The sequence below is a fragment of the Miscanthus floridulus genome, chromosome 11, assembly GCF_019320115.1.
Source record: "Miscanthus floridulus cultivar M001 chromosome 11, ASM1932011v1, whole genome shotgun sequence".
NCBI lineage: Eukaryota > Viridiplantae > Streptophyta > Magnoliopsida > Poales > Poaceae > Miscanthus > Miscanthus floridulus.
In genome coordinates this window covers 57,011,011-57,082,150 of record NC_089590.1, presented here as the reverse complement: position 1 = coordinate 57,082,150, position 71,140 = coordinate 57,011,011, and the positions used below count along the sequence as shown (strand labels likewise).

General features: G+C 45.4%; 4 protein-coding genes and 1 pseudogene across 6 annotated transcripts; 3 read left to right on the top strand and 2 right to left on the bottom strand.

Annotated features, from left to right (window-relative positions):
- Positions 1-31,973: 31,973 nt before the first annotated feature.
- On the top strand, positions 31,974-37,565 carry LOC136490832 (serine/threonine protein phosphatase 2A 59 kDa regulatory subunit B' eta isoform-like). 2 transcript variants are annotated; one of them, XM_066487017.1, is made up of 3 exons: positions 31,974-32,508; positions 32,608-33,760; positions 36,950-37,565. In XM_066487017.1, exons 2-3 carry the CDS (start codon positions 32,705-32,707, stop codon positions 37,304-37,306), a joined length of 1,413 nt encoding a protein of 470 aa, XP_066343114.1. In that variant the 5' UTR covers positions 31,974-32,508; positions 32,608-32,704; the 3' UTR covers positions 37,307-37,565. The 2 variants fall into 2 exon arrangements, with proteins under 2 accessions (XP_066343114.1, XP_066343113.1); XM_066487016.1 differs by having other exon boundaries at positions 31,978-33,760.
- Positions 37,566-37,910: 345 nt separating this feature from the next.
- On the bottom strand, positions 37,911-40,843 carry LOC136490833 (26S proteasome non-ATPase regulatory subunit 6-like). The gene is made up of 8 exons (XM_066487018.1): positions 40,613-40,843; positions 40,409-40,523; positions 39,512-39,602; positions 39,279-39,424; positions 38,977-39,196; positions 38,788-38,896; positions 38,497-38,665; positions 37,911-38,405 (listed from the first exon to the last, which is right to left on the bottom strand). The coding sequence occupies exons 1-8, from the start codon at positions 40,752-40,754 to the stop codon at positions 38,231-38,233; spliced, it is 1,167 nt and encodes a 388-aa protein (XP_066343115.1). The 5' UTR covers positions 40,755-40,843; the 3' UTR covers positions 37,911-38,230.
- A 126-nt stretch (positions 40,844-40,969) lies between these two features.
- Positions 40,970-44,406, bottom strand: LOC136492004 (uncharacterized; annotated as a pseudogene).
- A 662-nt stretch (positions 44,407-45,068) lies between these two features.
- LOC136493161 (elongator complex protein 3) lies at positions 45,069-49,497 on the top strand. The gene is made up of 9 exons (XM_066489211.1): positions 45,069-45,642; positions 46,313-46,382; positions 46,496-46,668; positions 46,793-46,967; positions 47,060-47,226; positions 47,375-47,594; positions 47,677-47,781; positions 48,048-48,200; positions 49,056-49,497. Exons 1-9 carry the CDS (start codon positions 45,149-45,151, stop codon positions 49,212-49,214), a joined length of 1,716 nt encoding a protein of 571 aa, XP_066345308.1. The 5' UTR covers positions 45,069-45,148; the 3' UTR covers positions 49,215-49,497.
- Positions 49,498-50,198: 701 nt separating this feature from the next.
- Positions 50,199-53,255, top strand: LOC136493265 (putative F-box/LRR-repeat protein At3g58880). Of its 2 annotated transcripts, XM_066489331.1 has the most exons (5): positions 50,199-50,261; positions 50,334-50,505; positions 51,178-52,146; positions 52,239-52,391; positions 52,690-53,255. In XM_066489331.1, the coding sequence occupies exons 2-5, from the start codon at positions 50,452-50,454 to the stop codon at positions 53,056-53,058; spliced, it is 1,545 nt and encodes a 514-aa protein (XP_066345428.1). In that variant the 5' UTR covers positions 50,199-50,261; positions 50,334-50,451; the 3' UTR covers positions 53,059-53,255. The 2 variants fall into 2 exon arrangements, with proteins under 2 accessions (XP_066345428.1, XP_066345429.1); XM_066489332.1 differs by lacking the exon at positions 50,199-50,261 and having other exon boundaries at positions 50,277-50,505; positions 51,232-52,146.
- Positions 53,256-71,140: the final 17,885 nt, after the last annotated feature.

Genomic DNA, 71,140 nt, shown 5'->3' with positions numbered 1-71,140 from the left:
GATTTTAGGAGACTAACAAAACTAGTTTGGCATTTTTATGATTTTTCTATGATTTCTTATGAATTTTACAAGTTTACTTTATAAGATAATTTAGAATTTACCTTAAAAAGAAAAGGGGCCGACGGGACTAAACTGGCCAGTAGCCCACGCGAATGCGTGGCCCACAGCGCGCGCATGGCCCAGGCGAGGCGCTCGGCCCATGAGCGGACGGTGGCCACCGGCCGGCCTAGCAACGCTGTAAGACGCGGCGGCCCAGGAAAGCTAGCCCAAGAGGGAAGACCCAAGGCGCGGGCGCAATTTTATAGAAAACCCCCTCTGCGATTATCTAATCGCCAAACCCGATTTACACTATTTCTTACTCTCTCTGTCTTATCACAAGAAGCCCTATCCTTGCCTCTATTTTCAAACCACGGTCCATGAAGGACTCTAGAGCAGAGCATCGGTAGGGGTGCGGTCCGGCGGCGGCCAAACTGGCTGAGAAGGGCACGGTGGTGCCGGAGGAGTGACCGCCAAAGGCGTAGGGCTACCAGGGGTTTAGCGCGACTACACAGGACCCCGATGGCCCATGGTGGCGTGAAGGGCCTATCTGCCCGCGTGCAGACGTGACTAGCGGCAATGGCGCGCGTGTGCCGGCGAGACTACTATGATAGAGGCTAAACGGGGAGTTAGGGAAGGGTCAGTGCCTCACCACAAACACCCCAGAAGAGTTGTCTAGGGTAGTAATGGCTTGAGGCGGACCAGCCACGTGCATGGTGAAGGGCGGCGGCGCTCAGGGTGTGGCACGGCCGCGTCAGCTCATCGCCGGTGAACTTCCTGACCAAGCCGAGATGAGCATCACATAAAGTAGGCTAAGGCGAGTTATAAATTGCACTTAATCGAACTGCTACCGTTGCTTTGAGCCTTACCCCCAAATCGTGCTCTGTTCCAGCGACGACTGACGGACGACGCGGAAATGCCAAATTGGTGGCCATCATTGCTCGGCTGAGGCTTAGTGCAGTAGGGAGCCTAGCTAGCTTCCCAAGATACACGTCGGTGAGAGGAAAAGAGCTGCGAAACTCACTGCCGCATAGGAGGGAGAAGGCACGGCCATGGCGCGGTGCGGCCGAGTGAAAAGCACACAGCGAGCCGGCAATTAAAGCGAGCGGTCATGGTTGGTTGAGCGATGCGAGCACGTACACACATGCGAGCAAAGTCTCGACGCGATGCATCCGAAACAAAACGGCCAAGCTCGAACAGAGCTCGCCGTCGTCGGCTTGCAGGACACGGTGGACAAGTAGGGCAGAGCAAGGAGGAGTCCCGTCGCAACTGTGGCTGGGCCAACGACACAGTCATGACGACTTGGCGCACGTCCTAGTACTATTCGTGGTTGGTGGAGCGGATGGTGAGACAAACACCATGCCAGCCAAGCGACAGCGGCTGTGGCGTCGGGCTCGACCCCACGCGACACGGCTGACAGCGCACACGCGTGGGCTCGTAGGGTTGGCAGCACAGCAGGGAGCGGCTGGGTAGCCTAGCCCGGCACGGGGCCAACCAGCGGGGCACCGACTGCAGCCACAGCGCCAACCAGGGCAGTAGTGCGCGTGGTGACCACGCCCTGAGCCCGAACAGCTAGAAACGGTGCTACGCACGCTTTTTAAAGTGAAACAAAAGCCACTTAGTTTTTTTTGATTGAGGTCTAACCAAAGCCACCAACCTAAAGTTGGCACTAACAACTATCTAGCGAAGGAAACTTCATGACCAGAGAGCAACTAGAGAGGGAGATAAAGGACTGCCAACTTGAGTTCGTCACCCGGGTGCCAAAGTCATGGACAAGGTTCCACAATCTGTTTTCCCAGCGCATTAGGGCAAATTTGGAGAGTGCATCGCGACCTCACCCCCCCCCAATCTACACCACGCTCATGGGCTCACTTAGTGACAACCAATAGTGCAAAAACATGATGCGGGTATTTATCATTTTTGTTAGAATTTAAATGCCAAAGATAGCATTGTCAAGACAACTCGTTGTTTGCCGACTTAGCCGAAAAGAGTGGATTTAATTTCCAATTTGATTTTCGAGCTTCCAAGAAAACTAACTAACAACATTTATCCACCCAAGATTAAAGTGACACATTCCTCTGCATATCTTCCCCATCAACTTAACTTAAGTAACATGCACAAGTGTATTATCTTTGTTTATCAAAATTTTGCTTTTCATGCCAAACAGTTAACACCACTTATTCGTTAGATTCCCTTCAACCACAAAAGCGAACCCCGTAAGATTCGTCTTATCATTTCATGTATGTTTTAAATCAAAAATTCGAGAAACTCATTTTGGTAAATCCTATTAGGTCTAAATCGCGGTGCTAACGAGCTCGTAACACCAGGGGTGTTACAACGCTCGACCTCTAAGGGCGGGCTCCGCCTCACCCAACCCCAAGGTTATGCGATCCGCCTCGCTTGACCTCTAGGGACAGGCTCTGCATCACCCAACACCGAGGCCACGGGCTCCACTTCACCCGACATCTCAGGGCGAGCTCTGCCTCGTGTGGCCCCCGAGGACGTGCTCCGCCTCGCCCGACATCTGAGGGCTGGCTCCGCCTCGCCCGATCCCTCGGGCATGACTCCTAACGGAAGCTCACGCCACCATCAACCACTATGGGCTAGAAAGTACAACCCAAGGTCAAACTTCTAGCATAGTGCAGGGAGCGGTCACGTCTCAACATGACCCATCCCCATGACATGTCATTCTAGGGAACTCACATCACCCATAGTGACGGACGCATGGTCACTATGCTGCCTACTCCCTGTACGGCCATTGGTCAGCACGCTGGTTCGTCGTGTCACCCGTCGGGGCAGAGTGGGACGTCATGACCCACTGACAACGCCAGGGCATGGCATCATTGGTGGATAGGCGCCTGGCGTGGAGCTATCCCTGTCACCACCTGTCATGTCAGCGGGACCCACGCAAAGGAAAAGAAAGGCTCGATGACCCTGAAGGACTTTTTCACTCTCTCTCATTCTCCTCTTTTCTCCCGCTGTAACCCATGTTTTCCTTTGGCCTATAAAAGGGAAAGCAACTCACCCCACTAAGGGGCATCAGATAAAAACCACTAGCATCGAACCTCGAACATAGATCTGAGCAGCGACCGAGCTCTCAGTACCCATTCATTCTTTCCACTAGAGACTTGGGACCTGTCCCTCTCTCACTCATTTGTAACCCCTACTACAAACTTTTTAGTGCTAGTAACACAAGCAGCAGCAATGACCTGGACATAGGGACATTCAACTCAAACCAATATAAACCTCATGTCCTCTTAGCACACCATTCGAGCTAGATGCACAATATTAGAAATTTACTCATTGGTGTTTACTCGAAATACCGATAGTTGGCATGCCAGGTAGGAGCCTTTTGCGTGTCTCGACATCCACACTAGGCCTCAGATGGCTAATTGCATTGTCAGCCAAAGATGGCAACGAGCGTGGTGCCTGTGGATACTACCTTCTTACGCCCACGCCCACCAGCTAAATCTCTCGCCCACGCCCACGCCTGCGACCTGCCACGGGCAACAAACCACGCCCGCGCCCTCCATCTGCGGGCATGAAATGCCCGCGGGCATGCCCATGTGCCCGTCAGGTTGAGCATATACATAAATCATAGTGCATTACAAGAGATATGAAGATACATATTCACAACAAATCATGTATATATACATATATTTGCTTGTAGGTCCCACATGTCAGACCTGTGGAGCGGGTCTGGCGGATAAGGAGACGAGGATAGCAAATTTCTTTGCCCACAAAGAACTATCCTCTAGGTTCAGGATGGTGCCCGCGCCCGTGCCCACGGGCAAGAAGTGGTGCCCGTGTCCATGCCCATTGGGTTCCATGCCTACGGGCATGCGGGCATTCTATGCCCATTGCCATCTTTAACGTCAGCTGGGTCCTGGGCACGCACGTGCGCTTTGCGGACCTAGACTTCATTGCCACGATGGAAGGAGAGTTGGCGTAGGCTCCCACCACTGTCCAACCTTTCCACTCCACTGGTCTCGGCGCAATCGCCGAGGTGCTGGAGGAGCTACAGCTACATGCACTGGAGGCCTGTGTTGCCAGAAGCGACCAGCTTCTCAACTTTGACTATGGGAGGCTAGAGTGCTAGCTCAGCGCCTTCCTAGGACCCCGACCGTCCCTAGAGGACATGTGCCACCTCACTTTTTTGTTCACCAACATCATGACATGGCTTGCCAAAGGAGAGCCGCCCTCTCTGGAATACCTCGTCTAGAGCACCCCGACAGCGCTCCCGTGCAGGCCGCACACTGCGGTTCCAGTGCATGAGCGTCTCGGCCCCCACCGTGATGCACGCGACACCCTCGATGCCCGTAGGCGTAACGCGCCCTCAGAACAACCTAACGAGGATGTGTCGATGCACCAGGCGCAAGAAGGCGGTAGGCCATGCACCGTGGTTCCGGTGCACGAGTGTCTCGGCCTCCACTGCGATGCACGCAACATCCTAAATGCCCATAGGCATACCTGCGATGATGCGAGGGAGGGGGCTAGCCGTGGATACCACCCACGTCGTGGCAGATGCTACGACAGCGGCAAGGACCAAAGCCCGAGCCCTAGCTTGCTAGGACCTTAGGCCTTTGGTCGACGCATCAACAAGGGCAAGGCAAAGCGGGGCGAGGACGCTGGTGAAGGCGCCTCCAACCGTCCCAACAAGAAGAACAAATAGCGGCGTGAGGGCTCTCTCGTGGCCATAACCGATCGTAAGGGAGGCCGAAAGCCCACCGAGGGTACCACAAACCACTTTGAGAGGCTGCTCAAAGGGCCATGCCCGAACCATGCTTTCCCCATTGAGCACCCATACAAAGACTGTGGCCTCTTAAAGCGATTCTTGTATGAAGGCTTCAACAGGGAAGAGCACATGAAGGAGACTAGCTAGATGAAGTGCACAATGTTGCCCTCCTCCGCTTGGCTAAGTACCAGCAAGTGTTGCGCTGGTACCATGACCATCGAGTGCGAGGTCGATGCTTCAACGTCGGGGACCTGCCGCTTCACTTCGTCTAGAATAACAAGGACTGCCATAAGTTCTCTCCATAGTAGGAGGGACCACACATCGTCGTGGGGGTGCTCTGACCAGGTGCCTACAAGCACAAGTCCATCAATGGCAAAGTTTTTGTCAATGCCTATAACATCGAGCAGCTACGTCACTTTCTACCCTTAATATACGTATACTTTCTCTTATTAGTTTCTCTATCGAACTCTCCAAACTTTAATGACACCTGACCCCAGCAACGGTGGGGGGTCAGGCCTCACTTAGGGGCTAATAAGAGCATACCCATCCAGTAGACATTCTCTATGCCTGACCTTCTCTCACGTTAAGACCTAGAAGCAAGGTTTGTGGAAACAAATGTTGAGTAAAACTAGTCGGACTGCGAGAAACCTATGCCTCGGCGGCTACGACGCCTTTGCTCACTAGCGTGATCAGAGTTTTTTTCTGCACCCCAGGCTTTTTGGCCTTAGCCAAGGAAAGAGTCAGTACACGTTTAAGAGTCTATCCGCCTGGTGAACTTTCTCCATGCCTGACCCCCTGTCACATTGAAACCTAGAAGCTAGGGATACAAAAACAAACTCTGAGTAAAACTTGTCGGACTAAGAGAAACCTACGCCTCGGCGGCTACAACACCTTTGCTCACCAGCGTGATCAGAATTTGTTCACCCACACTTTGAGCTTTACGACCTTAATAATGGAAAGGGTTAGAGCGCAACATCCTTTTATACGAAAAGAGAAGGGCTAGAAAACTGTTTGGCCATAATGAAATCTAAGAGCTTGTCCATTTATTACAAGTTCACCACCTGGCTTATCTACATAACTAAATTCTTGTGTGGGATGTTCTCATCCTCTATCTCCATAGGTAAGTTCTATCCTAGTGGGGCAATACAAGTCGATCGGATGACGTAGCCACTGTCGAAGGACGAGTATGGAGCAGTAGGATGCCCCACACAGATTATGCCAACCCCATTACGAATGACGGACTCAGATTCCGCTCGAACATATCCAGTAAGCACTCCCTAACCCCACCACTCATGCCATCGAGGTAAGCCCTATGCCAGTGGGTCACCCAAGTCGATCGAATGATTTAGGCTGCTGCCGAGAGTCGGGTCACCCTTACTTTATGCATGCTCTCTCTAATTAATTTTGCTATTGAGCCCCTGACCCTAGCAACGGTAAGGGGTCAGGCCTCACTTAGGGGCTAGCAAGAGTATCTATTCGCTAGACATTCTCTATGCCTGATGCCTTCTCATGTTAAAAAGCTAAAGGCAAGGCGTGTGGACACAGACTCTGAATGAACCTGGTCGGACTACAAGAAACCTACGTCCTAGCGGCTATGGCATTTTTGCTCATCAGCATGATTAGAGTTTTTGTCTCCACACCCCAAGCTTTAGCCTCCACCTTCCTAGGGAGGATTTGGATAGGTCCACATGTGGAATCTCTAGCAAGGAGAGGCGGGCAGGTCACCCGGAGCTAATCGAACGGCTCGGGCCATTATTGAGAGACAGGTAGGGAAAAACATGATGCTCCACGTAGGTTACGCTAACTCCATCATGAACGACAGACCCAAACCCCGCATGGGCATATTCTGGTAAGAACTCCTCGAACCCATCACTCGAGCCATCGAGGTAACTTTACCGACCCCCACTCTACTTTTCCAATACATGAACATTCATTCATCCATTCTCATGCATGCATTCATACATTCATTCATGCATTCATTCATCCATACATTCATCTCATGCATCCAAGTATTGCATATGCAGTTATTGCATCACAACACTTTGCGTCGCATCACAAAGTGGTAGTCGTCTCATTCGACATGAGCGACGACCAGCCCGCGAAGGGCTCAAGGCTGCCTCATGTCAAACAAAGCCAGGGGAGAAAAACTTAGATGAGCCCTAGTAGCCTTGCTCGACTCTGCTCAGAAGCGGCTAGGGACATCTTGACCTTTCTCGTTCGATCCTAACCTTGAGCCAAGCCCACAAAATCTCCATCGAGGAGAGGCCAGTGAGCCACCCAAGCCAATCGAACAACTTGAGCATCTATCGGGAGGCAGGTTAAGGAGCAGTGGAATGTCATATGAGGGCTATGCCGGCCCCGTCAGCGAATGACAGACCCAGATTCCACTTGAACATGCCCGTTAGCAAGCTCACCCAGCGCGACACTTGAGCCATCGAGGCAAGTGTCATTAGCTCAGTCCCTTTGGTTGCGAAAACAGAGGATGGGGTGACGCATGAAATTTGGCCGACCCCTATCGACCCCCACGAGGCTCGAGCACTTGAGCCGCTTGACCCGAAATAAGTACACCGAGGTTCAAAGGCTGCTCGGGAAGGGCCTGAGGTGGCCTCATGTCAACAGAGCTAGGGAAGAAAACATAGATGAGCCCCAGCGGCCTTCGCCTAACCTACTTGGAAGTGGACATGGTCATCTCAATCTTCTCGTTTGATCCTAACCTTGAGCTGAGCCCGTAGAATCCCCACTGAGGGGAGGCCATCGGGTCACCAGAGCTGCTCTTCGGAATGACTCAGGCATCTACCGGGAGGCGAGTTAAGGAGCAGTGGAATGCCATGCAAGGTCCATGCTGACCCCGTCACAAATGACAGACCTAGATTCCACACGAATATGCCTATTAGCGAGCTCACCGAGCATGTCACTCGAGCCATCGAGGCAAGTGACATTAGCTCAACCCCTTCGGTTGCGGAAACCATAGATGGGGCAACGATAACAAAGACAAGATGACCCTTGATAGGACCCCTGCTATGCCCGAGGGCTCAAGGAAAGTAGGACTCACAAGGAGACTGAATGCTCAGTTGTGAAACAATGGCTCAGATCCTAAGGAGAGGGTACACACGAAAACAAGAGACGCTTTTCTCCTATCAATTTCGCTATCCTCTCCTTGATCTTTAGTGACACCCGACCCCAGCAACGGCCGAGGGGTTGAGCCTCACTCAGGGGCTGATAAGGGTATATATACACCCTTTCTAAAATAGTCATCGTGCCCGACCTCTTCCTCATGTTTAACCTAGTGGCAAGGTATATGGAAATGAACGACTAAGCAAGGCTAGTCTAACTGCGAGAGACCCACGCCTCGGTGGCTATGGCATCTTTGCTCACCAGCATGATCAGAGTTTTTGTCCTATACCTCGAGCTCTACGGTCTTAACAAATGGAAGGGTCAGAATGCATTAACCTTTTTTTCACACATAAAAAGGAGGAAAAACAAATTCAATCAAACAAAACGAAATGACAAGTTTGTTTTTATGATACACAAGGGTCAACACTTGTCTGCTAATTACAATAATGATCATCCGACCTATCTGACTAACTAGCCCCTCCAGGAGAGAACTATGTCTTATATACTATCCGCCAGGCCCTACGAAAGGGGAACCACCGTCGCTTCCATATCCTCTAGCTCGTGGACTTCATAGCCAGGTGCGAAGCCATGGCTCATTGCCTCTAGGTCGATGTTGTCCCTGTAATGAGAATGAGCAATCATGAAGGATTGATTAACCCTAGCTCAAAGGGCATTCCTCTTGAGTTGGCGCACCCGAGCCATGATCTCAACAACATGGGCCATGAGTGAGCTGGTCCCTTCTGACCACACCACCTAAAGGTCATCGTAGACCACTCTGAGGGCGGCACTCAAGATACCGAGCTCGTCACTCTTTGCCTAAAGATTCCTCCTCGCCTCGGCGAGGTCCACGACCAGCTCGATAGAGATGCTCTTGGCCTCCAGCTTCTGGGTCATCCCGTTTCCAAGCTCGGCCTAGAGGGAGCCGACCTTCTGCTATGCATCATTGCACTCTTAGCAGGCCTAGTCATGCTCTCAGAGGGCCTAGTCGCGCTCCTCGTGAGCTACGCCATGCTCTGAGTGGAGTCTCTCCATGGTCTAGAACATCTCATCCCACTCCTTGTGTAGTCAGGCGACCACCTCGGCATCCAGGCTTGCCAATTCGCTAGGGTCATGAGCTTCTCCTCGCCCCCCAACTTCAGCTCCCTTTCCTGCTCAACCTCGGCCAAAAGGTCGAGGATCCACTGGCGGGTCCTAGCATCCTTCTAGGGTAGCTCGTCCCATTCCTTCCTAACCTTAGCGGCTTCCTCATCGTCTTGCCATGATCTCACCGATAGGGCCTCGAACGCCCTCTCAGCCTCATCAGCATGCCGATGGGCCTTGGCCACCTATGACCAAAGACTGCCTACCTCCTCCGCAAGGGGAGTCAGATCAGCCACCTTCTACTGGGCAATAGCAAGATGAGCTATCACCTCCCCACGCAACCATGCCTCCTTAACAAGGTGGTCCTAGGTTTCCTTCTGCTCAGGAAGGAACCATGACTTCCCCCGGCTATGAGCGATGAGGGACTGAAAGAAGACGATGGTCAGAATACAAAAATAAGCAGAGAAAGGAAAGGGCGAGAAGCAGGATCAAGCAAATACCCGGGCAGCGGGAATGATAATGTTGGCCAAGGCACCCCGGGCATGGTCTAGAGCTTTGAGCACAGACGCGACTCCCACATTGAGGCTCTCCCGCTCCATGCTCTCGGCGGCGGCATCAAGGGTGAAGAGTGTTGACATCGAGTCCTGTAGATTTGTCCACTAGAGAGGGGCTCGCCCCACGCAAGTGAGTCACAGCCCACCAACGTCAAGGCTAGAGATGACTCCCCATTGGCTCCAAGTGTCGCCAAGCCCTCTCGCCGCGACGTTCTCATTGGGACGCCCCCTCCGATGATGGAAGGGGTCAGCGGTACGAGCGTCGACCTATCTCCTAGCACCACGATGTCTGAGGACCCCTCGGTCACATCCCCCTCTGTCCGGACCATGCCAGACTCCATCGCCTAGGCTACCGATGGCGCGGGTCACGCCGGTACCTTAGGCGTCACCACAATAGCGCCCGGCTGTGACCCGCTTGTCACAACCGCTGCCACCTCCACCTATGTTGGTGGGGTCACGACTAGCTGTGTCACGCCCACCACGGTCGGTGCCACAAGCGTGGTCGGCAGCACTGTCCACCCCATCGTTGGCAGCGGTCTTGTTGGCTACTCGTTGACCTCCAAAGGCGCCCCTTGGGCCCCCATGTCTACCTATCCCACCGAGGGCACGGGCACCGCTACAGGAAGCGCCTGTCCAGCTGGAGATGTGGTCGTACTAGCACTGCTCTCACCTGAAATGGGTGTGGCACCAGCCAACGACTGCCACCTCACTTGGAGGGCAATGCTCTTCTTTGGCGCCAGCACCAAAGGATTACGTTGTCTCCCAATGCTACAAGAAATGAAAAACATAAGTCATGATGAAATCCACCCAAAATATAGGAAGTAGGGGAACTGATAACTTACCTCAATGCCGTCGGGCAGCATATACGTTTGGGGGAAACCCCCTAACCTCTGCTCTGCCTCATCGGGGCGAGGCTGCTTTGAGCTCACCCCCTGCTCCTAGGCAGAGGGGCTCACTCCCCTTGACTCTTGGGGCACGGCAGTGGAGCCGCCCACCAACACCGGCATCTCAGGCGTGGTGGCAGAGCCGCCCGCCCCTATTGACTCCTGTGGGAGGCCAATGGTATGTCCCACCTTCGCCGGCTCTCCGGACGTACCCTCCCCTCCATGGAACGAAAAGGGTCCTGACTCCTACAAGGGTGAACCACTACCTATCAGCACATCTTTGTTCTCCACGATGCCCCACTCAACATCATCGGCTACCTCATCATTGTCACCATCATCGTCGTCATCGTTGCTATCAGTGTCCTCCCCTTGTTCCCTCGCTTGTAGCTTCCACTGCCTTTTCCTCATCTTGTCCTCCTTCACCTTCCTTAGTCACTCGCCCTTAGCGCGATTCGCTACCCTCATAAATGAATCCCTCAACAATGGAGCTAGGTGATCTGTAAAGATGAGGTCCCTTGGCTGGTCCTAACCCCCTCAAAATTAGTATCAAGAGGTCAGGAAATCAAATGAAGAAAAGACACAGAAAGGGGAAACTTACGAAGATGACGTGACCTATCTCTGGTCGCATCGGAGGATGCCCCGACATCAGATAAATGAAGTTGAGGGGGGTGCCCATGTCATCCCATGAAGGCTCCATCACCTTCTTAATGCGTTGCACGATCTTAGAGTTGGAGAGTGCCCCTCGACAAGTGTCGTTCCATCGAACAACACCTCGTTCACCATCATGTACAGTGGAAGCGCACGCATCATCAATGGCGCCACCCTCCTTGCATGGTAGGCCCCGATGATGCCCGACCCCTTTAGGCCACTCTCCTTAAAGATGTGGATGTCGGCGATGTGATCCTGGATCTTCTTCTTGTCCTTCTCCAGGACACCCCACTTCCTCCATGACTCCGGGGCCTCCTCGATCAGGCGCTCGATGAACTCTAGCAGGGCAGTGGTGATGTTGTTCTTGAGGTAGAACCACTACAAGTGCCACCCCTTGTTGGATGTTGACAGCCGCATCGAGGGGTACTCGTCGACCCGATTGTTCTAGAGCTAGATGCCGGTGCACCCCATCGGCATCTACAGCTCCTACCTACCACTTTTCTCCCTCTTCTTCTGGAGGGTGATGGTGAAGAAGTACCTCTAGAGATCGAAGTAGGGGCTAATCCCTAGGAGTCCCTCACACAGGGCGACAAACACCGCCATGTGTTGGATCTCATTGGGATTGAGGTGCTGCAACTCGATCTTGTAGTAGTGCAGCAACTCCTAAAGAAATCTATGAGCAGGGGTAGCGAACCCATGCTCATGGAAGTGCACGAACGACACCACGTAGCCGTTGGGCGATGATGATAGATCCTCCTCACCGGGCAGCATCCACTCCTCGGCCAAGGTCCGCACGTGCAGAAGGCCATGATGGACTAGGTCCTCCATACGCTGGAAGGTGATGTCAGAGCGGCACCATAGATCCATTAGAAGATGGGGGTAGGTGTATGTGAGCTTGATGGTGGTGGGGACACAGATGCAGGAAGCTTAGGTGATTGGAGGCGGCGGTTGCAGATGCGAAGGCAAGAAGGCAAGGTATGAAAACTGGGGGGCGAACCCTTTGGTTTTATAGGGGCAATGGGCGCGAGGAAACCAACCGCCCACCTAGATCTCCACGCCTACCACGATCTGCCACAACATCACACCATGGGATATGCGCATGCAATCTCTATCCGTTCCCTAAAAAAACTCACCGGATGGTTTGCCTCTTCAGACGGGTTATGACTCGTCACAAGTGTGAGGAATACGGATCTAAAAACACCTCTACGGTCCATCTAGGCCCAGGAGCTCAAAGGTTGGCCCATTGATGGGTTCGACAACTGCTCTAGGCACCTTCAAGGTAAGGAAGTAGAAAGGGGTGGGTCTGCTAGTGACCAGCACCTAGGCGCATAAGCGCTGTGGGCATCCTAGCCCATATTCGAGTCTCGGCCGGATACGATCCATGGTTTTTTCCTAAGGAAGGCAGAGAGCCCTCGGGACCTGTCGAATAGACCCGAGAACTATATGGATTGACCGCTGAGAATCTAGAGTCGATCACCAGCTGGCTCTAGCCAGATCCCCCTAAATGGGATACTAGGGCCCCCAATAGGAAAGACCTTTTTCCAACCCACCAAATCTCATGGCCATACCTACGAAGGGTCCGGTCTCAACAAAAGGGAACCACCATTCCTAGGTTACACCATGGGCTATAAAAGAAGGCCAAAGCCCTTAGATTCCTCCTGTTTAGAAAAACCTTCGAAGGAGTATTCTACTGCTCTAAAAGCTCAGGGGCTACTATTGGAGACCAAAACTAGGGTACCCGAAGAGGAGGGGCTAATGGTTGTTATACGTTAATCCATCCAGGCAGTTAAAGGTGTGACTATAGCTCCGAACGACACCGAGGCCATGAGCTCCACCTCGTCCGACCTCTGGCTATAGGCTCCACCTTGCTCGACACCGAGGCCGTGGGCTCCACCTCACCCAACCTCTAAGGGCGGGCTCCACCTCGCCCAACCCTAAGGGCGCACGATCCACCTCACTCGACCTCTAGGGATGGGCTCTGCCTTGCCCAACACCGAGGCCACGGGCTCTGCCTCGCTCAACCCTAAGGTTGTGCGATTTGCCTCGCTCGACCGTTGGGGACAAGCTCCACCTCACCCAACACCGAGGCCATGGGCTTTGCCTCACCCGACCTCTAAGGGCGGGCTTTGCCTTGCTCGGACCCCGAGGGCGGGCTCCGCCTCACCCGACTTATGAGGGCAGGCTCTATCTCGCGTGATGTCTGAGGTTGGGCTCTGCCTCACCCAACGTCTGAGGGCAGGCTCTACCACGCCCGACGTCTAAAGGCTAGCTCCACCTTGGCTGATCTCTTGAGCATGGCTCGTAACGGAAGCTCATGCCACCGCCAACCACTATGCGCCAGAAAGTACAACCCAAGGTCAACTTTTGGCACCGTGCAGGGAGCGGTCACGTCTCAACATGACCCATCTTTGTGACATGTCATTCTAGGGAACTCACATCACCCATAGTGATGGACGCATGGTCACTATGCTACCTACTCTGTGTATGACCGCTGGTCAGCACGCTGGTTTGCCACGTCACCCACTGGGGCAGAGTGGGACGTCACGACCCGCTAACAATGCCAGGGCATGGCATCATCGGCAGACAGGCGCCCGGCGTGGAGCTATCCCTATCACCACCTACCATGTTAGCGGGACCCATGCAAAGGAAAAGAAAGGCCTAGCGACCCTGAAGGACTTTCTCTCTCTTGTTCTCCTCTTTTTTCCCACTATAACCCATGCTTTCCATTAGCCTATAAAAGGGAAAGCAAGGCACCCCACTAAGGGGCATTAGATAAAAACCACTAGCATCGAACCTCAAACACATAGCCGAGCAGCGACCGAGCTCTCAGTACTTATTCGTTCTTTCCACCACAGACTTGGGACATGTCCCTCTCTCACCCGTTTGTAACCCCTACTATGAATTTTTTCAATGCTAGTAACATGAGCAGCAGCAACGAACTAGACATAGGGACATTCCACCCAAACCAGTATAAACCTCGTGTCCTCTTAGCACGCCATCCGAGCTAGATGCACAATATTAGAAATTTACTCATTGGTGTTTACTCGAAACACCAACACTTGCGTATCACTAGCATGTCTGACAAGACCTTAAGATGGAAGTTGTTTCCGTTCTCTTTGACAAAAAGAGCTAAACATTGGTATAGTCACGAGATATTTTGTTGGACATGGAGTCCAGTTTGGTTATTGAACTAAAAATTGCTTTAGCAGAAACTAGATATTTTGTTGGACTAATCCCTATAGGAAACTCTCAATTCAATTTGGGTAAGTCACGAGATGAATTCAAATCAAAGATGAATCAAGGCACATGATGAACCCCAATAACATTGCACAAGGAAGATACAACTCATTCATCATCGATCAAAGAACTGCATAAAACAATGAGTGAGGCGGAAGGTCTAACAAGGTGACAAAAGATCGAAGAGCAGAAAGATGGCATGACAAAGGGATGAGAAAGAAAAGGTGTGATCTAGGAAACAAGAAGCTCATGAACAGCTCAAGCTATGAGACTAGCCAAACAAGGAAAACTTCAAAGGGAAGGATCATCATGAGTCATCTACCCTTCGTCATATGGTGACATCACGCTCCAATGATAAAGGTAACATCCTAAGGTAAATGATCGTTATTTAAAAAGGTTTTCCTTGATTCTGATAGGCACATAAATAAGAAACAAAATATGTTTAAGTTACAATTTACCTAATCCAACCTGATTAGCTCAACATGTCTTGTTCTTTAAGCTTATTCCTAGCACCACTTTCTTGATCTCAGTCTTAACCAAATGTGCTAAAACATTGCACATCTTATCTTTGGAAGATGATAGTCATAATCATGTAAAGATTGATACATTATGAAGAGACAGACAATCTTTCCATGGGTTAAGCAATTCAACCCTTTCTGCCAAATGAACATAAATGCTACATTCATGCTCAATCTTCTGATCTTATCACCTATGATATAATTGAACACAACATATAACATCAACTTCATCTTGTTAAGTGTGCCCAAGGTTAGAGAAGAATAAATAAAGTTTTAGTTCTGTTGGTGTTTTCCCACCAACAGAGCCCATGCACTTGATCTCTACCTTATCTGTATGAGCAGGACACACTTCAAGCAGAGTATGCGAGAGTCATTAATTCCCCAATTTCTACAAGTGAAGGTTATGAACTTGCTAAGCCAAAAATCAAAACTCAAAACCAAGATGGGTTTGATGGAAGAAGGTAACATCATCATCATCAGAGACACCATCACAAGACATGCAGCCATCTAAGTCTCCATAGCTGAGACCAGATGATGCACCCAAAAGGTAAAGGACTTCTTCAGTCGAGTCCTGTTTGGAGGACTTAAAAATCCAAACCCTGGCCATGAGGTAACATTGGTAATTATCCATATTTACTTTTTTACGATTGCATGAATTGTTTTCACTTTTAGCATATTTATTTTTCTGCATTAGCATTGCATTTAGAAAAGAAAAATAATAAAAAGTTTTTCATTACTGCATTACATCATTGCTGTAACACCCTAGGTGTTAAGCATGCATTTGGCATTCGCATTGCATGAGGACAAGCATCATTGATCATTCATGAGCATGAGCATCTCAAATTTTATATCTAGGATTGCTTATGTCACATGTGTTGGTTGCTAAATGCTTTACATATGCTAGGATTTACATGTGACCAATGTATAAAATGTTTGTGGAACCCTAGGAGTACCATAAACATGTTTAGAATGTCACATGGAACAACTTTGGTATTCATGACTTGGACCCATTTGGCCTCTAAGTCATGGTTATAGTGTAGGCTTTCATTTTCAAGTTATATGTTTGACCTAAGTTGAACTATAACATAGATTGTTTGCATGACAGTGCACCCTTAAGAAAAGTTGTAGTACTTGACTAGGGTAATAACTTTTATTTTTGGGTCAAGGTCTACTTCAGTGCATAGCATGCTCAAAATCATCTCACAATTATCAACAAAATGCTGTTTCGAGACTTGCAAAATTTTCTAAGTGTTGGAACGATTCTCGGTTTCAATGTACGTCACTTTGGAGCAATGTAGTTTGTTAACAAGTGAGAATTAGATGATAGTTCTTAAAGCAAAGTTAGAGATCTCATGTAGCTCTACAACTTCATTAAGGAAGTTTTTGCTAAATCGCCATAGATTAGGAGGATCACAAAGTCACGATATCAGTCATCAATCGTGACGCCTGAACCCGCGCCCGCACGCTCGGCAGTGGCCAATCGGCCACAGGCCGTGGCCACCACGTGGTGGCCATACATCAGCGTTGGCTTGGTCGGTCTAGCATGAGTGCGCCCTTAAGCGTCGTGCACCCACCACGCTCACTCACTCTCGCCCTCTCTGTGCCTCGCCTTCACCGTGCCCATGCGGAACCGTAGAGCCACCGTCGTCGCCCCACCTCCGCCGAGCTTGCACGCAACTGCCACTGCACCACCATCCAATCCATCTTGCTCATAGCTCCGCCATCACCTCTGCCACCTTGCTGACCCACTAGCACCACCATTCGAGCAAGGGTAAGGCCGCATTTTGCCTGACCACTGTCACCGCCATCACCGGAGTGCCGCCGCGCTCATAGCTCACCGTGGCCCTTCCGTTACGCCGCAACACGTGTCTTCATTTTCTTTGGTCCAGCACCACGCTAGAGTCAAGCAGCTTGGGCCAGAGTTAGGGATGACACCACCATGTGATGGCACCAGAACGAATCGTCGCCCTGCGCGTGCCCGCCATGGCCACCGTGGCACTCAAGCTCGTCGTCGTCGAGTGGGTTCACCGTCTCCCTCCTTTTTTTGTGCGCCTTAGGTCGAGTAACCCTAGGCCTCGCTAATGGCATGATGGAGACTCGCCTTTCACCGCCATTTAGCTAGAATAGCATGAGTACCACCGTGCTCCGTGTGCCACCGCACGGCCATGCACGCGGTCGAGCTCACCAATGCCACCCTGAGCCCTCACCTGCGCCGTATAGCTCCGATAGGTCACCAGGATGGAGTAGCCATCCTCACCTGAGTTTGCCATAGTCAGAGATGGTCGGCGTACTACCGCTGACCTTCGCCGTTCGCCATGGCCGCCGTCGAGCTTGCTCCAGCGAGCCACCGGGCCAACTAAGCCTACCAGTCGATGCGCGAGGATGAGATGAGTCCAGTGGTGAAGACGCTACCGCTGGAGACCTCGCCGTCGGTGAGTTCTTGCTGGTCAGCACCGTCTTCTGCTTTAGTGTCGCTGACGCATGGGTCCCCATTGACCGCGGGCCCCGAGTGTCAGTGTGTATAATATATGATTTTCTAGATTTATTTCACAGATTTGAATGCATATTTTAAAAATTCATATCTTAAGCTAGGAGTGTCCAATTTTGGTGAACAAAATTTTGTTAGTTTGATATTGAAGTGTAGTATTTGAAAAAAACATGAGATGCACTGTTTCTAGTATTTTTCTAGGAAAATAAAATGTAGCTCGATAAATGCTTTTTAAATGGTTTCTATTTTGTTAAATGCATAACTTGAGGTAGAAAGGTGATAAAATTATGATTCAAATTTTACTGGTCTTATGTAGACATGCTCTAGATAGGAAAAATACTAAACTTGCAGTGGTCATACTTTGGATATGGTCTTCATATTTAATCCTAATTAATTACTAGTTTCTAGTGAAATTAATTAGGGTAAAAATACATATCATATGATCATGCAAAATTTTACATGGTATTCTCGTACTTGGAGGACTATAAGAAAAATATTAAATCTGTTGTTTGACACTTTTTACTATGCTAAACTATTTTTGCTAAAATAAGCCTATGTAATTTGTTATTTTTGTAGACGTAGTTGTACTCATTCAAATGGCATGAAATTTATACAGTAGACTATTGAGGGAATTTGTAGGCTACTATAATTGTATCAAAATTTATTGAGCTTTGGAAATATTTATTCCTTAAATCACCCTATTATCTAAGGAAATTAATAAATGGATATAAATAATTTAGTTATGTTTGACCATGATGTTTTCTATGGTTCTTGTGATGCATATGACATGTTTATGTTATTAGTTAGGATTAAAAGTAATTGGTTATATGCAACTAGATAATTATTGCTTTTATAATTCAACTAGCTGGCTGCATGTATAGTTTCAGTTGAGTTGATAATTTTATGATGATAATGGTCTTTTTGTAAAACTTGTTAATAACAAAGTTATAGATAACTTACTGATCTAACTTGTGTTATATTTTCATAGTTATAGGCCTTATAGTTTAAGAATTATGGCTGTTAGAAGTCTGCTGTAAAAAATGCTTGCTCTCTAGATAGATTTGAATGATTGAATTGTTTGACCTAGATAGCGGATGAATCACACTAAGTGTATTAAAAGAAAGTTGTAGGAAATTTTATAAGCTTTCTAGAATGTCCACAACTATATTATTTTGAGGTGTATAACTCCAGTTATGGTCAAAACAAGTGGTTGCTGTCTTATAGTCCAGAAAATGATTTACATAAGTGTTTGTTTAGTTATTAGAAAAGAGATATACACCTACTTAGTAAAATAAGATGCAACTTGTTATTACTTGATGCAAAGTCATTGAAAACACTTATGAGGATGCATTTATTACATCATACCATATTATACATATCATCATATATGCATTCATGATATCTTAATTCAAGCTCATGCATATAGGATCGTCCGAAGAAATAACTCTGTTGGAGTTCAACAAAGAAGAGGAGGAGGATCAACAGGAGACACCTTAGGTCATAGCTCTAGGAGAAGAGGAGCAGACTCTCGAAGATCTCCCTGAGTGCTTGGATCACCGGCCAACCTCTTTCCTCAAAGGCAAGTCCTGGAGCATTTTAAGTCTCCCATGTTTTACGAAACAATTACTTGAGTCCTTTATGTTTGATGCATTAGGTTATAAGAGTTGATTGGAAACACTTGATGCATAGAACTACCTTGTCCAGATATATATACCTTTAATCCTATGTAGGTCTAGAATCGAATATATGCTTAGCCATGCTTAAATTGGTAGAAACCGGGTGATTTCCTATCACCTACGAGATATAGGTGGATACCAAAGCACGGTTGGCTATATTTGATATCATGGAAAAGAATCATGAGGTAATGTAAATGGAAGACATGCAGAGTCTATGTGTAGGTTGACTCATGTGATTCCGTCTGTGTCGATTAAGGACCATACCGTTGTTGGCCATTCTGACAAGATTGAACATGTGTCTATCACTTAGCTGACTGGATGATTCATTCTAACCACGGAGCCGAGTGCTCAACTCATGCTGGGCCCTGTTCTATAAAAGTGCGCACTCTGGATGGTAGTAAGGATATACAGGGAGCCAGGCATGAGCCTAAGGGTAGGGTAGTCCTGATCGTCCTAGCAGCTGGTTGTCCCTGATTGTGCGGTGCTAGTTGAGCCCATGAAATGTATACCTGAGTTGTACCAAAGGTGACCTAAGGTGACCATTAATCTGGTCTGTCTGGGTTTGTGTTAAGAATAAATTCCTAGCTGGTTGAAATTGATTTGAATCGCCATCTCTCCCAGACAGTGAGAAACTTGGCTAGTACCAACATTGTAGTAACTGTGTTATGGAATGTGATGATTTGAATGAACATAGAATTACTACACCGGCTATGGTTACTATTGTATGCTCCTAAATGATATACTACATGTTTGGCATAGGTTAGCTGCTAATCTAGATATGAATAGCTATAATTAACTTGATGACCGGATTATAATTGTACAACTAAGTTACTCATTTTTATGCAAAATGTTGTCAAACTACCTCCACTTATAAAACCTTGCATAATCCTTGGAGTCCCTTTGTTTTTAGTTTATGACGGGTAAGTCTAGCTGAGTACCTTCTTATACTCAGGGTTTTATTCCTATTGTTGTAGATGGTATAGTTTATCATGGCTATTGCAAGAACTACTTATGTCCTGCCGTGGATGAGGAGTGAGCCCTAGGCAGGCATCTCTTATTAATCCTTCTTATATGCTTTTGTGGGAGTTTGATCATGAACTGGCACTAAGTATTTGAACTATGATGGCAGATGTTAGTTTCAAACTTTAAATTTGCTTCCGCTACTATCTACTGAACTTGGCTTGAAATAACCTTAATTCATACTCTAATGAATGAACTGTATTTGTGAACCTTATGTAACATGTGACATGTATGTTGAATCATGTACGATCTTAGTTGTATGTTGATGGTTAATCGAGACCCATCGCTGTACTCGATGGACTACTGGATTTATATGGGCTCAAGTATGACAGTGTGACCGTTTGCGGGCTGCCATTGTACTTGTGCTCTTATAAATTGGTCGGTTCTACTACATCTGGTATCAGAGCAAATTCAACAGTAATTGCCACATGTGTATTTAAAACAAATGTTTTATTTTCCAAAGCCATTTTCTAGCAACTAATAGCTATATATATAGGTGTTTTAAAACCTAGAGTTTGAATCTAAAGTGTGCCAGTGATTACTTCCTTTATGCCCAGTTAAGGACTTCAGGTGGCTAATTAAGTACTAACTTGTGGGTTTTCCTTTTCGTCGTCCATACGGTGTGCTATTGTATGGATGCCATTTATTCCAGTGGTAATGTATGGATCAAATGCCTCTACATCCAAGGTAAGATGCCAATCATCATCATAGTGGCATGACCGTAAGTTGTGAGTGTGCGGTTTAATGTGGAGAGTTAGCTTTGATATTGAAGTGTATATATGCCTCATATATATACAGAAGTATTTAATTGAGGGTTAGCTTTGATATGACTATATATGCATATTTATATGTATATATAGGATGTATTTACTTTTGGGTAGCTTTAATACAGAAATATATATATATGGTGTATATATATATATAAGTATTTAGATTGCAACTTAGAGCCCAGATTTACATTCTGCATATATACTTGTGGGGTTGGGCTAAAATGAAATCCTTATGCAGGTACACTAACAGCGAAACATGTAGCCCGACTAGTTACGCTATATATGAGAGAATGTATGTATGCCACCGTGTATGTCGTTAGAAATAATTTTTCCTAAGTTTGTAAGGACGTACGTAACGTGCATGCATCATGATAAATCATTATTTCATACTTGCATTGTTCCTCCCCTTATTAATCTCTTACTCGGTTATGTAACTCTTATCCATTATGACTTTGTCTCATGAGAGTTGCACATGTTGTTGGACCGATGGCAGCACCAGCTAGAAGTGAGAGTTTCCTGTTGATGTTTGGAACTCCTGCCCTACTTTTGGGGAGTCTTGCATTATGCGGGATATTACGAACCACCCCTCTATTACTGGAATGAAGTATACCTAGAGGGACAACCCTGGTATGAAGTATAGCTGACCATACTAGCTCATACCCAAGAACCCTTCTGGCAGGAATGGAAGGCGGAATCTGGAGGAAGAACTCCTTGGAAGGCTGCCCAAGTAGTGGCTTTTGAGGTGCTGAGTCAAATTTATCAACAGCACGGGGATGAGCTTACCATCAGTGCCGCTGGTACTTTTCCTCGAGTGGATCCATCCACGATAGTGTGGGCACATCGCAATAACAATGTGTTGATCCAAGATGGAGATGAGCGAGTAGACAGTTCTAGTCCTACTATGAGTGCCATGTTTGTAGTAATGAAGATGTTCTACACTCGTCAGGACACAAGGGACTTCTGGCAGGAGTCCTATACCACTTGCATGGACAAGCTCATGAGAGCTGAAGCTACACAGTGTAAGCTAAAGAAGAGTGTGCTAAAGCACAAAAAGGCAGCAAGTGAGGCTCAATGGGAAACTAATCAAGCTTATCTAGCTTTGAGAAATCTTCACACCCAAATGGAGCAAGTTGATAAGCAGAGAGCTACCACCCAAGAGGCAAGAGCGGATGATCTGGCAATGTTAGCAGGACCATAGGAGCAACTGGAGGCTGCCCATGCTGAGGCGTTCATAGCTACGCGCCAGCGGATCCTAGCAAACAACCGCACGGCTATGGTAGAAGCCGAACGAGACATGACCCAAGCCTTAAGCGTATAGCAAGACTGTGTTGAGAGGGACTTGCACCAGCAGCTTGCACAGACTCAGAACATGGTGGTTGATCTTTAGCATGAGGTGCATTTCCTGAAGAACCAACTGCACCCGATCCTTAATGAGGAAGAAGATCTAGAGATGTTGATCGAGGATGACGGTTGGGAGGAAGAGGAAGTAGAACTAGAGGATGAGGATGATCCTATCTTCGACCTCAACCATGAGCATGTAGAAGACTAGTATCGCCTAGTGACTAGTTAGAGCGCTAGATGTATCTCTGTTATTTATGTAATGGACTTGTAGCTTGAAGTTTGGTATTCATAAATTGACTTTCGTGTAATATGGGCACTCTACATGTTGTTTAACGATGGGTTGAACTTTAATGAAATTCCAGTTTCATTTTACTGGTGATTATGACATGCATGTTAACGCGATGCGAGCCCGATAAGTGATCAAATGGGTGATGTCATGTTGCGAGAATGAATTATTATGCCTCTATTTTATTATGACTTGCACTCGGCTGGAGCAGGCAACAACCAAGAGGGCAACGATGGTGATTTACCACCACCACCACCATCGTCTGCAAATGAATTCTTTGCACAGTTCTTGGGTAGTCAGAGAATAATGGAGGAAACACTACGCCTCATCACACAGAACACTGCTCGCGCCATCAGCAACAACAGGGCCCTAAGCTAAATCAGTACAACTCTTTTAAGGATTTCTTAGACACCAAGCCTTCTATCTTTAAGGTGGCCGAAGAACCGCTTTAAGCGGATGAATGGCTAAACACAATTGAGCAAAAGTTCCATCTATTGAGGGTTATGAAACATCAAAAGGTAGAATATGCATCCCATCAGCTGTAGGGACCGACCAAAATATGGTGGACCTATTTCCTATCATCTCTACCTACCAACTCTCAGGTCACATGGGAGCAATTTAAGTTAGCCTTTAAGGGACATCACATTCCCCCAGGGCTAATGCACATGAAAGTAGCTGAGTTCATGCGACTCACACAAGGGACCAAGACTCTTATGGAGTACATGCATGCATTCAACAACTTGCCCCGTTATGCCCTAGGGTTCATTGATACAGAAGAAAAGAAGATTGAAAGCTTCAAGAGAGGCCTTAGCACTAAGCTAATGAAAACCATGGCCAACTCGAGGTGCACCACATACAATGAGTTCATTAATGATGCCTTGACTCAAGAGAATCAGAACAATCTACATGCGGCAGTAAAAGGACGCAAGAGAGCAGCTGAGGCAGGCGCCTCAGGATCTTCCTAGTCTAGAGCTCCAGTGGTGGCTAGGCCACAGTTTCGACCACCAGCGCCCAAGTTCAGGCCTCCTCCGCCAAAAGCTCAGGCCAACCAACCTCAGGAGGTGTTTCGTATGGCATTCACCATTGCCCTACCTAAGGGAAACGGAGGGCAAGGAAGCTCAGTAGGACCTAGGAGTAATCAACCATGCTTCAACTATAATCAGTTGGGCCATTGGTCTAAAGAGTGCCCCATCCTAAGAAGAACAACAATCAAAGCGAGGGAAATCAGAGGCAGACAAATCCTAAAGCATGTCCTAGATACGTGCATTATACCGCTGTTGAAGAAGTTCCAATGGGAGAGGTTGTTACAGATGGTATGTTTCTTGTTAACAAACATACCGCTATTGTTTTATTTGATTCTAGAGCTTCTCATTCATTTATGAGCCAAGCATTTGCATCTTAGTATGACTAGAAAGTAATTGAGGTAAACAAGGGTGGTTATAGTATAAGTTCGGCTAGGGCTACTATCTCTACAAACCAAATAGTCAGAGATGTGCTCATCTCTATACAAGAGGAGTACACGATGGATCTAATAGTATTGCTCGGATTAGCCATAGATGTAATCTTAGGCATGAAATGGATGAGCGATTATGGAGTTCTTATTGACACTAGCACTAGGACAATTGTGTTGAGAGAACCAAAGGGGGGTAACGCTTTTCTAGTACCACTTTCCTGAAGTTTTGATCTCCAAAACTTGTCTTATGCTATCCAAGCCACTACCCTTTATGATATTCCAGTGGTTTGTGAGTTTCCTAATGTATTTCCAGATGAGTTGCTAGGTTTACCACCGTATAGGGATGTGGAATTTAAGATTGAGTTAGTACCAGGTACGGCACCTATCTCAAGAAGACCCTATAGGATGTCACCAAATGAGTTAGCTGAACTTAAAATTCAGTTACAAGAACTGTTGGACAAAGGCCTCATTCAACCTAGTTTGTCTCCATGGGGATGTCTAGCTTTGTTTGTAAAGAAGAAGGACAAGTCTTTGAGAATATATGTGGATTATAGGCCACTTAATGCTGTGACTATTAAGAACAAATATCCTTTGCCTCGTATCGATATCTTGTTCGATTAGTTGGCAAAAGCAAAGGTATTCTCCAAGATTGACTTGAGGTCAGGCTATCATCAAATTAAGATCAGGCCAGAGGATATACCTAAAACAACATTCTCAACTAGATATGGTTTGTGCGAGTATTTGGTCATGTCTTTTGGACTAAATAATGCTCCTACCTACTTCATGTACTCGATGAATTCTGTATTCATGCCCGAGCTCGACAAGTTCGTGGTTGTGTTTATCGATGATATCTTGATTTTACTCAGAGAATGAGGCAGACCATGCAGAGCATTTGATAATTGTTTTGTCTAGATTGAGGGAACATAAGTTATATGCCAAGTTTAGCAAGTGTGAATTCTAGTTGAGCAAGGTACCTTTCTTAGGTCATATCTTATCTAGAGATGGACTATCTGTAGACCCATCTAAAGTACAAGAGGTCATGGATTGGAAGGCCCCAACTTCGGTTCATGAAGTTCAGAGTTTTCTAGGGTTAGCAGGTTACTATCGTCGTTTCATTCTAGATTTCTCCAAGATAGCTAAGCCTATGACCAGACTACTTTAGAAAGATGAAAAGTTCAGTTGGACGTTAGAGTGTGAAGCAGCTTTTCACACCCTAAGGACCATGTTAACTACATCTTTTGTTTTAGCACAACCTGATATTGAAAAGCCTTTCGATGTGTTCTGTGATGCATCGGGTACAAGTTTGGGGTGTGTGCTTATGCAAGAAGAAAGAGTGATTGCCTATGCTTCTTGGCAGTTGAGAAAGCATGAAGTCAATTACCCTACGCACGATTTAGAGCTTGCAGCAGTTGTTCATGCGTTAAAGACATGGAGACATTATTTGTTGGGAAACGTATGTCATATATATACTGACCACAAAAGTCTCAAATATATCTTCACTCAATCTGAGCTAAACATGAGACAACGAAGATGGTTAGAGCTAATCATGGACTATAATTTAGAAGTGCACTACCATCTAGGAAAAGCTAATGTTGTAGCAGATGCACTTAGTCAATAATCTCATTGTAATGCTTTGGAAGCCTTGTTGGAAGATGGATTTAATTTGTTACAACCTGTTGTGCTGCACAATATCACTGTCAGTTGCTCACTTGAGAGCTAAATCATAGAACTACAGAAGACAGATGTGGGTATATTTCACATCAAGAGAAAGTTGAAAGAACAAGAAACCAAGCATTTCAGGTTAGATGAAAGAGGTGTGCTATAGTTTGAGGACCGACTTGTGGTATCAAAAGACAGTGAGCTTAGAAATCAAATTTTAGATGAAGCTCATTCATCCAAGTTGTCTATCCATCAGGGTAGTAGCAAAATATATCAAGATTTAAAAACCTATTTTTGGTGGACCAAGATGAAGAAAGAGATCGCCGCCTATGTCGCTAGGTGTGATAATTACAGTAGATTAAAGGCCGTTCATTTGAAATCTGCTAGATTACTTCAGCCTTTGCCTATTCTAGGCTAGAAATAGGAGGAAATAAGTATGGACTTTATTACAGGTCATCTGATGACACAGCAATGTCATAATTCCATATGGGTCATTGTAGATTGCCTCACCAAGTCAGCACATTTTATACGGGTTAACAACGTGGATCGCGTAGGGAAATACGTTGAGTTGTATGTTTATTAGATTGTGAGACTACATGGGGTACCAAAGACCATAATCTCAGATCGATGACCATAATTTATAGCTCGTTTTTTGGAGTACTTGCACTAGGCCTGGGGAACTAAACTAATCCAAAGTTTAGCATATCATCCACAAACTTTAGGACAGACCGAGCGAGTGAACCAGATCTTAGAAGATATGCTGAGAGCTTGTGTTATATCCTCCAAGGGTTCATGGGAGAATTGGTTACCATTAGCCGAGTTTTCCTACAACTACAATTATCAAGGAAGCATCAAGATGGCTCCTTTTGAAGCCTTATATGGTCAGAAATATAGAACTCCCTTGAATTGGATTGAGCCCAAAGAAAGAAGATACTTTGACATTGACTTTGTCACCGAAGCTAAAGAGCAGGTACGCATTATCCAACAGCATATGAAAGCAACATAATCAAGACAAAAGAGTTATACTGATAAAAGAAGAAGACCACTAACTTTTGAAGTGGGGGATTATATATACTTAAAAGTGTCATCTATGAAAGGAGTGCAAATATTTGGAGTAAAAAAAGCTTGCACCTAGATACGTAGGGCCATACAAGATTATTGGTCGGTTCTGCTATAATTGCATTATTAAAGCTTAAAGCCCCATGTGAATAAATCTATGGTGTGTAAAAGTCCGTAGGAATATTTTACTGTGGTTTAAAAAAATAAAAATACCATACATACATATTTCTTTCTACATTATACAAATAAGAAAATCCAAAAATATTAAATAGATATCCTGCTAGGACTTTATCAATTAAGAAATCTGTCTAAATCTTCAAGGACAACAAATCTCTGAATGACTAACCGCTAACCCCTTATCTTAATCTGTGCCATGAGTTTTAGTGTTCTTGTTGGAGTATTTTGCAAGATGATCAAGAGCAACGCCATCCATCCGAAATACATTCTTCTGAACTGTTGTTACACCCGCTACGCGAGGAACACAATTTCTGGAGGGATAAGAAAGACCACGATAACATCCAGCTTGGGGAAGGAGCATTCTCCATGTATCTAGCTAAGTATTTCTTTTTCTTTTTGGTTCTATAATTTTTAAGTTTGCTTCATATTTGCAAAAGAAATAAAAAGATGCATAACAAACTAAAACAAAATAAAAATTTATCTCAGCTATATATATTGATAAGGTATGATTTTAAATTATGTAAACAAAATAAAAAGTATGTGTCTGATTTTTTGTTTTTAAGAGTTGAATAAAATAAAGAGGACTTAGAATAATCTCTTGAATAGAAATGATGAATAGTTGCTCTGTTGTAATTCCTTTCAAGTACCTAGTATTCAGCCTTGAATTCTCCCGAGTTTTGGATACGACTGATTTATATAAAGATTTACTCTAAACTGAAAACTCGTGGGTAGCGAATGTTTGATCTAAGTCTAAGTAATTGGCAGATATGATATGAGAAGGTCTGAGCAGCTGTTTATCTTGTTCCTAGTAACACTAAAGTTCTGGGGATTTAACTTTGAAAAACATAAAAATGCTACATGATGAGTTTCTGTATGACAAAACTTGAATTTCCACTAGAGCCATACATGTTATTTAGGCTAGAAAAACTTCCATGTATATGCTGTTTACTTTTGCATTGAGTTTTGTCAAGCTTTGTTGACCCTTATGAGAGATTTGTCATGCTCTTAAAATTAAGATCACGTACACACCACCTAAATATGCACTACTCATACATTGGGGGTAGGTGCAAAAACATGCCTTCCATCTAGATCTACCAAAAAATATTTTACTCCTACACTGGGAGAAAATACCAAAAACATGCTTGTTAGGTTTTCTATCCACCAAATAAATGCTCCAAGTTCTTGTTGCTATCTCTCATTTTGTTGTAGAAAAGAGACATGTGGCTATGCAAGAGTTATTCATACAAAAAAGAGAGAGAAAAAGAAGATTGAGGAAAAATGGATAAGTGTTCGAGATATTTAAAATAATGGGTACTCAGATGCTCTCCTGAAAAAAAAGAAATGAATAAGATAGCTCCTATTCTCTTGCAAATGTTTCTAAGTTTTAAAAAGGGAGATATATTTTCTAGGAGCATAGTAGAATTAGGTTAGCCACCATATATATCCACCATATATCCACACACATGCATATCTTGATTTAATTGTATGACTCAACTCTCTTTGAATCCGTTGTTTGATTTTACAATATATGCATTTGTAAGTATGCTCTAGCTTTCTCTCTACCTATGAACTCCACATAAAGCCTTAGTGGTAGAAAGAGAAAAAGGCATAACATCTCTTATTGCCTTGGTGAGGATCCATAAATACCACATATATTGATAGACTTGAGAGTACCATACAATGGAATCTCTGAGTTTTATTTTAAAAACCTATAAAGACTTTGGAATAATGGTTGAACAAAGAACTTGAGATATAGTACTTGACTTGATTATTCTGTCTTTCAATTGCTTAAGACCCAAGTGAAGGCTAAGAAGCCCTATGATTAAAGGTAATACGGGTAAGTTTGAAAGTCAGATCAGTTTATTCTACTTCGGTGGAGAATTTTTGATTGAACGCCTATGTACTTTTGAGGCGTGAAAGCATAGTAGCAACTCCTGATCCAATGCTGAGTTTAGTTTTGCTAAGGGACTAGCAAAGGTTAAGCTTGGGGAAATTGTTGACGGTAGTTAACAACCATTATAAACCGTCAATTAAACATGGATAAGGGCATAAATGTAATCACCAATGATGGTTTAGGGGTTTAAACTAATAAATTCCAAGAGTTTTGGTGAATCTGTGTTTTTAGCAGGGTTTATCTAGAAAATCATCAAGGTGGACCTAATCATCGAAGGAAATTACAGAATTCCACCGCGGTACCTACGTGGGAAGACTCTAGAAGGATCTAGAAGGTAAATCACCAAAGCAGGGCTCGACCCACTGCCATGTGGGGCCGCTCAGCCTGTAGGTGGGGTCACCCGGCCCTGTGGGCCCCACCTGTTAGCCTGCTTCGTATGTCGGTTCCCCACTGCCTTTGTGGATGCATCTAAGCTCGCGTAACTCATAGTGTAAGTGTGGTGCTTAGACTCGGGTAACTCGTGGATGTACCCTATATTCTGGATCGGTGGTAGCTCACGAGGGTGACTCTTATAGCCTCGTTGAATCCTCTGTAGTCCACCTCCCGTTTGTAGGACTAGCAGGATTTAGTTATTATAGGAAACATACTCTGTCTATGTTTCCCTTAGTAATATCCCCTGTTAAACAATATAAGACATAGCTTATCAAGATTAGAACTAGAAAACCTTAGCGATCTCCTCTATACTCCAGCTTTCTTAAGTCTTGTTGCTACTCCGGGTTAAGTTGGACCATAGTTAACCTCACACGTTTCCCTGTGGATATGATACTTGGAATACCTCCGAGTGAAAGCTACAGCGATATCCGTACGTTTACGGATTTATCAGTGCGCGTTAAAATATACCAACACTTACCCCGGCCTTCCCTGAGCCACACCGTTGTCGCGCTCGCCCTCCTCGTCGTCGACCGCTGGCCCTGCGCTGCCTAGTGCCACGCCTGCCAGGGCCGTCCACACCCTCCTCGTCACCGGCCTCTTGCCCTGCGCCGCGCCCACCATGGCCGGAGCCACGAGGCCGGCCTCGGGTGCCCCCTCGCCGGCCAAGCCTACTGCCTCGTTGGCCGCGCCACCCGCCCGAGCCATCCACGCCCGATCCGATGGCCAAAACACCCGGTTGACAGAGCCTCACAAAACAACCAGTTATGGGTTAGCAATTCTGATAAATAATTGTGAATTGTTAAATTGTCTTTGCGGCAACAAATATAAGGTTTTGTCAGGTTTTTGGTTTTGTCTAACATGTTTTTATTCTCGGAACAAAAAATTGCAGATTGTGTCTACAGAAATTGCAATGAACTAAAACTGCAATTTTAGTATAAAGTATGTGCAATAACTGTCGTATGAAAGTAAACTAAAATTCAGGCACCTAAAATTGAGCAAATCCCATAATTTAGATGTTATTAGCTGTTATAGCATGATTTAACCCGTTATTAGCTATTTAAGGAGAAAGGTCGCTAAGTGTCTTAGGTTACCATATCAACCACCTACGACGACTCTTGCTTCACCTTGACAGCAATAAGATAGCTCGAAGCGACCAAGCAAGGCACACAGGGTAAAGTTCATTTCATTGGAGCATCACACCAAGGTATGCAACTGCAGTAGTAGTAACTGCACTGCCAGCTAGAAGCAAAAAAGAAGTCTGTCTATGCCATGCTCGGGTGTTGGAACACTCGGTTTTTTTTCTTCATCGTCTTTCTCCTCTCGACGCGCTGCCACCGCCCAGCACCCATTGTCCCGTTGTAGCGTGGTATGCTCTCGCCGAAGCTCCTCAGCCGTGGAGTTCCGGCGAGACCCTACCGCGTCTAAGGCGACCTCTTCCTTCCTCTCCCCCTGCCGCCATGGCTACGGGCACCCCCGTCCCGACCTAGCTCGGTCGCCTCCGCGTTGCTGTCACCGAAACCCTAATGCTGCCTGCCACCGTCCCCATCGCCTGACCGACCTGTCTCCCCCGAGCTCCTTCTAAGCATGTCGAAGTTGAAAAATAAGTAAGAGGCCGGAGATGGAGAAGAATGAGAGAGATGGGCATCGAGTTTGAGGGACAAAAACACTCGAGCGCGAGATAGCTTTACCTAAGAAAACAGCGACAACAAGTGCACTTCGTCACCGACGGTCTCACAATCCTACTAGCATAAACATCTCGTACCCTCGCAGTCGTTACAATATCCTTGTTTATTCAATGGATTAGTAGCTGTGAACTTGCACAAGGAGCTATGCCCTGTTCGTTTGGCTTATAAGCCGTATTTTTTCAGCCAACGAATAATATTTTTCTTTCACAACAAATCAGCCAACCGTACTTTTAGCCATGACTTATCAACCAAGCGAACATGTCAAAAGTTTATTTAGCCCTTGTTTATTTCCTTCCCAAAACTTTACACCATATCCTATCAAATGTTTGGACACATGTATGGAGTATTAAATATAGACTAAAAAATAACTAATTGCACAGATTGCTACTACTTTGCGAGACGAATCTTTTAAGCCTAATTAGTCTATGATTTGATAACGTGGTGCTACAGTAAGACATGTGCTAATGATGGATTAATTAGGCTTAATAAATTTGTCTCGCGGTTTACTGACGAATTCTGTAATTTGTTTTTTTATTAGTATCCGAACACTCTATGCGACACCACATGTAACATTCAATCACTCTGTTCGCTTGTTGGTTTCAGCCAGCCCAAACCAGCCAACCAACAGTGTTTTCCTCTCACAACAAACCAGCACCAGCCAATCCAAACCAGCCCAGAAACCAACCAGCGAACAGACCAAATGTGACATCCTAAAACTTTACACCATGAATCTAAACAAAGCCTTCGATGAATGAACACATCAAGTTTGTTCACAAATGGAGGTGAAGTGACATAGGAAAGAGTGCTAGAATGCCGGCCGCCAGCACTAGCATCCATGGAAGGTTCTCTCCTCTGTCCAGAATCTAGACAGCAAAATTAGTCCGAGAGAGGCTAAGGGTCTGTTTGGTTCACACACTAAAGTTTAGTGATGTCTAAAGTTTATAGTGACCTCTCTAAAGTTTAGTGACTTCTGTTTAGTTCCACCTATTAAAGTAGTTGTTCTATGCATACTTTAGTTACTTTTAGTTATCTTTTGATGACTAAAAGCTACAAAACTTTAGTGAGGTATTTAGTATTTTAGTGACTAAAAGTGATTAAAGGAGGATGAACCAAACGAGCATTAAACAAAAGTGACAGCAGCAGCTGTGCTGCAAGCAGTGCAGCTCAACCCAGAACAGTTTGTTTACTGTGAATAGACACATCACACTCCGGCTGCCGTCCCTTCCATTGCATCTCGCTCTCCTCGCAAGTCGCAGCCTCGCCCTCGCAGCAGCGCTTGCGCGAGCTTTTACTCCTACTCCATCTCCCTTTGCTACTTTTGGGGACCTCCAGGCCTCTCAAATCCAGAGAACCAAAAAGGAGAGAGAGGGAGCTTGTCAGCCCAAGAAAAGGTTCCTCCCATCCTTCCCCACCTCGCCCTGAACACCCCATCATCCTCTCACATCCGATTGTGCCCTGCCGCTCTGCGGTTCTCGGATCCAAGATTTGGCCGGCCGGCCGGCGGCGGCTCCGGGAGCGGGACAAAGACTGGATTTTTCCGGCCATGGAGGCGTGGCCTGATCCGTTCAGGCCCGGGCGGTGGAGTGGCTTCCTCACCAGGTCTGATTCGTATTGGTTCAAATGATCTGGGCGGCTTAATTGGTTGGTTCCGCTTCCGCCGGGGGATCGGAGCTAGGGCTGTGGTTCCTTTGCCGGCTGGTGGATTCGTCGGCTTGGGTCTGGTGAGATCTTGGGGGTTGCTGGTTCAGCACACGAGCCGAAGGTCTGTGTAGATCCCCTCTTCGCTTCCGTGGCCGATTTGTACTGCTAGGGTTTTGGTTGGTTGGTTCTGGTGGAAGATGATTAAGCAGATCCTTGGCAGGCTGCCGAGGAAGCCGGGGAAGGCTGGGGATAGCCGGGAAGCTGCTGCTGCGGGGAATGGAACTGATCCGTCGAATTCCTACAGTGTAGCGAGGAGCATGGACCCAGGGAACAAGAGGGCTGGAAATGGAGATTATCCAGTTCCATCTGGTGTAACTCCTAACCCAGTGATGAATGGGGCTGTGGTGTATCACTCCAATGAGCCGTTACCGGCATTCAAGGACGTGCCGGCGTCCGAGAAGCAGAATTTGTTTGTCAAGAAGGTGAACCTATGCTGCACTGTGTATGACTTCGCGGATCCAACAAAGAACCTCAAGGAGAAGGAGGTGAAGCGCCAGACACTTATGGAGCTTGTTGATTACGTCACTTCTGCGAATGGCAAGTTCTCAGAGGTTGTCATGCTGGAGATCACAAAGATGGTGTCGATTAATTTGTTCCGGAGCTCCAGCCCCACCCCTCGTGAGAACAAGGCCATTGAAGGGGTTGATCTGGAGGAGGACGAGCCTCTCATGGATCCTGCATGGTCTCACCTGCAGATCGTGTATGAGGTTTTCTTGAGATTTGTAGCGTCACAGGAGACAGATGCGAAGCTGGCCAAGAGATATATTGATCATTCCTTCATTCTTAGGCTGCTAGACCTTTTTGACTCGGAGGATCCCAGGGAAAGGGACTATCTAAAGACGATACTTCATCGAATATATGGTAAATTCATGGTTCATCGACCATTCATCAGGAAAGCAATTAACAACATATTCTACAGGTTTATATTCGAAACAGAGAAACATAATGGTGTTGCAGAGTTGTTGGAGATCCTGGGCAGTATTATCAATGGGTTTGCCCTTCCGCTTAAGGAAGAGCACAAATTGTTCCTTGTTCGTGCATTGATCCCTCTTCACAAGCCAAAATGTGTATCTATGTACCATCAGCAGCTAGCCTATTGCATCACACAGTTTGTTGAGAAGGACTGCAAACTTGCTGACACAGTTATTAGGGGCTTACTTAAATATTGGCCTGTGACAAACAGTTCAAAGGAGGTGATGTTCTTGGGTGAGTTAGAAGAGGTTTTAGAGGCAACACAGCTTGCAGAGTTCCAAAGATGCATGGTTCCACTCTTCCGTCAGATTGCCCGTAGCATGAACAGCTCTCATTTCCAGGTCAAAATCTTACTGCGCCTATACTTAAGTTTGTCATCAATTTCTACCAAATTTCGTTGTTGGTTCTTCTAGTTCATGACACATGTGTTCTTACCACTTTAGCTCTATGATTTCACAATTTGTCGTCTGCATGTTTGCATTGATTGCTTTCATCACATATTTAATTAGCTAAAATTCTTCTCCCAACATATAGGGGAAGATATCGGTAGTGTCTCCACTCTCTAGGCTTCCCTTTTCAGCCAACACCCTTAATCAGTGTGCGGGCACTGGTAACGGTAGCAGTGCGTGGATCTTTTTCTCCCACTGTTCTTCTTCCTTCAACCGCACCAGCCCGCTCTCACCCCTGTCTTCCACCGCTGCCCCGGCCAGGGGCTCCCCCTCTGCTCGCCGCACCACCCACTGCCCACCCCCACCACTCCACCCTGCCCTCACCTAACCCCAACCGGAGGAGAAGAGCTTGAGCACCTCCCCCGCTGCTGGCTCCGGCCATCTGGTTGTCTCCCGCCACCTCACTCGCACCACCGCCGGTCTGGCTGCTGCTCGAGGGCCCCTCCCCTTTCTAAGGTCGCCGGGTATGGAGGTCCCGAATGCGAGGAAGAAGATGACGTTCATCCAGTCGGGCGTCGGCACGTGTCCGAGCACTCATTGTCGTTGCGACGCATGCACGCTGTATAAAGATTTGGCTTTTCAGATACACGCCATGGTGTGTCTTTTTCATGTAAATTTCTGCGCATGGACTTTTTAGTTGTTTTGATATAAGCTAATCTATGATTAATAACAAAAATAAAGGGTTGGTGCTAGTTCATTCTTTTAAAGTCATAATTACAAAATAGAACATCAATTTTTTATCTTAGAGTTGGAGTCTTTTGGGTGCATACTATTTTTTCCTTTCCTTTTCTTTTTCTTGTACCTTAAAGATTAAAGTTATCTCGAAATTGATCTGTTGCATGTTACCTAAATCTTTATGTCCCTCTTTTGTAGCAATCAGATTGGGCCATTGGGGATGTAACAAACTTTGTTTTTGGGTTTAATATACTTCTGTATAACATTTCTGTAGAAGAATTAGATAGCAAGTATAATCTACTAATTCCCTGCTCATAGTGTCTCCTGTTTTTCTGTTAACTTGTTAAGATACCTTGTCTCCGGACTACTGGGTATCTTTTAGTGTATAATTTATGTACATGTATTTTCAGTTGTTTCATATATATGCTATCTGTGATAAGAATAGTAAATAAATCATTGGTTCTTAGCCATTTCACCTTTATGTTGTAATTACATTTAATTCATTCCTTGGCCTTAAAAAAACTTTCTCCTGCCTTAAATGCTTAAAAACTGATCTGCTGCATATAGACCTTAAGAGGTTTTATACTTTTATATGCCTTCTTTCTCAGTAATTGGATTAGTGGCGTACAAAATTTGCGTTTTGTATCTACTGAAACAAAAGTCACAGTAGTTGTCATCAGGAATGTCATGTATCAAAAAGTGGTATTCATGGTGCCCAAATAGGATAGCAAGCAAAAGCCATTATAATTTCCCATATTATGAATTGTGGTGCAAACCCATTCTTCCTTCTGTTTTCATGTATGGGATTCTTTTAGTTTTATTAGTGAACTGCTCCATTGGAATGTAACCTGTTTATCAATTTCTGTCTGTTAAAGTCTGTATATTCTTGCATTTGCTTTGTACCTCTGCCTATCTGTGACACCTCTTCATCTATCTCTGACTCTCAAACCTGTGTTTTCTAACTATCGCTACTGTCCATGTGTAAAATCCTCGTCATGTATTCCTGACTGTCTTTCCTTTTTTGGTCGTCTTAAAACAGATTTTGGACATGACCTTTACGTATTCGAAGCATGATTATTTGCTACCCTCTTGTTAGCTAATCATTATAGTTAATAACTGTGTCCTTGTGCTGCTTGGATCATTGTTTTTGAGGCGCTGCGGCGACGCGCGGCGCCGTACCCCCTTCACAACGCCTAGGCGTTTATGGCGGACGCCTAGGCGACGCCATACGATCATCTTAATATATAATGATACTAAAATTCAGAAGCAAATCATACCTTAATATTGCCAAGTCTTAGCATGTAATACCATAATAAATAATGCTACCAGAGTGCTAGTGCACAATGTAAAGTAGCAAAATAGCAAATCTGAAATCTCTCATCATTCAATAGCCACAAATTAGTCTCTAATAACATAATATAACTTAATGACTAGTGCTGCAGGGAAAGAAACAGAGGAAAGAAACAGAGGAAGAGGGAAAGAAACAGAGGAAGAGGAGGGAAGCAGAGGAAGAGAAAGAAACAGAGGAAGAGGAGGGAAGCAGGGCTGCAGAGGAGACCAGAGAGGAGGCAGGGAGCATACGAGGCGGACGGGTAGACGGTCGACGGAGGTGGGCGAGCAGGTGCGGACAGGCAGGAGCTGCAGGTGCTGTGCGGACGGACCCCTGGTGGACTCGAGCAGCCAGGAGGAGATGCAGGGGCGGACTCGCGGGAGGTGTGCGCGGCCGGTGGACTCGAGCAAGGAGCGGCAAGCCTCCGCCTCCGCCTCTGCCGCCAAGAAGCAGGGCCGCCGCCGCCACCGTCTCTTTTCCTCTCCTCTCTCCGTGAAGCTGCAGCGGCCCGCACCTGTGGTAAAAGCCCTCGAGCGGGAGGTTTGCCGCGCAACAGCATATATGCGGTCGATTCCTGCCCTTTTCCTTCTAGCGCGGACGCGACGCGGTCGATTCCCGCCAGTTTTCATTGCGTCCGCTCGATTCCCCGCCCGATTCCGTCTTCCTCTCAACTTGCTGCTCCGGCGTCCGCCACAGGCCTCTAGGCGCTCGCCCGACGCCTTTCCACGCCTAATCGATGCCTAATCTCATATGGCGGACGCCATACGCACGCATGCCGTGGTGACCCCGACGCCCAGCACCCTGGGCACGCCTTGTCGCCTAGGCGACGTCTCAAAAACAATGGCTTGGATCCTGCTGATTCTGTAAAATGGAACGTAGTTTTCTCATTGCTGATGGTATCTGGTGGTTTTGTTTAGTCATATATATTCACTTGAGCAGTTTGTAGCCTATTGATAATAGAATATGAACACTACTTTAGTTGGCTGCCCGGGTGAAATGCTCAGCATTAGGTTGATGCAGTTTTTTAGTATACTCAGGCATTTATGACTTATGTTTTTCTCCTTTTCTGTTCATAGGTGGCAGAGCGGGCTCTGTTTCTCTGGAACAATGACCATATTGAAAACCTAATTAAGCAAAACTACAAGGTGCTATTACCTATCATCTATCCTGCACTCGAGAGAAACTCCAGAGATCACTGGAACCAAGCTGTCCGTAGCCTGACGTTGAACGTACGCAAGATCTTCTCTGATCATGATTCTGCATTTTTTGGGGAGTGCGTTCAGAGGTTCAATGATGAGGTGCTCAAGCAGGAGGAATCTGATTCAAAGCGAGAAGCCCTATGGAAGCGCTTGGAGGAAATGGCCACCTCAAAACCTGGCAAAAACAATCCCTTAGGTGCACCCAATGGCAAACCCAGTCAAGCTGCTGGCTAGAATAGCCGACCATGTCAGCCGCAGCCGTGTAACTCTTACTCCTGTGCGAGATCTGGAACCTGGGTTGTGATTTTAGCTTTGGGAATTTTTTTGCGTTGGTTTGCCCCTGCTGTAGGTGGGTAGGATGTGTTTGGTTTTGTCAGAACTGTATGTTCAAAATGTACACATAGAGAAGAATTTGAGAGATTTGGCATGTGTAGTAACATTAATCAGAATTACCATATAGTCCAATAAACAACGTCGATTTTGATTGCAGATACGCAGTGGGGTGGTCTATATACCGAAATAACAGTGAGCGTTGTGTTCTTGTTTGTGCTGTTATAATATTGTTGTGTATACAATGATGCTGGGAATTGGGACATGGCTGTCCGTCCACTCTTGATTCCTTTGTACTCCTATATTCGTCTATTCCTATACTACTACGGAGTCCAGAGCACTCGCGATCTGCTTTTCTGTTCCTTTGGCTGAAACAGAACAGCATCGTTTTAGACGATCGTTGCTTGATGTACAGGACACAAGTGAATAAGTGATTCTGCTTTTCTACCAACTGGTGTTTACGGAATAATTGTTGTGAAAATCGCCTGAAAGATCAAGTCACTTCTGCTAGCAAAGGCTGTGAAAATCGCCCGAAAGATCAAGTCACTTCTGCTAGCGAGGGCTCTTAGTAGCAAAGCAATATGTCAGCGAGATAAAACAAGGGATGAATTCATCAATGAAGAAACGTCCACAAGCGATGCCCGTGATTTTTTGGGTCCATGTAGTTAGGCTACAAAAGTACAAAACACAATTTCTCATAACACAAATATATCCCTAAAAGCTTCTTCAACTGAGAGTCTGAGACCGATTGAAAGTCAACCACCGGCCGTACACTCCAGGTGCCAAGGCAAACAATACACCGGGAGTTCCTGCATGAAGGGCTCTGGCCTACAGGTCAATAACTCGTGATAGCTTCTGGATGCGGTTCAGCAGGAAGTCTCCTTGCTTGATGGTTGCCTGGTAGAAGGCATTCCTGGCATCAGGTCGGTTCGTTTCCAAGACACCAGCAACTTTGTCTATCTTGCAATGGAGCTTCCCAGCAGCAATGAAGCGTGACAATTCCCTGTATTGGAGTGACAGAAATAGGTAATAAAAGTTAAGCTTGTGAGTAACATTTAAAACTTGGATATGAGCATGGCTGACACTGCACTTACTGGTCTATAAAGTCAACTGTGACACCAAATGCAGCAGCCATGGCTTCCATTGTCACACTCTTGTATGATTCCAGAAATTGTGAGTAGACAACAGTGCGCACTTCACGCATGTAGTAGCGAAAATGAGGCTGCAAGTAACGGTCTAACTTGATCGGTTCAGTCAAGCCAGCTGAAAAAAAAAATGACCCAGTGATGAGAAACCCAAAGATTAGACCCACCATAATAATCCATGAGCATTTATTTTATCATAAGTACATGAAAGATGGAAAATTTAATGATTCTGTTACTTACAGAATGCAATAAAAAATGACTTGTACTGGCAATTGTAGAGGGAATTGAGAAACTCCGAGAGGTGAGGTACTTTGCCAATTACAGCTAAGATCTCAGGTGCATCTACAACCTGCCAAGATCCTAGTTGTTTATACATCCAATCCAAGGCAATGGGCAATGAAGAGAACTTGAAGAAGGCAAGCCGAGTACCTTTTGTTTTAGAGATACACGATCCAGAGAGATAACACTCGTAAGGACTGTGTAGAAGATGAAGGTATCATATGTGAACAGCTCATATGTTGTGAAAGTTGAAATTGAATCCAATAATAAACTAGCAGCTTTCTTGAAGTTTCTAGTTGCCATGCAGTACAATCCTTCGTATACTTTCAATCTGTTCTTCCTCTCCCAGTCACCACCTTCCTCAAACAAGCTTCAATCAGGAGAAGACTGTATCAGCTTCACAATGCAAATCCAATTTGAAAAAGAGATAAACCAAGAGAATTTGGATTTACTTTTTCGCTTTGTCAATGGACTTTGAGATGAGATCAAAGTCCATGTAGAAAAGTCCAATCTGTAGTGTGTAGAAAACAAGGTCCATCTTTTGCCCAACAGCTACAGTTTTTCCTTCAGTAACTTTAAGCTGCTCCAGTGCTTTCTCCTGAAATTTATATTATTTGGGCAAGGTAAGCATGTCTGGAGCACACACTAACAATCTTAAGAAATATAGAACACATGAGATATATACCTTCTCCGCAACCCTTATAAAATATAAGGATTTGGCGAGATGGGCCTCACGCACTTCACTCTCACCCAAATTCTCCTCAGCATCGGCAATCCTTGATAAAGAAGAAAAATCAACCAAGAGAAGTTACTGACTAAGTACTGTCACTGAAGCATAATGGACATAGAATTTCAGATGCACCAAAAGAGAGGATATGAACTTTAGAATCTAGATACCATGATTACAATTTTTGTTTTACTTGAACAAAATGTCAGCCTTCCTTGAGAGTATGATTTTGTTTGTGAACAAAAATTCTCTATTTATTTACAATCATCCACCATTGCTCATGACATAGATGGTTGCATGTGCAAACATGAGTTCTCTATCTACAATCATTGATCAATCCCTTCCATCTAGATGGATGGATGACACTACCAATCAAGCACAAAAATTAATCATCCCCCTACCATGTAGATGGATGAACACTAACCTATCAAGCACAAAATGCCATGTTCTTGATGCTGACACACAAGTCATTGGTAAAGTTCTGACAAGAACAATTGCTATGGCTAAACTAAACAAACTCAATTCAGTTAGATCATAAGGTCCAAAACACAAATTTTTAGAAAAAGGAATAAAATATATTCCGGCCTGTGCAAGAGTTACCAAGTACAACGTTCAGAGACAACTGGAACAGCTACTCAGCTAGAGCAAATCAAATCCAACCCAAAGACAGTAATAGCGCCTAGCAGTGCATAACTGACAAACCCAGTGATTTTCAAGGCTAAATTATCACTGAACCGAGCAAATTAGAAACAGTGCGGTCACAGAGCTAAATGCATCAGCACTCGCAGCATACAACACTAGGAGCCAGCCTATTGATCGAGCAGGGAAAGGTCACAAGCGGCGAGATCTACTCACTTCTCATCGAGCTTCCGGATCTCCTCGTCGATCCTGGCGCGCATCTCGGCCACCAGCGCCGCGTTCATCTCCAGTACGCCGTCCGCCGCCAGCGACTCGTACAGAGCCGCCATGTCTGCACCAACCGCAGCCAGTACAGATCAAATCCAAATCCCTCCCGCAATTAGAAGCAGACTCGACGAAAGGAGGGGGCGCTGGTCCTACCATCGGATTTGACAGCCGCGAGCACGTCAGCGCGTAGGTCGACCTTGGCGAGGTCGTCGACGTCGGAGCGCGACAGAAGGAACAGCTTGTTTGCCAGTACTAGGTGCGGCTGCTGCTTCCCGTCCTCTCCGCCGCCGTCCATCTCGCCGCCCTCGCTTTGCTTCCGCCGCAAGAAGATAGGAGATAGAGGAGGAGGCTTCCTTTTTTTTCCGGGAAAATTGGATCATACCGTCAAAAGAACATGTCTTTAGATGTATACCATCAAAAGAATCACCTTATGATACTTACCATCAAAAAAATATAACTTTCTAGCTCCTTACCATTTCTGTGAACCACGCATTAACAGATGTTAATTGTGATAAGTTTACCCTTGCTTGTAACATTTACATGGCTGCACTCCAACTGGCCACCAGCAATAATGTAGCTGCACTCCAGCCCCAATTTCAACAGCATTATAACAGGATATAAGAGAACATGTAAAACACTATTTCACTAGGATATAACATAATATCTCATCAACATATAACACAACTTTTGAGCATTATATATCATGATTTTGGTTCCATTCCAGTACCATAATAGCTGATAGTTTGCAAGTTTACAGCTGAATACCAAAATATGAAATAGTGTTGCATAGCGGCACCATATTTACACACATAGAGTTGGACAAAAGACCACACTTGCCCAGCCATGCTCACACACAGATTAGAGTTGAAAAGGTAATGTTTCTAGCTAATAATGAGCCTACGATTAATTCCTCCAGGTGAGATAGACGCCATCCTTCTTGTTGTAGGACCTGGGCTGATCGGAGAAAGAGAAGACATGCTTCTTGTTGTTACACCTGGACTGGACATCACTTTTGGATCAGCAGCAGTTTGTGATGGTTCAGCATCAACAGTGGAGACTTCGACAACTTCAGATTTGGATTTTCTAGGAGGCGCAACATGGATTAGACAGGGAATAAAATGCATTACACATAAGGCATGATTTATTATTTACAATACCTTTGCTTTTTTGGTTTTTTTGGACGAGGTGGTGGAAGCTCTTGTTCTAATTAGCTTGAGTAGCAGTACAACTCTTCTCTATATGTCCAAACTAAAAGCACCTTTTGCATTGATATGGGCCTCTTTTTCCTGCTTCTCCACTAGCCTTGATTCTTTTCTTCCTTGGTCTACCAGCAGGCCGTTCTAGCTTTGGAGGAATCATTTTAAACCCAGGGTCAAAATTTGGCCATTGTGTCTTGTCACCCATTGGAGTGATCACAAATTGATAAGCTGCCTTGAACCTCTCTACTAAATAGTAGTCATCCACAAAGTTCTCAATGTTAAGTTGTCTAACTTTCCCAAATAGAACTATTGCATGAGTGCATGGTTTTCCAGAAATCTACCATTGTCCACATCCACAGGTTCTTTTCTGGATGTCAACAGCAACTCTCCAATTCTTCCCTTCTTTTGTTATTCCTGATATCTCACCTGACATTGCACCACTCTTCTAGATTTCATAGTGGAGTCCTCGGCTCTTCATGTTCAACTCATGTAACACACTTGGCAGGATACACCCTTCCATTCTATTGGCTATCACTTGCCTTGTGTAAATCTTCTCCATGATCTTCTCCCTAATCTTATCCATTAGATTAGCAACTGGAAGATCTTTGTCATCTTTAATCCAATTGTTAAAGGATTCTGAGATGTTGTTGTTAACATAATCAACTTTGCATTCTTTTGAGAACTTAGATCTGCTCCATTTCAGCTTGTGATGCCTATTTAAAAATGGAACTGCTTTAGGACTAGTTGCTGCAATTTTCTCCATTAGTGTGCCATACCTATGGTCTGTACATGCCCATGCACAAGGCCACATATATTTCAGCACATCACCCTTGAACTTTTTCCTAAAATTAGCCATTAGGTGCCTAAAACACTCACGGTGCTCCACATCACCTTTGAAGACCTTATTGACTGCATATGCTAATCCCTTACAAGCATCAGTGTGAATTGTTAATCCAGGGGGAGTCCCAACTGCTCTTTTCAGATGTGTCATGAACCATGCCCAGTTGGAATTTGTCTCTTTGCCAAATATCCCATATGCAACTGGATACATCCAGTTGTGCCCATCAATTGCAGTTGCTGTAGCTAACTGGCCTTTATACTTTCCAGTAAGGTGAGTGGAATCAACCCCAAGGTAAGGCCTGCACCCAGCCATAAATCCATCAATACATGCTCTAATTGCAACAAATATCCTAGAGAAGTACATTTCTCCATTAATTTTCTTGCAATCAATCTCAACAATGCTTCCTGGGCAACAATCTTCTAGTGCTGCTTTGAATCTCCATAACATTTGAAAGCTCTCCTCCCAAGTACCATGAAGATCCTCCAATGCATACTTTTTTCCAGACCATACTTTAAAATATGACAATTCAATGTTGTAGTGTTTCTCCAATCATCTCTGTAATTTCTTTGCACTTATAGTGGGATCCTCCTTTACAACATCTTTCACCTTTTCAGATACCCAAGCTATGGAAGCCTCTCGACCCTTCATCTTGCTTGTACTGGGACAAGTGTGGACATCCAATCCTGAGAGTTTGATCACCATGAATGTGTTGCCACCATGTAGTTTCTTTGCAAACACTCTCCAATTACAATTTTGATATGCACACCTTGCCCTGTACCTTTTTGTGTCACTATGTTCAATCATAGTTTCAAACTCATTTTTGATGGCATATTGCCTAATAGTGTGGACAAAAGCATTCTTGTCTACAAACGTGTCTCCCTCCTTAATGATTGGATTCTCTTTATCATGTGATGTGTGAGGCGCCAGAAAATCATCAAGCATAGTAGCCTCATCATCAGGTACAACTTCACTATCAAAGTCTCTAATTTCTAGAACAGACCTAGCCCTTTTTCTTTGATGCATGTCTACTTCAACTGGATCAATGACTACATGATCGTCATTTTTAAAGTACCTCCACTCTTCATTTGTTCCAGTTGGCTCATCTCCATCAGGATCACACCCAGCAGTCATAAAGTGCTCATTCTCTTCCTCTATAGCCATTTGTGGCCCTGCAGTTGTTTCCCCATATTTAGGTGCTTCTGCCCATGCAAATCCTTTGTCCAGTGTTTCCAAATCATTGTCCACTGCAGTAGGCATCACCTCCTCTCCTATGTTAACTGCAGCAGGCATATCCTCTTCTCCTGTGTTCATTGCACCAAGCATATCTTCCTTTATTGTGTTCACTGCAGCAATCATCTCTTCTCCTGTGTTCACTGCAGCAAGCTCACGTCTGCCCACTACCATGAACAATTTCACTAGTCTAGATGCCCTTAGCAAATCAAGAAGCTGAGCATCGGACGCCAACTTGCATGTCACATTATCCCCTGATCGAACCCAGAAATTTGCCACTTGGTCACTGCCCCATGTAAAATATGGAGCAATATCTTTCTCTAGATCAATGATTGCGTACTCTTCTGAATCAACAATCCAACTTACTGTCCTACCCCGATTGTACTCCCTTCTACCGTCTTTGATAGTGAAGTAAGCATTGACGGTGACCTCTACTTTGCATGCACTGTTCGGATCAATTCTGCAACAATAGTTACCAACATATGGAAGGGAGACCAAATGTAAGGACCAATCGATAGCAATTCCAAGTTCAGGACAGGAAAAAATTGCAATTCCAAGTTCAGGACAAATGACGGTGACCTACCAGCAAACTAAATAAATAAAAATTACAATAAATTACACAGGCTTAGAAGACAGAAAAAAGGATCTTACCCATCCAGAACCTCGGCCGGATCCATTCTGCTCAAATCAGGACCAATTGCTCAGCACTATGAGAGGGGAAAAACTAGGATTTAGAACCAGGAAAATAAGGGAGGAAGAAGAGGAATGCAGGGATACACACCATGGAGTAGAGGGCAGCGCCGTCGAGGAGGCAGCCACCGCCGATGAGGTGCGCTGCTATGGAGCCTGAGCCACCGGCGGGGAAACGCGTCGCCGCGACTCTTTCGCACGGGGCGAGCGCCGCGCACTGGAGGTCCACAATGCGACTCCTCGCACGGGAGCGAGTCGAAGCTTCTGGCCGTCCTCGTGGCTGTGTTGGTTTGCCCAAGGGCAAAAACGGAAGTTGAAAAACGTGTGATCGGCAAACAGGAAAAGGGATTAACGATCTTGTAACGGAAGCAAACAGAATGGTACATAGCTATTGCATTGTGATCTTTTGATGGTAAGTATCATAAGATGATTCTTTTAATGGCATACATCTAAAGACATGTTCTTTTGATGCTATGGATCCAATTTTCCCATTTTTTCCAGAGGAGAGGAAGAGAGAAATATGTTTTCAGACTCGTGCTAGTACAACTTTGCTAAGCAACGTTTTTAATCCTCACCGTTCATTCTATGATCTGATGGCTGTACAGAGCCGAGAGCTTTTGAACCTATCCAAGGGCCGCGAGGAACACCGAGACCAACACCAACCCGACCGAACAACCCAACTCGTTCCGACCCGAGCCCAAAACCCCTCGCGGAAACCCTTCTCTCCCGATGGCAACCGCCGCCGCCGCCGCCGTGGCGGCACCAGAGCAGCCGCGCCGCCGGAAGCCGGCGCCGGGGCGCGGGGGCGTGGCCCTCCCTGCGGGGCTCTCGGAGGAGGAGGCCAGGGTGCGGGCCATCGCCGAGATCGTCTCGGCGATGGGGGAGCTCTCGCGGCGCGGGGAGGATGTGGACCTCAACGCGCTCAAGTCCGCCGCGTGCCGGAGATACGGTCTGGCGCGGGCGCCCAAGCTGGTGGAGATGATCGCCGCCGTGCCCGAGGCCGACCGCGCCGCGCTGCTGCCGCGGTTGCGCGCCAAGCCCGTGCGCACGGCGTCAGGTATCGCCGTCGTCGCCGTCATGTCGAAGCCGCACCGTTGCCCCCACATCGCCACCACCGGGAACATCTGTGTCTACTGCCCGGGCGGTCCCGACTCCGACTTCGAGTACAGCACGCAATCGTACACTGGATACGAGCCCACCAGCATGCGTGCCATTCGGGCAAGGTGATTTCATTGAAGTACATTGGTGTCCATGCTCCCTTTAACTGCTTTTATTTAAGCCTTTCTGTACCTAGGAGTGCAGTGACTTATGTTTGTGTTACAGACTTACAGTTGTGGTAGCATCGCAGAAGAATCTGTAATTATACATGCTATCGCTAGACAGCCTGTAAAGCATGCTTCAAATCATGTCTTAGTTCATAAAACCCATTATGGACCGGCTAAATTAGATACCGGACATTTTACTGAAAATAAGTACAAATGATGACCAAACTTTTAAGAACTGTGAATAAAGTTCTCTATTTGGCTGCCTGTTGCTTGTTAAACCCATTATGTAACTAGCTTGTGTGCTCTTTTTCTATCTCTTGGCTGCCTGTTGCATGCCTTTTTTTTCCCCTACCTTTCAGCTATACAGATTTTGTCTTCCTTTTCTCTTCATACTTTTTTTAATGATGAAATGCACAGTGGGGATTTCCCCTAAAAAAGATAAAAATAAAGTTCTCTATTTGTTGCTTGTTAATAATGAAGGTACACCAATGCCAACTAGGGATCTTTGGATAATCTTGTAGCCATGGATTATGTTTAAAGATACAGATGTCCGTGCACTGTGATTATTTAAACTGATTTTTTATACACTTTTGGTAGATAATTTTCCTGATCTACATTTATATTTTAGGTATAATCCATATGTGCAAGCCAGGAGCAGGATAGATCAGCTCAAGAGGCTAGGGCATAGTGTGGATAAGGTTTGTATGGAGTCCAAGACAGCACTCGGCTCAATTTTATTGATTCTTATATTCACGGCATGCTGTACTAAATTTTGACCAGCAGTTGAAGATGATTTTAATATACGTTTCAGGTCGAGTTCATCTTGATGGGTGGGACTTTCATGTCCTTACCAGCTGATTATCGTGATTATTTCATCAGAAATCTTCATGATGCTTTATCGGGTCACACTTCAGCAAATGTTGAGGAGGCTATTTGTTATTCGGAACATAGTGCTGTCAAATGTATTGGTATGACGATTGAGACGTAAGTATCATTGCATAACTGGATGGTGCTTCTTATTACTTTCATTCAAAAGGAATGTGTTGTCTTTCCCACTTCCCTAGGAATTTAATCCCAATGAAATGTTTTTTTTCTCTTGGAATTCTAGGAGACCTGATTATTGCTTGGGGCCTCATCTGCGCCAGATGCTATCTTATGGTTGTACCCGCTTGGAAATTGGTGTCCAGAGTACATATGAGGATGTTGCCCGTGACACAAACAGAGGACACACGGTGGCTGCTGTTGCTGATTGCTTCTGTTTGGCAAAAGATGCTGGGTTTAAGGTTATTGTTTTTTTAGTCACAATAGCTTTGTCTGATTGCTTTCATTGTTTGTTTATGATTGTTCTAATTGTTTTGATTCACCCTTTTGACAGGTGGTTGCCCACATGATGCCAGATTTACCTAATGTTGGAGTTGAAAGAGACTTGGAAAGTTTCAGAGAATTTTTTGAAAGCCCAGCATTCCGGGCTGATGGTCTGAAGATTTATCCAACACTTGTTATTCGTGGAACTGGTCTTTATGAGCTCTGGAAAACTGGCAGGTACTTCTCTAATCCTAATTGCTCAGTGTCTTGCTAAATCTTATCAACGTTCTTGTGGTTATTTCTAAATTTTAGGGTAAGAACTTCTGTACTTATGACAAGGGCTCATAAATCCAGGGTTAACCCAGTAACTTTTGCTGTGCTGCAGATATAGAAATTATCCACCTGAGCTGTTGGTGGATATCGTGTCAAGAATTCTGTCTATGGTACCACCATGGACACGAGTGTATCGGGTCCAGAGAGATATTCCTATGCCTCTTGTCACTTCTGGTGTTGAGAAAGGTAACCTTCGTGAGCTTGCTTTGGCTCGAATGGAAGATCTGGGCTTAAAATGCCGAGATGTCAGAACCCGTGAGGCAGGGATTCAGGTAAATACGAAATACAGTAAAACCACTTTCTCAGCCTAAAATGGATGTCATTTTATTATTCTAGCTGTGCATATGTATGTAGGATATCCATCACAAGATCAGGCCAGATGAAGTAGAGCTTGTTAGACGTGACTATGCTGCAAATGAGGGTTGGGAGACGTTCCTCTCTTATGAGGATACACGACAGGTACTTATAGCTGACCAGTCAATTTGATATGGATGCGAATTCTGGAATATGGTGCATTGGTGCCTTCCTGTATAGGTGTATTTCTTATGTGATTATAGTCTACTCCCTTTCTCCATAGTTTGAGATCTGTTTATTCTGTCTTTCATTTGGTTCTCTTGATATTCCTTTAGTTCAATGAAGATTAGCAATGGGTCTAGCTAACGATAATGTCGTAGCTTCTTGAGCTTAGCAATATACTCACAATTTACTTTTCATGAATTTTACAGGATATCCTGATCGGCCTGTTGCGCTTGCGTAAATGTGGCCGTAATGTTACATGCCCTGAACTTGTAGGGAGGTGTTCAATTGTTCGTGAGCTTCATGTCTATGGAACTGCAGTCCCTGTGCATGGCCGTGATGTAGACAAGCTACAGCACCAGGTGATTCACTTATTTACATGTAGACAATGTTTAAATGTATGATCACCACCCAAGGTTTTGGTCCTCAGCAGTTGGCACTACCATGTTTGAAATTTATGTTTAGACTTCCTGGCATGCTTGATGCTTGGCACTTGTAATTACCAAAACTGCTAGTAAAGTTGAAAATTGATAGAGTGCAATACATGTTAATTGGAGTAGATTAAAGCTCAGTGGTTAGTAAATCCAGTCATTTGGGTCACAGCAGAGATGAAACACCACTAAGGCCTGAACATTATGCTCCAACACACTGGGCTAAGTGAGTGAGGTGGCAACACTGAAAATCAAAATTAGTGCTTTCTGCCAGATTCCTTAAATTTCCTAATCTTTTTTTGGGCTGATTCCTAGGTTGCTAATTGTGATGCTCTCAGCCATTTGTTCTGTAATGGAATAATTGTGGTGCATCATAAGCATTTTGACTTAGCCATTCATCCATTATTACAACAGATGTTTTCATTTTATTTCAGGCTTAAGCCTTAGCCCAACTTAAATGACGTGAAAAATCCTGCATCATAAGCATTTTGACTTAGCCATTCATCCTTTATTACAACAGATGTTTTCATTTTTGTTTCAGGCTCTTAAGCCTTAGGCCCAACTTAAATGACGTGAAAAATCCTTTTAGTAAAAATGTAAATGTGTCAATCTAGTGAAACTGAAGAGGCAAATTAGTGTCAGTGACGGGAAGACACATGACTGCATTTAGTCTTTATTAATGTGCCAATATTTTTTTTCTCCTTGTTCATTCTTTGTATTGTCAAGAAGGTTCTTATACAGCTTTTAACGTTGTTTTGTGTCCGTTGTGTCCGTGTACATCCACAGGGCTATGGAACTCTATTAATGGAAGAAGCAGAAAGGATTGCTCAAAAGGAGCACCGTTCAAAGAAATTGGCTGTCATTTCGGGGGTTGGTACTCGCCACTACTACCGCAAATTGGGTTATGAGCTAGAAGGGCCTTATATGGTCAAATGTTTGGCATAATACCGTTTCATTTTTTTTTCGTGCGATCATGTAGAGCAGACTAGTGTTTGTAATGTGACATTAGTACTTTTTTCAAAAAAAAAATTTGTTCGTTATACCCTTCTTTTTAATATATTGAGTAGTCCATATGAAAAGGGAGACGACTCTGTATGTATACTAAATGATAGCAAAATTCTCACCCTAGAAACTTCATGTGCCGTGCAACAAGGGTGGTAGTCGAGTCAGGATTTAACTCTTTGGTGTTCACAACGCTTCATCCATGAATGAAGGAAATAATCTATCACCGTTTGTGTTTATGTTTCTTGATTGATCATCTTTGAGATTAATTGGTACGTATTCCTTGATCATCTGTAAGATTAGTTGGTACGTATTCCTTCCATTCTAAATATAGTAGTTTACTTTAGCTTTGATATAAGTCACTTCTTTACTTTTATTTATAGATAGAAAAATATACCAACATCTAGAACATCAAGCTACTATCAAAGACGTTTTGATAGAACATTTATTTAAAATTTTAAATGTTCACATATTTTTTAGAAAAAATTGGTTAAAGTTAGAAAAGTTTGATAGAGTACAAAGTCAATATAAGCTAAAATTTGGAACGAATGGAATAAATTTTATCCGGAAATCCGTTCTTTGTATAATTAGCGAAAGAATACATATACGGTGGTTTGACATATGTAGATTCCGTTTGTGTGTGTGTGTGTATATATATTGGTATAGAAGTGAGTGGTTAACCAAGAAAGTAATAATATGTCTCCGAGTATAATCAACAATGGAACCACCAATTCATGTCATTGTTTAGGGGCCGTTTGGAAGGGTTTTTAGAGGCTCCGGCTCCCCTCTAACTCGTGTACCGTTTATGTACTGTTAATCAAATACTTTTTTGCTTTTTTTCTGTAATAAAATCTAAATGAACTAAGACCCCTAACTCGTGTACTGTTCACAAAAAAAATGAACTAGAAGGCAAGAGAAGTTATATTTGGCTGCTCCGGCTTGGACTCCTTGGCCATTGCCTCGCCAAACGCCCAGACAGAAATCTTTGTGGTGAGAATCCGATTCGATTACATACTATGAATTCCTTTTTCTATTTCTATATATATATTTTTTATAAAACAGCAGGTTGCCCCTGCCCTCCCACGAACCTAGGCAGACGAACCGTCTCGAGTCTGAAGCCCCGCTCTCGTCGTCCCCTCGCAGAACCAGAACCCGTCGATCGGGCAGGCGATCTAGGCATATGGCGGATCTGGAATTCATCCACCCGGATCAGGCCGTCGAGAAGGCTACGGAGGTATGTATAGCACTGCAAAGGCACAAAGCCCTAGATCGACAGCGGACAGGCACCATAAAAGACTGGGGGGGCGGCGCATAGACGGCATCCGATCCGATGCGTGGAATTGCCATCTCGTTAGGGACGATTGGTGCCCGTCCAGGGGTGGGTGGAGGCGGCACGCACGACTTCGTTGCTAGGTACAGTAAGGGCTCGTTCGGTTGGACAGGATTCCGCCCAGAATTGTTCGAGCTGATCAAAGCTATATAAATTATTAGCCAAGCATTTTTGGTAGGAATCGTTCTAGGGCACGCTTCGAACCGTACGACAGTAACCGGAGGCTTTCGGATGTCTCCAATTTCTGGGTATATGCGGAGTCTTATCTACTTGTTTACATTTGGGTTGGTGTAGTGTAATCACGCGGTCTGTATCCTGCTTTGGTGAATCAGACAATTGTAGTGTCTTCGCTACACTTACGAGCAACCTTGGGACTTAGTCATAAGAGAGTTTCTCTTTAGGATTTCTTCACTGACCACCATTAATCACCACTATTATATATTAGAAGAAAACACATGTAGTGACCGATATGGCAAAAATAAAATGTTTTCTCCAGTGTATACCATGTTATTTGATTTTTTCTTTCCTTTTCTCATTTAGTCAATCTTACAACATTGCATACATGTTCTTGAGCAGAACACTCATACATCAGCACTGCAACACCAACATGAAGATCTTGCTTTGACCCAGGAACTTGAGCAAGGCAATCTTGCATCAACACTCGAGCAGGGGCAAGAAGATAGGCTTAGTGGCCTTCCAGATGATATTCTCTTCTCCATCTTAGAGAGACTAGAATTATTCGAGGCTGCAAGGACTAGTGTTCTTTCAACACGGTGGAGGTATCTATTCCATTTCCGTTCAAGGATCAACATGGACGTTGGATCATTCTATAAAAGATGCAAGGGTGAGTTTTCTCGTGACAGTGTAGTGCAGATGAATGCTAGCATGGTCAAAATGGTAAAGAATATGTTGGCACACAAGATTGAATATCCTATCAGCCTTTTGAGGGTAAGGTTCATCTTGATGGAAGAGTGTATTGACATCATACATTGTGTTGACAATGCCATGGCAAACCGAAAAATTGCTGCTCTACGTTTATTGATGCATCCAGAAATTATGGATGTGGACTGTGGAGAAGATGATCGGATCAACTATGGAAGAAATTTCATGAGATTCTTTGATGCTGGTTCTCATGCATTTGATGGCCTTAGTTACCTGCATATAGAATGTGTGACGCTCAGCATAAATGACATGACCAATGTTCTAGATAAATGCAACAAGCTGCAGTACCTCAGCCTACACCGTTGCGACTGTGGGACTCAATCTGTATTGAACATAGAGCATGCACAACTTACCACACTTAAATTTTCATATTGCGGATTTGAAACGGTCCAGCTTACATGTCTTCCAAGGCTCATCAGTGTGACTTGTCAGGCTTGGACAGCTTCAGAGAATCAATACCCCCTATCCTTTGGCTATGTTCCTCAACTGTTAAAGATAATCCTACGTAATGGATGCACAGTACTCCACAAAGTAATTCAGCTAAGTGAGTTCCTAAGTAATTTGATGATATATGAACTGGATTTGGACTTCGCATGTGAAAGGGTGAGTCATAAGTCACAACACTGCACTTTCATTGATATAAGGCTCTATATCCAATTATTTGTTGATAATTTCTTACGCTTCATCCCGTGCAGATTTGGATTCAACCAGAATCTCTGAAACAAGCAGGTCCTTCATTGCAGAATCTGCAGTTCCTTTGTCTTCGAGGCATTCACGAAGAGTGTGATCTCGATTGGACATTGTTTGTCTTAGAAGCTGCACCGCTTTTAAAGAAAATGCATGTACAGGTACCTTTTTCATTTGTCAAAAGTATTCCGTAGTTATTAGTTGCTTTTAATATGTCTATATACTTGTTTTATTTGATTAGCAATAGAAAAATAAGTTCACTTTGTTCTGGGAAACGAAGCACTATACATCTGTTGCTGCTTTCTTTTCATTCAATCTGCAAACAATACTGAAATTAATATCATTAATCATCTAAATTCTCCGAATTAATGTTAATCATAGAACGCAAGCTACACTAACCATGCTCGGTCATTCATCAAATGCCTTCAACTACCATAAACTTTTGTCTCTTGTGTGCAGGTGTGGAACCATAGAAGGTGTCCACACGAGGAGGAAGTCCCGCTGGAGCTATACGAAGCACTCTATCAAAGGACATGGATATATGATTCATTAACGTGGGAAGCACCTAGTGATTTGAAGCATTATGGTTTGGACGATCTTATAATCTATGGATACCAGATCGAAGAGAAGTTTACCAGATACATAAGGCGTATCGTTGAAGCAGCTGTTAATCTAGAACGGATAATATTGCTTGATGGAGCTACCTGTGAAAGATGTAAGTTTTCTCCTTCAACAAGGTTCCCACGAACTGAGGAGGAGAGATCTATGACAAGGAAACAGATCTTGGAGTGGAGTTCAAGGCCTATTAAAATAGGAATTGCCGTCTGATCATTTTGCTAGAGACTAAGGGTGTCTCCAACTGTATAGAAGAGAGACTATCCTGAACATTGAGAGAAATGCATCGTGACTCGAAGCTAGACCGTTGGAGACGCCCTAAGAAGCCCCAACAAATAAAATATTTTTGTGCTGCACCCATCATGTGCTATGCTAGCAAGAAATAAAAGATTTTTGTGCTGTTGGGTGCATGTGAACGTAGCCCATTAATTTTTATTTGCACGCATGCATATTGAAAATAAATTAATTCATGTGTTAATATTTTTATTTCTATTTGCTTGCATATTAAGATCCCTCAACCATGAATAAGTTGGAGGCCTCTCAGTGCTTCAAGCATAAGCCTCTGATGGCGTATGCCTCCGTGACGCGTGTACTCTTCAACCGTGATGAATGAATGAACGAAGGAATTGAAGGCTGTTGAGTCGCGTTGCATTAACGCTGCAGGCAGGTTAGGTGTGGTCCGATAGACGAGTCTGGCTTCACGCGTTGGGAAAAGGATACAGTCAATCATGAAAACATCTCCGAGACCAGAGCTCTCCACACCTCTCTGGACTTTGCCCCCTCTATCACCTCCACTCCAATTAGAGCCCACTTCGTAGAAGGCCGAAATGAGGCAACAAACCAAATATGATGTAACACATGGTCAATTCGCCGTTTTTTTCTTACTGGTAGCGTGCCCGTACGTTGCTACGGGATAACTAAACTTTTGTACTAAAAACACACGGATCATACGATAAGATAACAATATTATAAAATTAAATACGCACGTTAATCAAAAAGCAAAGTCATGCACAGCACGGCGTCGCAGACTCACAAACTATATAGACCTTTCCGCACGACATGAGGGTTGTTGGCGTTCGCATTGCCATAAGTCATTGCGTTGCGGGTCAGCTCCGCCGCGCGCGTGTCGCCATCCCCGTCACCTCCGTGGCACATCAGCTAGTGCCGCCGCGCCTCAACCATGCGCGCCGCACGCCGCCTTCTCTGTCCGCTGCGTAGGCCACACCTCGCCTAGCTACGGGCTGAGATCATGTGCCGTTGGATCAAGTTTACAGGGTCCGGATGGTTGCCATCAAATTTGGTTTAGATAAGAATTATATGAGAACAGGTTCCTCTAAAAGAAAATGAGAATAATGTTACCACCCAGTAATAATTGGGGAAAATAATATACAGTAAAACAGGTATTACAAAACATGCTTATAGCGCAAGGAGTGAATTACTACAGTGTCAAAACAGATATTAAGGGTAAAATTCAGGTGAATTATTCAGCAATACATACAAGACAGGCTTAGATGGCAGGTCGGTGTCGATGCGGGACCCACAGGATACCCCGCAAGGAAGAGAGAAGAACTAGTCTAACTAGGATTCTTTCCCTGTAATCTTAGTAGTAGTATTATTCTGTAATCCTACTGGGAACTCTCATTGTAAACCGACTAGGACTCTAGCCTCCTGACTATATAAAGGAGGGCAGAGCTCCTTGGATCAGGAGTCCAGGAGATAATTGTATAACACAACACTTTACGATCAATCCAACGCAAAGGCTAACGCCGAACTGGACGTAGGGCTATTACTCGATCAAAGATCGAGGGCTCGAACCAGGATAAATCGACTGTCTCTTGCGTTAACCTTCGAGTTCCGCATACGCTGAAGCCCGAACATACTGCCCCGGGGACCCCTGTGGCAGGCTATCGGTGGTCAAACATCAACAGCTGGCACGCTAGGTAGGGGATTTCGGCGACTTTGCATCCGAGAGCTCGATGGACCTAGACAACATGATCTTCTCAAAGGGATCAACCTTCATCTTCGGTTCATGGATCTACGAGGCAGGCGACGATGGCAAGCTCCAAGGCTGTCTCCTCGAAGATTTAGATCATCATCAGGACTTTTCCATTTCGGCGACAACGACAGATCAGCTTGCCGGAAGATTCACGCAGCTCGTGATGTCCAATCCAACTCGGATTTCGCGACTTCACGCATCCGATTCAAACTCAGGTTCCACTTCCGAGATGAAGTCTTATCCGAGTTCTTTCGGAAAACTGAGTTCTTTTCCGACAAGGCTCCGGAACACGACATCAACCTATCAAGAATACTACTCAGAGTACACTCAAAGTACTTCAAAGAAGTCGGGTCCTCTTCCGTTCGGACTCCACAACATGGCAAAATCTTATCAGACATGGCCCGAAGGATCCACCTATCCCGTGCTTAGAATGCCACTGAAAGGAGCCCAGGAAGGTCTCGTCTTAACTATAACATCTCAAGACTGCATCGTCCACTGGCCAGGTTCCGTTCCTAAGGATGACGGCACCCAACTAGTCAACGATACGATAACAACAACTCTACCCTACCAAGAAGGAGACTCGATCTGTGACCTTGAAACCTCTACTGAAGTTATCAACAGCTTTGGCAGTACAGAAATCAACGACAATGATAGAACAACTCACGCTAGAGAAGTATTCATGATTCGCCGTCCTCGATCACCATTGATCCCCCCAGAAGCACCCGACGTCAGGTCTTCAGATGAATCTGAATCCAACATATCACCATTTATCCAGGGGCACGATGGTGAAACTGAGAGTCAGAGGCAGGCCAGAGAAAAAAAGAACAAATTGAAGCAAGGACGTCAACGCCGTGCTAAGCAACGAAAGGAAACTTGGATCAAATATGAATCAGACCTAGCCGTGTACAATAGGAGAAGATCAGAGCGAGAGATCAAAGAAGGGCGAGCAGCGAATACACCCTACGATAAAATCCGAGAAGCACTAGAAGAACTCAGGGCGACTTCATATCCCAATGAAAAACAAGAACAGCTCCGAGACTTCCTCCGATCAACAGTCCTTAGGACGCACGATGGAAGGGCAACATCTCATGAACATGAAGATCAAAATCAAAGGAAGTCTGCCTTCGAGAGACTTGGACCAAGTGGAAGTCACAACAGAGAAAGTATAAGAAACCATAGTCAAAACGACCGGGTCGAACAACCAAGAAAGGCCAGAAGCAAAGCACCTACTCGGATAGCCACGCAAAACTACTCTCACTAAGACAACAGTTGGCAAGAAGGGGACACCAAATCAGAATACACAGAAGCTAGAACGCACGATAGATTCCCTTGTTTTGCAAACAGACTTGCTTCAATACGACTGCCTCACAAGTTCAAGCCGTCCAACCACTCCAAGTATGATGGCAAGACCGAACCAATGCAGTGGCTTAGGATTTACTCGCAATCAATTGAATTGGCTGGAGGAGACGATGACATCAAGACCTTGTTCTTTTCCATGGCCCTAGAAACCATGCCCCTTCAATGGTTTGACAAATTGAATCTAGGATCAATCAAAAATTGGGAGGACTTGCAAAGAGCTTTCTGTGAAAATTTTGTGGGTATTATTACACACCCAATCACCCACGCAGAGTTAAAAGGACTCAAGCAGAAAGGAGGTGAAAGTCTCAGAAATTACTATCGACGATTTGGCGAACTACGAGCTCAAGTACATGACATCACACAACGAGAAGTAATCGAAGCTTTCTCTCACGGAATCATGGCTAGGTTGCAATTTCAAGACTTCTGCAAAGAAAACCCAAGAAACAATGAAGAATTCAGACGAACAGTGGAAAAGATGATTACTGTAGAGGAAAAAACAAGAGAAAGATTCCTAGATAGAAACAACTGAGACAACCCGGGCAGGCAAAATCATCGAAACAACAGACAACAGGAAAGAAAACGTGGACCAGACAACACAGTAGCAATGGCTGACAAATCAAAGAAGTTTTCAAAACCCAGAAGGTATGACAACATTGAAAACATGCGTTGCATCTTGCACCCCAATGGAAAGCACACCATCGGAAATTGTTACACCTTCAACGAAAGATACACAAGGAAAGATAGTAAGGGAAACAATAAAGAAGACAATCAGAAAAAAGAAGAAGACAACCATGAAGACAAGGGATTCCAAAAATCTAGGGGGACAGTGGCAGTAATCTTTGCCGGGGTTTCAGATTCTAGAAGCAAACATCAAGAAAAGCTAGCGTTACGAACCATCATGATAGCAGAACCTGCTACACCAAGATATCTCAATTGGTCAGAGTATCCAATCCACTGGTTCTAGATCTAACCATTGCCGGTATGACTGTTACGAAAGTACTAATCAATGGAGGAGCTGGACTCAACATCATTTTTTCAGAAACTCTAAGGAAGATGGGACTACAACTCGCCGGGATGATCACACCAACAAGCACGCCTTTTTATGGCATAGTACCCGGCAAGGCAGTAATGCCACTTGGATAAATCACTCTACCGATTACCTTTGGGACTCCCTCGAACTACCATACAGAGTTCATCAAATTTGAAGTCGCGGACTTCGATTCATCATATCACGCAATCCTCGGGCGCCTAGCACTAGCAAATTCATGGCAATACCGCATTATCCATACCTATTGCTTAAGATGCCAGGGCCTAATGGTGTTCTCTCTCTTCGGAGTGATTTGAAGCGCGCATTTGACTGTGATGTTCAGGCAATCCAAATTGCAGCAAAAGCACAGGCCAACGATGGAAGAAAAGAAATAACCACTGTTGCAGCAGAAATGAGCCCAGAAGAGCTAGAGATACCGACTAAAAGACCCAGCATCCTAGCACCACCAAAAGAAGCCGACGTTAAGCAAATCGACCTGGGCACCGGTGATCCCTCAAAAATGGCAACCATCAGCGCCCACCTGTCGGCAAAATAGGAACTCGCGCTCACCAACTTTCTTCGGGACAACAAAGATATCTTCACTTGGAAGCCGGCCGACATGCCAGGGGTCCCAAGAGAGTTGGCTGAGCACATAATTGATATCAATGAAGGCTCCAAGCCTATGAAGCAACGACTATGAAGGTTCTCACCAGACAAGAAGGCAGCAATTAAAAAGGAAATTACAAACTAATGGCAGCCAGATTCATTAGAAAAATCCTCCATCTAGATTGGCTAACAAACCCAGTTCTAGTACAGAAAAAGAATACAGACGAGTGGCGCATGTGTGTCGACTACACAGATCTCAACAAACACTGTCCGAAAGATCCGTTCGGACTACCACGCATTGATCAGATAGTTGATTCAACAGCAGGATCTGCCCTATTATCCTTCCTTGATTGCTATTCAGGATATCACCAGATTGCATTAAAGAAAAAAGACCAGAGCAAGACATCTTTCATCACTCCATTCGGTGCCTACTGCTACAAAACCATGTCATTTGGACTCAAAAATGCTGGTGCGACTTACCAAAGAGCTATCCAAACATGCCTCGGTGATCAGATCGGCGAAAACGTAGAAGCATACGTAGATGACGTAGTGGTAAAGACAAAGAACCCGGATACACTAATTGAAGACCTAAAGCAAACCTTCGAAAGCCTGAAAAGATGGAGGTGGAAATTGAATCCAAACAAATGTGTGTTCGGAGTTCCTTCAAGACAACTACTCGGATTCCTGGTCAGTCATCATGGAATCAAAGCAAGCGCCAAGCAAATTCGAGCCATAACAGAGATGGGCCCTCCTCGAAGTGTCAAAGATGTGCAGAAGCTAACAGGCTGCATGGTGGCACTAAATCGTTTCATATCAAGGCTAGATGAAAAAGGGTTACCTTTCTTTAAATTAATAAAGAAGACAGACAAGTTCGAGTGGACAGAAGAAGCCAACAAAGCTTTCAAGAAGCTCAAGGCATATCTCACATCCTCACCCGTTCTCACACATCTGAAAAAATACGAAGACATGATGCTGTACATTGCGGCAACTTCTACGGTGATCAGCACTGCGATTGTCGTAGAAAGAGAAGAAGAAGGGCGTGTATATAAAGTACAACGCCCCGTATACTATATCAGCGAAGTACTATCAGAATCAAAAATCCGGTACCCGCATGTGCAAAAACTACTCTACGCCCTCCTGATCACTTCACGCAAGCTTCGCCACTATTTTGAAAGCCACAAAATTACCGTGGTGATAGATTTTCCACTCGGAGACATCTTACACAATAGAGACGCAATAGGGCGCATATCTAAGTGGGCAGTTGAACTTGGTGCTCTCAATATCAATTTCGCCCCATGAAAGGCAATTAAATCTTAAGCCCTAGTTGATTTTGTTGCCGAATGGACAGAAATTCAACAGCCCGTGTCAAGTACCATCCTTGATCATTGGAAGATGTACTTTGATGGATCACTCAAGCTAGGCGACGCCGGTGCAGGCGTCCTCCTAATTTCTCAAGACGGAAAGCAACTCAAGTATGTCCTTCAGATTCTATGGCAAGCTACAAACAATGAAGCAGAATACGAAGCCCTCATCCATGGGTTACGAGTGGCAATTACCCTCGGAATCAAGCGTTTACTCGTTTACGGTGATTCCACAGTGGTAATCAATCAAGTCAACAAAGATTGAGACTGCACCAAAGAAAACATGGGCACTTACTGTGCTGAAATACGAAAGCTCGAAAAACATTTTCAAGGATTAGAAATTCTACACGTCCTATGCGATTCTAATATTGCGGTAGACATCCTCGCCAAGCTAGGATCAGACAGGGCGAAGGTCCCACCTGGTGTATTCATAGAGGAGTTATCAGCCCCCTCTATCAAACAACTCGATGAGATAACCCCTAAAATCTCAGCCAAAGACACCCAGATCTTGGTAATCACCACTTCATGGACCCAGGTTTTTATTGATTACATCAAAGAAAATAAGTTGCCAGCGAAAAAAGAAGAAGCTACCCGAGTTGTTCGTAGAAACAAGAACTATGTCCTAGTAGGAGACAAGCTCTACAGAAGAGCCGCATCATTAGGAGTACTCCTAAAATGCGTCTCATTTGAAGAGGGCAAAGAGATCCTAGATGAAATACACTCAGGTTGCTGTGGAAATCACGCCGCTTCAAGAACACTAGTCGAAAAAGCATTCTACACTGGTGGCCAACCGCTTTGAAAGACGCAGAAGAACTCGTCAGAAGATGCAAAGGTTGTCAAATGTTCGCAAGACAGGCTCATGTGCCAGCTCACAACCTCATCTGCATCCCACCTGCTTGGCCTTTCTCCTGCTGGGGGCTGGATCAAGTAGGACCCTCAAGAAAGCAAAAGGCGGTTTTGAGTACATCTTCGTTGCAATTGACAAGTTCACCAAGTGGATTGAATTCAAACCACTCGCAAAATACAGCGCAACCAAAGTAGTCGAGTTCATCCAAGACATTATGCACCACTTCGGCATGCCCAATCGAATCATCACAGATTTGGGTTCGCCCTTTATAGCCACAGAATTCCAAAGTTGGGCACAGGACTGTGGCTTCAGAATAGATTACGCATCAGTCGCACATCCAGAGGCCAACGGACAGGTCAAAAGGGCAAACAGACTCATACTAGCTGGATTAAAACCAAGATTGTATGAAGAACTAGTAGACTATGGATCAAAATGGATTGAAGAATTACCCAAGGTCATATAGGGGCTACGGACTCAAATAAGCAGAGCCACCGGATACTCACCTTTCTTCCTGGTTTACGGATTAGAAGCCGTACTACCTGCAGACTTGATCTGGACGTCACTAAGGATAGAATAATACGACGAAGGAGAAGCAGAACACACCCGAAGATTAGAACTCGACAGTACAGAAGAAGTCAGAGTAAACGCTATCCTTCAATCAGCAAGATACCTCCAAGGACTAAGACGCCACTACAACAAGAATACCTAGTCTCGATCATTACAAGTCAGAGACCTAGTACTAAGAAGAATACAAAAAACCGACGGACGCCATAAACTACTTAGTCCATGGGAAGGTCATTTTATCGTCACAAAGGTCATCGGACCAGGCACATACAAGTTGATAACCAAAGACGGAAAAGAAGTCAACAATACATGGCACATCAGTCAGCTACGAAGATTCTACGCATGAAAACAACTCAAGGGAAAATATGTATACAAGACACAAGAGATCAACGTTCATGGTCAACAAAGATAGCGCTCATCAACAACATATGTACTATTGTGACCTATCAATATTCATGATCAATAAAGATGGTTCTTTCTCGACAAACATATGTCTCATTATGGCTTTCCCCGAGTTGTTTCCAATAAGAACAAAAAAGCAAAATGGCTGAAAAGACGCCTGAGCATTCCGGCCGAGAGCAAAAGAGCTGAAAACATGCTTGAGCCCGCCGATGAGGGTAGCTAATAAGCTAACACCTGAACCAAAAAGCAAAATGGCTGAAAAGACGCCTGAGCATACCGGCCGAGAGCAAAAGAGCTAAAAACATGCTTGAGCCCGCTGATGAGGGTAGCTAATAAGCTAACACTCGAACCAAAAAGCAAAATGGCTGAAAAGACGCCTGAGCATTTCGGCCGAGAGCAAAAGAGCTGAAAACATGCTTGAGCCCGCCGATGAGGGTAGCTAATAAGCTAACACCCAAACCAAAAAGCAAAATGGCTGAAAAGACGCCTGAGCATACCGGCCGAGAGCAAAAGAGCTAAAAACATGCTTGAGCCCGCCAATGAGGGTAGCTAATAAGCTAACACCCGAACCAAAAAGCAAAATGGCTGAAAAGACGCTTGAGCATTTCGGCCGAGAGCAAAAGAGCTGAAAACATGCTTGATCCCGCCGATGAGGGTAGCTAATAAGCTAACACCCGAACCAAAAAGCAAAATGGCTGAAAAGACGCCTGAGCATACCGACCGAGAGCAAAAGAGCTGAAAACATGCTTGAGCCCGCCGATGAGGGTAGCTAATAAGCTGACACCCGAACCAAAAAGCAAAATGGTTGAAAAGACGCCTGAGCATACCGACTGAGAGCAAAAGAGCTGGAAAGATGCTTGAGCCCGCTGATGAGGGTAGCTAATAAGCTAACACCCGAACCAAAAAAGCAAAACGATAGAAACTAAGCCTGATCATAAATCAAAGCAACTTCAAGACAAGACCCTCTAGCTCTTTGTGCCAAATAGTAAGAAGCTCAGGGGCTACACTCAGAAGACCCCAAGAAGCGCTACATGGTTTCGCTCAGAAAAGCACTCGGACAATGCCTGTACCTGCTCGACAAGACCTAAAGGAACAAGGTGAGGCTTCTAGAGCTCAACCATGAAATGCTCGGGGGCTACACCAGATGCTGATCACATCTCGAGTTAAGCAAAAAAGCTGAGATCATCGGTCCTAAGTCTTTTCAGTACTAACAAGAACACAAAGTTTGTTAAGACAACGATCTACACCGAGCTGTTTCACACGGCACAGACGAAAGCCAGACAAGTACTCGGCAAATCAAGAAAATTTGTCAAATACAACGATCTACATACACCGAGTGGTTTATACAACGTAGATGAAAGTCAAAATAGATAACTACTCGGAGAAAATTCTGATCACTTGGACAACACATTTAAAGAGTAAGCAAGGATTAGACATCCAGACAAAGAAGACATCAACAAAGATAAAGGACCTTCATTCAAGAAGAAGTATAAGTATTCTGTTACAAAAGCTGGAGTACAAAGGTCGACTACATTCAAGCATTGTCATTAGGAGTAGAGATATCGATATTAAGGTTATCAACAATCCTACTGGCTAAGTCTTCGACCTCAGGCTCCAACCTCTCAACAGCATCCAGGTACTCTTGGCTCTCGGCTTCATCGGCAACCTTGGACAAAGGAAAATCTGAAGAAAGAACACGGACCTAGGCAAGAACGTTCCTGGTGCAAAGATGGGCACACCGCTTCATGAACTCCTGGAAATGGGTCGGCACTTGGGGAATGAATTGAGCCCAAGAATGACCATCGTCTGCTAAAGTCCGAAGAAGGTCAGCTACTGACCGAAAAGACTTCCACAAAGCTTTCTAGTTTTCAGTAGCCGTGGCCAACTTGCTAGTCAAGTCCTCGATGGTCTTTTGGGCCTACACAAGATCTCTGTCAGCTCCACGCCTAATCAATTTAGCAAGCGTGAGTTCTTCTTTAGCTTGAGTAATTACCTCCTCAGCCTTATTGTGGCTAGTTCGAGTGAGCGTCTTCATCTCCTCGATACCCTCCGAGAGCTTCTACTTTTCAACTCAGAGAGCTAGACCAGGCAACAGAAACAAGTCAGCGGAAAGGAAAATCAAGAGTACAAAAGAAAAAACAAAAAGTCAGCAGAAAGGGAAGCCAGAATATAAAAGGAAACAAAAAGAACCCGCAATACCTTTGCACTCATTCTTCGCAGCATCCTTCTGCTTCTCTACCTCACCACCCGGGCACGAAGAGTTTTCTCCTCCTTTTGGTGCATCTAACGCTCAGTCTCCAACTCGGCCCAGAGGAGGTCAAGCTCGGCCTTCAGGGCGCTTACCTTAGAAGACAACTTCTTCTCATTTTTGGACGAGAAAAAGAAGTCGATATGATCTCGAGAGAAAGACTGAACAAAAAGAGAGAGAAAGAAAAGGCATAAGAAGAAAATGAAGATCGAACATCCAAAAAAAAGAACTCCAGAAAAACTCACCTGAAGCTTTTCACCAAAGGAAGTCGAAAGGCCCCCCCAAGCAGCAGTCAACTCTGACAGACGATGGGTGGCATCGAACTGTAGCAACACATCGTCGTCCAAACGCTGACTACTGGTTCCAAGGGGAGTAGAGGGAGAAGCCAGTGTAGGTAAAGAAGGCAAAACCAGGGCTGTATCCTAGGAAGCCCTGGCTAACTCCCTAGAAGTACCCACCGCCATGGCCACGGTCACCTCTAGAGCAACAGGATCAGTAGCGGCAGGGGACCCGACTTCCCCCATAGCTACCTCACCGACCGAACATTCCAAGCCCCGAGACTCAGCGCACAGAGGCGGGTCAGAGGACTAAGAAGAAGTCGGCAGAGAGTTAAGGGAAGGTGAGGGTCTGCAAAATCATAAGAAAAATCGACGATAAGAATATGACTCAGGGAAAAACAGAGAGAGAAATAAAGAAGCATAATAGGGAATAACTTACTCAGCTATCTTCTTCTTCATAAAACCAAAAGAAGACTTTAAAGGTGGGACTATGGCAGCAAAGACGTCACCACCACTCTACGGCAGGAGCGATGTAGTCGGTACCGAAACCCCAGAAGAACTCAGCACCAGAGCCCTAGAGGAACTCGGTACCGGAATCCCAGAGGAACTCGGTGCCGGTGCCCCAGAAGAACTTGTACCCGATGTCGATGAAATATGGTCGGCAGTCTACCTAGGGGTATGCCTAAGGTAGTAGATTGTCGGCAGATAGATGCGCAAGCCACAAAACAAGACGGTGACGCAAGACAGACACAAGGTTTTATCCAGGTTCGGCCGCGAAGAAGGCATATACCTACGTCCTGCGTCTGATTATATTGCTATATGTTAATGAGAGATGATTTTTAGAGGGGTCCCCTGCCCGCCTTATATAGTCCGAGGGCAGGGTTACAGATCTGGAAACTAATCCTAGCCAGTTACAATTGCCATATGTGACCGGATAAGGATTCCTATTCTAACTAACCAGGATCTTGCTCGATCACCAAATCTGTCTTGACTCCTTGCGCGGGACTCCGAACAAGTTGGCCAGGCTGCGCGTCGTCTTTTGGTGGACCAGACCCTCTGATCTTGGCCGGCCCAAGCTTAGACATAAGGGTATAGGGGTTAATACCCCCATAGCTAGTCCCTGAGCACCATGTATTATGCTGCGACACGCCATTTTAACCTTCTCCGAACAGTGAGGCTTGAGTTCCTGACATCTCAGAGCACCGTTGTAACCGGAGAAGTAGGTTGTCTGAAGAATGTATGGTGCTCTTAAGAAAAAAGAAAAAGATTTCCGTCCTGGGAAGTGTGCCCACTTGTATTTCTGAAAAGAAATGTAAGTGCGTCTTGAATCGTAGCACCCATAATCAGCAGAGGCGTAGGGGTTGAAAAACAAACACATTCACCGCAAGGTGAAGTGTGCCCACTTAGTCCCTGAGCCTGGTAGTAGGTGACGCAGGCACGTGGTGCCAGGGTCTAAAAATAAGTCTCAATCAAGTCGAAAATCCAATCATAATATAAGTCATACGAGATGCACCGGCAGGTGCATCATACCGATGTAGTCCCCGAGCTTGTTGGAAGGCAAAGTATAAGCCTTGTATCAAGGTCTAAATAAATGTCTCTCAACTGTATGCGAGCACAAATCACATGTAGCCGAGGAGAGCGGTATCCGAGAAGTGGTCGGGACAGATCCTGAGCATGATAGTAATCCTGACAATCAGTCAAAGCATAGGGGTCGATTAAATAAACACATTCACCGCAAGGTGAAGTGTGCCCACTTAGTCCCCGAGCCTGGTAGTAGGTGATGCAGGCATGTGGTGCTAGGGTCTAAAAAGAATTTCCACTAAAGTTAAGAATCCAGTCGTCATACAATCAATACTAGATGCACCGGCAGGTGCATCGTACCGATGTAGTTCCCAAGCTTGCTAGAAGGAGAAGTATAAGCCTTGTAGCAAGGTCCAAATAAATGTCTCTCGACTGTATGTGAGTACACATCACATGTAGCCGAGGAGAACAGTCGCTAAGCACTATTCAGAATAGTCCCCGAACATAGCAGTGGTCGGAGCAGTCCCCGAGCACGGTAGTGGTCGGAGCAGTCCTAGAGCACGGTAGTGGTCTGGGCAATCCCCGAACACAACAGTGGTCTAGACCATCCCTGAGTACGAGATATGCAGCGAAGAAACGAATGCCACTTGTACTATTATTTGGTGTATTTATTTGCCTTCTTACTTTGTCAAGTCCAATCTGACACGTCTGGTCAAAAAAGCAGACGGGTATAGCACGTCATACTGTCTTCTTGTCCTTTCAAGCAAACAGTCGCTTGGCACCTGTAAGGAGGTGCGTCAGTGTGGGCCCTCTCATAGTAGCAACAAAGAGGCGCGTACACTGGTAATGAAGGGGCGCATATATTGACATAGATCTAGAGGTTGTGAAAACAACCGTCTATGGCGCGTGCGCACGTCTCCCAAGAATCTCGGGTAGATGAAATGACGGAACTCTTGGTTATTTATATTATAGAATTAGTAAGTTACTTTTTACCGATCCCCATTATCATTTGCCGCCGCAGCCTTCTTCTTCCTCTTGCCAAACCCTACACCTCCGAGATCATCACCAATCACCCCTCCACCGTATCCACCCCCTTAGCAAGGGCAGATTCATGGCGAAGAAAGACGCCCAGAAGAAAGCCGGAGTCATGGCGAAGGAGTGGTGGAAGTCAAGGAGCAACGAGCAGACCATCGAAGACCTCATCATCATGGGAGTACTCCACAACAAGGCACTCACGGGATGGCGCGCACCGGAAAGAGAAAGCTACCCCGATCCACATCCAGGTGAGATTGTGGTTTTCAAGGATTTCTTCAAGAGGGGTTTTGGGGTTCTAGTGCACCCTTTCCTTCAGGGGCTCTGTTTGTATTACGAGATTGGGATTTGCAATCTGCATCCCAACTCGATTCTTCTTGTCTCCACCTTCATCCATCTTTGCGAAGCATATGGTGGCTTATAGCCCCATTTCAACCTCTTTCGCCATCTTTTCTGTTTGTGGAAGAAAGGAAGCGGTGGCTCGAAGATAGCCGGAGGTGTGTACCTCAATCTGCGTGACGGGATGAAGGCCCAATACTTGCACTGCCCTTGGAACACATCGCTAGACGATTGGTACAAGAAGTGGTTCTACATCCGCGAAGAGCCGAACACGATCACACTATGTGACATGGGGTTCATTCCAGAGAAGAAGAACAGCTGGTCGGAGAAGCCCGAGCACTTGGAATAGATCTCAGAACTTCTTGGGATGATCCCGTGGAAGAAACTGGATGGTCCGAGCGTGGTTGGGAACTTCATCAGCCGAAGGATCTAGCCTTGCTAGAGGAGGGTACATCCCGGCTACGAGTACCAAGGTAGCGTAGACCCAACTAGGACCAGGCAAGAGGCGCTTGACAAGATAGAAGTCAAAGCAAGGATTGGAGAGCTGTTCAACTTAGCTGATCCAAATTATGTCAGGTTGAGCGACATCGAGCATGCTTTCAAGCTGGCCCGACCTCCCCCAAAGGTAAATTATGCTGCCTTGTACCCGTAGTGTTATGTTGTAACAGAAACTTAGTGTATTATCGCCTTTGTGTTTCCCAGATCAATGGTCATGACAGAGTAGCTGTGTTCGTGTCTCCACCCCCTGGTATGGATTGGCCGCAAGTTGCCAGCCCAACCGCCCAGACCAGCACCAGGATCGAAGACGTCGACTAGGTCGTGCTCAGAGTGGAGGAGGAGGCAACAGCCAGGGCTGTTGGTAAGCGGCCAGCGGCCAGCAAGCGTCATCAGGCCATCTTTTCATTGATAGATGATGAAACAGAGGATGCAGACATCTTCCGACTGATCCCTCGAAAGAGGAGGAGACAACTGGAGCCGACGGAGCAGGGTGGCTCCTCTGTGCTAGTGGGACTCGCATTGCCGACCGCTGTAGTGTAGGGGGCAAGCGGCAAAGAGGTTGAGCATCAAGCCCCGGTGCCTGTACTAGTTGTGGAAAAAGACCTGGTGGCACCCATAGAGCACATGGAGCAAGCACGGATGAAGAGGCGCGCCTTCGCCACATCATTCCGTGCTTCCAAGCTATAAGTATTTGTAACCTTGATGTAAGCTTACAATTTATATTGAATACCATTGTCTTCTGAACTTATCTTTGATGTATTAGGTCGGCATCCACCGAAAATCCCAACCAACTAGCCGGTTGCGGCATGGCTCCACCAGCAATGGCGGAGAAAACTGCCCAGTAGCCGGCTATGGAGGAACCTATAGCAGAAAGTCCACCGGAGCCTCAGCAGACGAGCGGCCAGACGACAGTCCCCGAGCAGTTGGTCGAGGGGAGAGCTGAGCCAAGTATAAGTGCTCCGAGCACTAATCCTACTGAGGGGGATTCTTCAGCGCCAAGGATATCAGACCAAGCCGAGGAGCAGCAGCCGGAGGTGGCACAGAGCATGTTTGCCGATGCCATGGCCCGCGGGAAAGCCATCGTGGTCACAGAGGCTACAAACTCCAGACCAACGCCGATACCCGAACAAGAGGCCGAAGAGGACGGAGTAGAAGAGGTCCTAGGACATCCCCAGGACAAGCGACAACATGTATATGTGTCACGCTGGCGGAACGACCAATGGGTTATGCATGAGGAAATCCTAGAGGTCGAAGAGACCATGAAAGTTGAATGAGCGGCAAAACGTCTAGTGACGGAAGTCCAGGTATGTTTGCCTTGACCACTTGATCCTGCTATCCAGTCAAACTGTCTGACTTAGCTTTTTTACATGCAGGACTTGATGAAGACCGCAAGGTACCGAAAGAAGTGCTTCGACCAGATTGAGGGGATCACAGCAAGCAATAGAGAACTGGCGGCCGAGGTGGAACGCTTGCACCACCAACTTGAAGCCGCCGACCAGGAGAGGACGGAGCAAGAGGCACAGAACCAGAACCTGATCGTCCAGCTTAGTTACAAAGAGCAGGAAAAAACAAGTAAGTTGTCACTTTATCATAGCAAGTGCATGACACGTGTTGTTGCATTGTTGGTAGTAATAGCTGTAGTGCAGGCTTAGAAGCCAAAGTGGTCCATCTCCAAGAGGAGAATAGCCGTGTGGCCGTAGAGTGTGGTTGCCTGAAGGAGGACAACAAGAAACTGGCACACGACCAGTCGCAACTCCGAGACCGCACAACCAAGATGAAGGAGGAACTAAAAAGTAAGTGTTCCAGACCACCTTGCTCATTCTATTGGCCTTGTTATCTTGTCGCGGTGTGACATTTTGATATCTTGTGCGATTTGCAGTTTTGAAAGTCAATGCCAAGAAGCACCTAGAAACCATGATGAAAGACCATGATGGCTGGAAGGCGCGATGCCTAGAGATCACCAAGGATTAGGACACATGGAAGAACCGGTGCTAGGAAGTGGCAACTGACATTTTGCCCGTCCTCAACCTTATCGACCCAGCGCTTACAGTGGAAGTGCTAAGGACGCCGCAGCTCGGACTGGTTGAGAGATGCCAAAAGGCATGGGAATGGTTCCAAGAGTTCGTGAAGGAGGCAGGTGAGTACACAGGCGCACATGTGCTAAGCATGGTGCGTGCCCACTACCTCCTGATCGATCTCAAGCGCCTGGAGGCTGGGTACCCGAAGGAGGTAAATCCAGACAAGGCTGAGGAGCTTCGGATGACCCAGCTAGACCTGTCTTCAAAGATAATTGGTGACATTAACCTGTGTGGAGGTGGGACATCACCTGTACAGGGTACGCCATCAACAAGCTAGTTGGAAATGCCATCAGTTGTGAGCCAACCGGCGAAGCCTGCGGTCTCGACCATGTAACGGAACCGCCCAATTTATACAAGATCAAGTATGTCTGTCCCCGCTTAACACGTTGACACGCGCATACTCTCACTTATATAAACCCGGTAGTCCGCCGAGTGTCCCGAAAGACCTCGGTAAATCAACATCACAACCAAGATCGCGTGATTAAGCAAATACACATCACATACGCAGGGTTGCAGCGGAAAATAATATTACAAATGAATTCACAAATAATAGTACAAGTTTGGGTTTCAAAACCGATTAGTGAAAACAACATAGCTTTCAAAAGATTACATTAATATATGTTCCAAATACATTGCTAGCATAAGTGACATCATCCGACAAAAGCATATAGATGAGAAGTAACTATAGAATCACCGAGCCCATCGGCGGTTAGCCACCATCTTCAACAGGCCGAGAACTTCACCTGCAACATGGTGGGATAAACCCTGAGTACTCGAATGTACTCAGCCAGACTTACCCGTCAAAACCAGAAATAAAGGACACCAAGGGTCATGCAAGGCTTATGAGGTGGGCTAGCTTGACACATTTGCATAAAAGAGCTTATGATTATAGTAACCAATTCAACTTAGCATCAAGCTTACCATCATTTACCTATCCACTAGATTAGCATCTGTACTAGAGCACTCACTTATTAGGAGCAAACAATATTAACCATAGCAGGTATTATAAGGCTGTCATCATCATCTCATCATTTCCGAACCATTAAGTTATTAAGTGTATCTACATTGGAGATAAGCCCATCAAGTTCTCACTAACCGGGAGAGACGGTGACTCGAATCGAATTACAACTCAGCTGAGGGGGTATTCCTAACTCTCACCCTGGCATACTTTGCAAGGGTAGCCGTGGGTCACCTTTGGAACATCTCAGGAACCAAATTCGCGGGTTCGATCAGCGCCAGCACTCTCAGGGATTACCCTTCTGCCAGGACGATCAGGACTTTTAAATCACCTGCCCTTGGACTCACGCCTACGGCTCCCTTCCGAGGCGCACTTTATACTTATCGACTCCCGGCCTGAGGTGAGCTACTCGGCTTCGCGGTCGGTCATCGGGCCGGCCAACTAAGAGAGAGGCATGCGTTCAACATGAACAGGAAAGGCTCCAAGATCCAGTTCTTAATCGACACAGACGGAGTCACTGCAAACCGGCAAGCCTCCGTCCGGTCTTCATTTCAAATTAAGACTGGTTCTTTTCCATGATAGCAAATATAGCCAACCGTGCCACATGTATCTTCCTATATCTCGCAGGTGACAGGAAATCACCCGACTTCTACCGCGTTAAAGCAGGGCTAAGCACTACTCGAGCCTGAGCTACATAGGATTCAGGGTAACAATATCTGGACAAGGAATGGGTAACCAATGCAGCAAATGTTTGCATCCAACACCTAAACTTAATGCAACAATATATATATGTAACAATAATACTTTAACTGCATTTCGGAAATTAGGAGGCTTAATATGCTCCGGGGCTTGCCTGGGATCCGACACAAGTCAGTTCAGTTAGGGTGCACCGTCCTGGTGACATCTCAGGTCCTAGCACTTGCATTCAGGGGTTCTTCCATCTTCTGGACAGCCCACCGTTACACCATCGTCTATCTCCACATCATGCGCTCCACGTCCACGTGCTGTACCTAGCGTACCTAGGATGAGATGCATAGATGCAGATGCATGAACATAAAGAATACACATGAAGGAATGCAACAAGCATACTAAACAAGCATATGTTACACTATACACACATAAGCATGTCATACAACCAGCTAGCTATACATGATCAAGTACTTCACAATTTAGCAAAACAT

Bases quoted from the DNA above. Each gene is read 5' to 3' on its own strand.
- LOC136490833 (XM_066487018.1), bottom strand. From the start codon at position 40,754: ATGGACGGCGGCGGAGAGGACGGGAAGCAGCAGCCGCACCTAGTACTG. The intron at 39,197-39,278 runs GTAAATCCAAAT...TCCTGATTGAAG, and splicing joins TCCATTGACAAAGCGAAAAA to CTTGTTTGAGGAAGGTGGTG. The intron at 38,897-38,976 runs GTACTCGGCTTG...GGATCTTGGCAG, and splicing joins GTGTATCTCTAAAACAAAAG to GTTGTAGATGCACCTGAGAT.
- LOC136490832 (XM_066487016.1), top strand. From the start codon at position 32,585: ATGATTAAGCAGATCCTTGGCAGGCTGCCGAGGAAGCCGGGGAAGGCT. The intron at 33,761-36,949 runs GTCAAAATCTTA...TTCTGTTCATAG, and splicing joins TGAACAGCTCTCATTTCCAG to GTGGCAGAGCGGGCTCTGTT.
- LOC136493265 (XM_066489331.1), top strand. From the start codon at position 50,452: ATGGCGGATCTGGAATTCATCCACCCGGATCAGGCCGTCGAGAAGGCT. The intron at 50,506-51,177 runs GTATGTATAGCA...GTTCTTGAGCAG, and splicing joins CCGTCGAGAAGGCTACGGAG to AACACTCATACATCAGCACT. The intron at 52,147-52,238 runs GTGAGTCATAAG...CATCCCGTGCAG, and splicing joins TGGACTTCGCATGTGAAAGG to ATTTGGATTCAACCAGAATC.
- LOC136493161 (XM_066489211.1), top strand. From the start codon at position 45,149: ATGGCAACCGCCGCCGCCGCCGCCGTGGCGGCACCAGAGCAGCCGCGC. The intron at 45,643-46,312 runs GTGATTTCATTG...TTTATATTTTAG, and splicing joins ATGCGTGCCATTCGGGCAAG to GTATAATCCATATGTGCAAG. The intron at 46,669-46,792 runs GTAAGTATCATT...TTGGAATTCTAG, and splicing joins ATTGGTATGACGATTGAGAC to GAGACCTGATTATTGCTTGG.